The 55350-nt window shown below is 44.2% G+C and overlaps 1 protein-coding gene across 1 annotated transcript; it reads right to left on the reverse strand.

Annotated features, from left to right (window-relative positions):
• Window positions 1-33144: 33144 nt before the first annotated feature.
• Window positions 33145-36344, reverse strand: LOC124671743 (protein trichome birefringence-like 1). Its single transcript, XM_047208077.1, has 5 exons — window positions 34774-36344; window positions 34485-34677; window positions 34199-34392; window positions 33933-34091; window positions 33145-33765 (listed from the first exon to the last, which is right to left on the reverse strand). Exons 1-5 carry the CDS (start codon window positions 36342-36344, stop codon window positions 33423-33425), a joined length of 2460 nt encoding a protein of 819 aa, XP_047064033.1. The 3' UTR covers window positions 33145-33422.
• Between the last annotated feature and the right edge of the window lie 19006 nt (window positions 36345-55350).

Below are 55350 nucleotides of genomic sequence, written 5' to 3' on the forward strand. Positions count from 1 at the left end.
ACACTACTTAACGAAGTATGTATACAAGATACAACCAAGAGTTTTGCTGGTCCGTGGAATACTAGATAGGTATACAAGCTTCAATTGGATGAAGTAAGTATCACGGAGTTGGAATCTTCACCGGACGAAATAGTCAAAGAGTTTTTGATTTCATCGGAGACGATGAAGAGGCTTGCATTTGCAAGAAATTAAGTGGGAGCGCTAAGACACATTTATAATACTTTATGTAGGTGACATATAGTTGGTTATAAATGATGTAATTATATACTTGATTAAAAAGGTTTCATTGAGAATTAACTTCAATGAAAGGATATGTACTGAAACAAATTTAGTGTCAATATCTATGAAGATAGATTGAAACACATAAATAAGTTTAAGTCAAAGTACATATGATGGATATTGAAGTAGTTCAATATAGAAATATTAAGAAAATGTTCTTGTCATGTGAAGGTTTAACAAGACTTGAGTGTATCTAACACTCAATGAGTAAAAACACATGAGTGATTATAGATCACGAATAATATGTACACAATCAGATATCATGTGCTATAAAGTGTTATGAGCATATACCGAGAATGATTCATATGATGATCATTGGACGACGAGTAAGAATATCCTTGAGTACTTTAGAAGAACTAAGGATATATATATATATTTTTGTATGAAGAAATGACAAACAAATGGCTGTAAGGTGTTACACCGATATTGGTTTTGTCACATATAAAATATAATTTCAATCTCAAATTAGACTAAGTGTTGTTTAACAGGTAGCACAATGAGCTAGAAGTTGTCTATGCTAGATTTAGAAGAGTTCTAAATATTGTGACGGATTCTACAAAAGAAGGCAGAGTATGTCATTATTTTGACAATGACAAAGGATGTTAAGTTAAGAGGTTCTTTGAGAACTTGGTGTAGTTCCGACAGAGTCGAACTTTGAAGCTATATTGTGTGTGACAATATTAGTGACATATTTCGAGACAGCGGAATTAAGGTTCCACCGGAAGATCAAACATATTTAATGCCAACTCATTTGGAAATGAGTGATGCGTTGAGACGCAAATGAATTACAAAATACATACGTTTCGAGCGTGTCGGATCCGATGACTAAAAACCTCTCCCGTGAGCAATACATGATAAAGCACCGGAAGGCCAAGGTGTTATATCTTTACAAATGTAAACTAGATTATTGACTCTAGTGCAAGTGGGAGACTGAAGGAGATATGCCCTAGAGGCAATAATAAAGTGGTTATTATTTATATCTTTATGTTTATGATAAATGTTTATATATCATGCTATAATTGTATTAACCGAAACATTAGTACATGTGTGATATGTAGACAACAAGAAGTCCCTAGTATGCCTCTTAAACTAGCTTGTTGATTAATGGATGATTAGTTTCATAATCATGAACATTGGATGTTATTAATAACAAGGTTATATCATTATATGAATGATGTAATGGACACACCCAATTAAGCGTAGCATAAGATCTCGTCATTAAGTTATTTGCTATAAGCTTTCGATACATAGTTACCTAGTCCTTATGACCATGAGATCATGTAAATCACTTATACCGGAAAGGTACTTTGATTACATCAAACGCCACTGCGTAAATGGGTGGTTATAAAGGTGGGATTAAGTACCGGAAAGTATGAGTTGAGGCATATGGATCAATAGTGGGATTTGTCCATCCCGATGACGGATAGATATACTCTAGGCCCTCTCGGTGGAATGTCGTCTAATGTCTTGCAAGCATATGAATAAGTTCATAAGAGACCACATACCACGGTATGCAGTAAAGAGTACTTGTCGGGAGACGAGGTTGAACAAGGTATAGAGTGATACCGAAGATCAAACCTCGGACAAGTAAAATATCGCGTGACAAAGGGAATCGGTATCGTATGTGAATGGTTCATTCGATCACTAAAGTCATCGTTAAATATGTGGGAGCCATTATGGATCTCCAGATCCCGCTATTGGTTATTGGTCGGAGTGAGTACTCAACCATGTCCGCATAGTTCACGAACCGTAGGGTGACACACTTAAAGTTGGATGTTGAAATGGTAGAACTTGAATATGGAATGGAGTTCAAATATTTGTTCGGAGTCCCGGATGAGATCCCGGACATCACGAGGAGTTCCGGAATGGTCCGGAGAATAAGATTCATATATAGGAAGTCATATTCCAAGTTTGGAAATGATCCGGTGCATTTATGGCGAGGTTCTAGAAGATTCTAGATAAGTCCGGAAGAAATCACCATGGAAAGTAGAGTCCCGGAGGGACTCCACCTTGCATGACCAGCCAACCCTAAAGGGGAGGAGTCCAAGGTGGACTCCCCTAGGGTGGCCGGCCAACCCACCTCAAGGAAAGGTGGGAGTCCCACCTTGGGTAGGACTCCCTCCTTGAGTAGGTTTCCCACATATGGGAGGTTTTAGTGTTGGGGTCTTATTCGAAGACTTGGACTAGAACTCTTGGTGCTTCCACCTATATAATGAGGGGCATAGGAGAGGGGGCTGACCACTTCAAGCCTCAGCCTTGGCCGCACCCCTTAGAGGGCCGGCACCCAACCCCCCTCTCTCCCCAAACCCTAGCGGTCTCTCTCATCCACCACATCCCGCACGCTTAAGCGAAGCTCCGCCGGATTTCTCCACCACCACCGACACCACGCCGTCGTGCTGTCGAATTCAAGAGGAGCTACTACTTCCGCTGCCCGCTGGAACGGGGAGGTGGACGTCGTCTTCATCAACAACCGAACGTGTGACCGAGTACGGAGGTGCTGCTCGTTCGTGGCGCCGGAAGCGATCGTGATCAAGATCTTCTACGCGCTTTTGCAAGCGGCAAGTGAACGTCTACCGCAGCAACAAGAGCCTCATCTTGTAGGCTTTGGAATCTCTTCAAGGGTGAGACTCGATACCCCCTCGTTGCTACCATCTTCTAGATTGCATCTTGGCTTGGATTGCGCGTTCGCGGTAGGAAAATTTTTGTTTTCTATGCAACGTTATCCTACACACTTCTCCTCCTCCGCCGCCCGCCTCGCCTCGCCACGCCTCGTCACGACGCGTCGCGGGTTGCGGGAATCTCGCCGAGACGAGCTTATCTTTTTGCTGTTTGGGAAATTAATTGTGTAACCAATTTTGAGTCATTAGCGGACGCGTTACTCAGCCGTTTTGCCTTCCGGTTATTCTGGATCATGGCTGTGCCGACTCGGACGTGGGTTGTGCCCCACGACCTTCCCGAACCGCACTACATAAGACCCTGTGCAACCCTAGCCGCAAAATCTAGACGCATACGCGACTACCTGTTTCCAGTTAATTGCGCTGCCGCCTTCGTCTTCCTCATCCCGTCCGTCGGCGTACACCGACTGCCGGGACAGTAGGCCTCCGGAACCCTGCCTCTCGTGAACCTGTACGGGTGTGGGGCAATCAGGTTTTTGGGGAGCGCTCCAGCGCGACTACTGCCATCACGACATCGTCATCGGATGACGAGTTCCTCCACACCGACAACTTCTTCCCGGACCTCAGCGACTTCTTTGGCAACCTTAACATGGGCGACAACGATGCTGTTGCGAAGTATGTGATCTTGTCGTTTCTCTTTCAGTTTCTGTTAGAGTTTATTCTTCTAGTTTCTGTGGTAGATGCAATCGATTTGTCTTGTTTAGATGTGATCTGTTCATCTACCTTACTAGTCTGCACGATTAGTTTATTTGTTATTTTCGTAATCATGATTTATCAATTACTTGTACGAATTATTTCATATGGATATTTGTTTATATTTCTAACAAAACATATACATTACAAGCTGGGTAACCAAGGTTTGATCTCTAGGTTGCTAAAAGGTTTGATGATATAACAAAAAAGTGATAAGGGTCATCGACCAACAATACATATGATACAATTTCTCATGGATGTCATACATTTTCCTCAATTTTCTTTTATTTTAGTAACAAGCATAGGCGGCATTGTAGATTTTTTGCTGAAAATGTGCATGTTTAGTTACTCCCAGCTTTCCAAACATACACCAACGACACCTTGGCGGAAAACCCTCAATATCACAAAGGTTGATCTAGGAAATCGACCACCAAAGCTGGGGAGGTGGTGGGTAAGTTGTGATCATTTAGTTGTGGAAACATACACGAGTTGCCCACTCCATTCACCACCTATTTGGGCGATAGCTCCCGTGCATGCTATATATCCCCCCTCCCCTTGGATAAACCTTGGTCAAACAAGTGAAGAATGTTAGTACGTTATGTGGTGCACACTCTAACCGCAATCATATGCTAATAAAATCAATATTAGCCCAAGATGATACAAATTCAATTGTAAAGAGTTACTCAATGAAATACTTGAGTTGTACTCATATCATGATGAAACAATTTGAGTACTTGTATGAAACAAAATAATCATAGTTGGAAATTTGCAATGATGTAGAAAGGTGGGAATATGTGGGGGCAATAGAGATGACGAATAGACTGGGCTAGGGAGGAAGTAGTCGTCCAATAGGGTCGAGGCACGACTACATGGAAGCTTTTTATGTTGAAATAAGCGATGCATACTTGGAAGGAACTAGCAAAAACTTACTACACAATTTTGGTGCATTATACATGTGGAGTATGAGAAGAAGCTTTGTAAGGGAAGTTGGGTATAATCCAAAGAGACGATATTCATACTTCTTATAAAACAAAACTTCACTAAGTGCAATTAATATTTGTCTATCTCAACATGCAAGCTATCCACATCACCTATTTTCTTAGCCAATCATTTGTCCACCTCATCCCACTAATAATTCTTATTTATTATCTATCTCTACATGCAAGATATTTATATTATCTATTTTTAACCATTAAACTAGCAATGTCATCGTTTGTTTTCCGCTCGATTGATAATATCGCACCCTCCTATTATATCATTACATGGTTAAGTCATGTGCAACTTGAACACCAAAATAGTTTGACATCAAAAAGAACTCTTTGCGAATTAAACTCAATGTTAATTATGTGATCTTATATGTAATCACATATGATGTTTTTAAGAATATGTGGCAATGTGCCTGCATTTTTCATGCAAGTCCGCAATATCATTTGGTTCTTTACCTTATCTAAATCAATCACTTACACCTATGGAATATAACGATCTTTAAATTTTCAAATACCTATCCATTTCATGGCTATTAAATTTAGTGTCTCAACTCCTACGACCAATTAAATATTGCATATTGTATAAACTAAGTTTTATGTGTTTTATTAGATTTTCTTAAAGAGATATCCGCTGCGGGGTATTGTTCTAGTTTAGAGAAAGCTCTAGAATTAAGAAAGAATCTAGGACAAGAAATTAGATAGGAGTCATGAAATATGTAGCTATTAATGAGATAATGCCTTAGAAAACCATATGCCTATCAACATGGTGACAGGGATAAGCTACCAAATACGATAGGAGAGTTTAGAAATGACCATTAGAAAGCCATGTTAGAGTAGGTAGCCACCAAGTGCGAGTCTCTACCTAGTTCATAAGGGCGTGACGTTTGATTTTTTCTTAGGTTACAGGAGATGTATTGAAGGAAGAGAAGATTTTCTTCTCTTAGCTAAGATCTTAGCTAAGATGATCTCTTATAAAATAAGAGAATGCTATTTTCTTTATTGTACCATTTGTCTTCTCTCGGCAACATTATTTTCTTCTAAAATTTAATTGATTCTCATCTATTGTGAAAAATAATAATAATAGATAATGCACTGTACCACTTATATTTATGTCTTCTCTGAATGACATGGGTTGGTAAGAGAAGACACATCGTTTCTACCATTATACATGCCCTAACGAACGGGCCGGGCTTGTGGGACGTGCACACACAATGGGAGGGAAACCCTGGCGACGAATAACGACTTGACAACAAAACAAGCAAGTAGAATGTAGGTAGTACGAGTACATTGATACCGGCTAAGAGTAAGTACAAGAAGGTACAGTCAGCAGGCTATAAGACATAAAATAATATAGTTTTGCTAAGTTGGATGAGAGAGAAGATGAAAGAGAAGAGAAGCAGCTACAGGATAATAACCAGCTCAACGGCTGCTCACTTTATGAGATTGCAAGGTGAGTCATATGCATATAAGGTAATTCATACTTGTATCTAACTATTGTATGGACTAACTACATATATAGATGACATGGAAGGAAAAAAAAAGCTAACTGCTTCTATTGTTTTTGCTCTAATGGCCACGCCGACGATCAGCTGCGGCTAGTTGTGCGCGCGTCAGTTTGTCGCACGCCCGCACCTCGTGGCCGGCCTGCCGCTGGTTAATTTGCTGCCAGATCCGGAACACCGTAACGAACAGGTTTGTTTTAGATCCAATTATTTTTTCCAATCAAAAAAGGAAAGTGAATACATCTTACCTAGCAAATTTGCAGTTATTTCCATCGTTGTTTCAGTCGATCTTGATAATTTCTCTTGGCCGTGAAGGACAAAAAATAAAAATGCATGTGCTTTTTTACACCGAAAGTTGCACCAACCACACGAGATGTACATGATGGGATACTGTTGTTACAGGCGCGATCACACAGTCGCAATGTTGCATGGCTCGGCTGATGATTGCAGGTGCCAACGATCTACTCGGAAATCCCGGTCAAATTTGGGCGCAGATGCACGAGATTAATCACAAGCCCCAAATCGCCTCCCATCCCATGTGCCGTCACCTGCATGCCACCGCCGACATTGATGCCCACAAAAGAAATGCAGCAGCTAGAATTCACGTCGCCCACCGCCGTCCTAATAGCTTCCCAGGCCCGGCTCGTCGGACTTGGCCGCCGCCGTGGTCACCGCGCCGATGGAGACTGGTATCCTAGCCCTGTGCTCGGTACGGCCGAGCTGGCCCGGGCCGCCCCGTCCGCCACCAGCGGCGGCAGCAGCTGTTGCGGCGCGCATTCGGCCCTTGCCGAGGTGGTGCTCGCAGAGCGAGTAGCCGACGAGCGTCGGCTGGCTGCAGCGCCACCCTCGGCCGTTCACGCGGCTGCACCGTGAACCCTCCAGCAGCACCGCCGGGCCGCGCCGTTTCTTGGCGCCGCCGCTCCCGTCGCTGCCATTGATCTTCTGATCCTTCACAGCCACCGTGGGCGCCGCCACGCCGTTTGCCACAGGTCCGTCGACGGTTGCCGCCTGCTCGCCGAGCCGGCCGGTGCATGCCATGTCCAACTTCCAGTCCGTGCCGCCATGCCCATTCACCAGACCCCTGGAAGTGCAATTAAGAAGTACATCATCTCACATTCTTGTTGGACAAAATAAATCTGGAATTAGCAGCACCGATCAAAATAAACAGGTAGGTGGCACTGCATGATGGCAATGTGCACTAGAGGCCAAGGCTATATGGATCGCACAAGAAAACAAGAACCAGGCTGTGATCGATCGCTACCTCGATCATCAAAAGAGACCAAGTAAATCCACGACCAACATGGCAACAAGATCGCGCCTACGTATGTGCAAATGGAATCATGGGCGGATGTATGGGAGAACATGCCTACAGGGCCATTTTGTCTGACAGGCAAGTGTTTGTGTGTGTGCACTAAAATAATAAATTGGATCCGGCCATGTCTTTGCTAGAGTCCTGGGTCAAGCTGGCACTATGAAACAGTAGGATACAGGAGGCAGATACTAACAGAAAAAAACAATCCATTTCATTGCAGAGAAGGTGTTCACTTCTCCATCTGCACTTGTTTAATCAGTCCATACCTCCTGTGAAGATCATCGGCTCCCTGGTCTGCACCCGGACTGTCGACGCATCCCTCTGCATTGTCCTGGAGAATCGAGCCCAACAAAAAGAACAACTTGGTGTTAACAAGATGTTAGATCTAGAGGCATCTGCACCATGGGTGCAAGAACGAAGGTGCAAGAAACGAATTAACTCGAGGAACACGCGCACCTGCGGCAATGCCAGGCGCCTGGCCACGGCGGATTTGTGGGCGAGATCCGCATTGGCACGCCTCCTTTCTTCCTCCTCGGAACCTCCTCCGTCGACCTCGATGCCACGACGTTCCTGGCTCCTCTCCGCATTCCTTGGGGTTTGTTGGGGCGCGGCGGATGTGGACGGATCTGAGTGCAGCAGCAGGAAGGAGGAGGAGGGTGAGGGGGAGGGAGAGGGCTGCGGCCTCCTCCTGATCCTCATGGAGGAGGAGATGGGAGAGGGGAGCAATGGAGGATGAGGAGGAGGAGATTTGGGGAGGGTGCAAATTAAAGATGGGGGGCTTTTGGTGTTGTTTGGCTTGCTTTTTATGCCTCATCATGCCTGCATTTATTTATCAGCAACGGTGAGGGCGAGGGCGAGGAGTAAATAGAATAGTAGTAGATGGTGCAGTTTTCAGCACTGCCTGCTGTCTGGCTTTGGCTCGGCATGCAGCACGTGCCTCCTATGCCTCTCCGGCGCAGGAGCACCATCCACGGCCGTCGGATCTGGAAATGGACGGGCTGGATCAGTTGTTGGGCGGCTTGTCCGAGCATGGACCGATCTGATTCGGTCGATCTGTATGTAGTGGATCCATGCCATGGGATTTTGGGATGGTTGGTGCAACTGGTTTGCAAATTGCACGCATAGGCTCATGTGAGGGGTTTTGGAGCTGGTTTACATGTGCGGATGGGAGTAATTAAGGTGCCCAAATACATGTCGGCACAATTTTGTTTGTTGGAAAAAGAAAAAGGCTGCAGATGAAGCATCAAATTTGTTGAAAAGGCTCGTCGATGATGCGTAAAAATCGGAAATTTCATATAGTATCTCCTTTCTAGATCAACCCTTACAAGGGAAGTAACCGAGATGAGGAGGAGAAGAAAAACCATGCAACCAAACATTATCAAGACAACAAAGAGCCTTATCGATGTGATTACCCTTGTAATAAAACATTATCAAGATACCATGCACGGTTCTTGCTATTCCACCAAAAATGTCAATAATGAAAGATGGGCTAACAAGCCAACCGATTCCCACGGTTTGTATATAGCATGTACTCGGGGAAGATGAGGCATACGAGTGAGTTTAGTTCCTGGATAATGTAGGATGAGTGTTGTAACTCCCTTTTCATTACCATCGTGTGCAAACAAATGTTGATTATTCTCTTTGACCCTACGACAAATTGTGCTTTTGTCCTCGACGAGGCTTTGTAGATCCACAAGGGATTGATTCGAAATAGACATCACCCATTTTCGGTCAACTATGCATATTTATTTTTAGACTATAGAAGAGAGACAAAGCAATTGTTTAGTAGAAGCCACTTTGCGCACAATGGCTAGAGCAGTCCGGAGCTAGACTAGAGTGTCCGGCAAAGTGGGTTGTTGCTTGTGTGTGGCGTGTGTGAAATTGGGCAAACTCGAGGGGCCAAGTACCATACTTTTCGTAACCCAAACCCTAATCATACATGATATAAGAAAAAAAATGGGAAGGTGGGGCAGGGTGAATTGTCCGTCCATATCATAATTTTTTTATTAGATTCACTAAGAATCAAGCTAATTAACACTAGAACATATATGGTGGAGCAAGAAGAAGAACACACTCATATTGTTCACACCCTTTTACACCTTCGGTGACAAATTAATCTTGATGCATTCATGGCTCTATTTCTATTGAACTCATATAATTGTTGAACTCATATAAATGTTGAACTTGCTTTGACACAACTCTGCGACATATCAGAATCGCAATGCACTCATTTAAGGAACCAAGTTGTTCGTATGGTTGTGAAGTGAGGCATTCCATAGGTCGAAGGGATGGAGGCCGGCAGTTCAAAGACTGACTAGATAGGATCCAAGAAAGTGGCTTCAAATGAAGAAGGAAAACATATGTTTCGTTGGTTGCACGAGTGGTCTTGCTTTAGTCTTTAGTCTTCTGTAGGTTTTACCCATGTTCATGTTAAAAATGGCAAATCTGTTCAGATGTTTTGCTTATCCGTTATGCCTAAGTCGGTGTGGCTGAGCTAATGGATCTTTTCTTTTGGCCTTGTGGAAGCTTTCCTCTTTTTCTTTATTTCCCTTTTGTAGTGAACATCTGGTTTTTATTAGAAATAGGGGGAAACCCCTTATGTAAAAAAAATCCAACAAAAGTGGAAACATATTAAAGAACTATGTTGTATGTATAGTTGACATAATCGTTATTCGACCATGTGATTCTATGGCTTTAATATCCATATTCATTCATTGTCTACTCGCCGGTTCAAGTTTGAACTTAGCTAGTTTTAGCGGGAGGGCTTTCAGGATATGGTCAAGAAAGTTTGGGAAAGACCTGTTGCTGATGAGTCTCCAATAGTGAGGTGGAATAAGAAGATGCGTTCAGTACACAAACACCTTTCTGGTTGGACTCGCATACAACAGGTTTACTTAGAAAAGAAAAGCAATGACTTTCATTTATCGATGACCTCGAAGCTTGCGCATAAGTCCGCCCGCTGACCGCACATGATATTCTGCTTAAAATCCAATCAAATGTGGATATAGCAAAACTTCCGCATGAGGAAGAGCTTAAATGGTACCAACGATCTAAAGCTCAATTTATTCTTAAAGGGGATTCAAATACAAGATACTTCCATAGTATTGCCAATGGCATACATGGGAGGAAACATATTCGTTCTCTTATACAAGAAGAGGGTACGATCAAAGGCCACCAACAGTAAAAGTTGTATATTATTAATTATTATAAATCCTTGTTTGGCGCACTTGGCGAAAGCAACTTCTCCATAGATGAGTATAGAACATAGGATATCCCTCAGGTTTCTGATGAGGGGGCATCCTATACCAAGGACGAAGTAAAAAAAGCAGTTTTCTAAATGGAACACAATAAATAAAGCACATGTTCTCGATGGCTTCCCGACAGAGTTTTATGAGACTTTCTGAGATACTAACAAGGTGGATCTTCTAGCTCTGTTCGGTTCTCTTCATACTGTACAACTAGAGTTGTTCTGCCTGAATTTTGGTGAGGTAGTTTTATTGCCTACGGTTAATGATGATAAAAGATACAATAATATCGACCTAGCTGCCTTCTTAATGTTGCTACCATCAGGCTGAACTCGGTGGTTGATCATGTGGTCTGTCCTTCAAAGTCTGCTTTTATGAAAGGGCGTAACATCCTGGATGGGGTGGTTATCTTGCATGAAACGGTTAATGAATTACATCGGAAAATTTTGAATGGGTTAATTCTTAAGATTGACTTTGAAAAAATCTATGATAAGGTTAATTGGTCTTTCCTCCAACAAACTCTCAGAATGAAAGATTTCTCTGATGAGTGGTGTGCTTTAATCTATAGTTTCATATCCGGAGGAAGTGTTGTTATTAAAGTAAATGATACGTGGGAAACTCCTTCCAAACCAAGAAGGGTCTTAGACAGAGTGATCCATTACCGACAATATTATTTAACATAGTGGTTGATATGCTAGTTGTCATGATTGAACGCGCAGAATTCTATGGCAAAATGAAATGTGTGTTTGCTCATCTGGTTGATGATGGGCTATCTATTCTTCAGTATGCTGATGATACAATTCTTTTTATAGAACATGACAATGAAAAACCAAGAAACCTGAAGCTAATTATTTCAGCGTTTGAGAATTGTCGGGTCTAACGATAAATTTCCATAAGAGTGAGCTATTTTGTTTCGGCAAGGCTAGGGATCAGGTTGGCATGTATGTTGAATTATTTGCCTGTGGGAAAGGCCAGTTTCCTATTAGATATTTGGGTTTTCCGATTCATTATCGGAGACTTACCGTAGCCGAATGGAAGATGGTCGAGGAACGACTACAAATTAGATTAGATAGATGGAAAGGGAAATTACTATCCCTGGGAGGAAGATTAGTTCTCATAAATTCAATACTGAGTAACATGGTGTTGTACATGATTTGTTTCTTCCAATTGCCGAGAGGAGTCTTAAAATGATTGGATTATTTCCGGTCAAGAATCTTCTAGCAAGGGGATAGCGAGAAGCGGAAATATCGACTTGTGAAATGGAGTGTGATTTGTCGACCCAAAGATCAAGGTGTTCTTGGTATTCAAGACCTCGAGATCAAAAACAGGGCCCTACTTAGTAAGTGGTTGTTCAAGCTACTTATTGAGGAAGGAATTTGGCAAACCCTCCATATGAGAAAGTACATCGGCTCAAATGTGTTGTCTCGGGTTTCTTGGAAACCCGAAAACTCCCATTTGTGGGCAGGACTTACTGACAAGGGGTAACCTCGGCAATGCCCATAAGTATGGACTTAGGTTTTAGGGAAAAGAGAGCGTTGGTGGTTTCGTGGACTTGTGAGACAAACGAGGTATCCGACGTAAATCGATTGGGGCCTAAAGTCGCCGAGATTGTATTGAAACTAGGGTTTGCAATGATGCGTGGTATTACAAATATTATGGACCCCCTCCCGGTGGCTCCTCCTAGCCCTTATATAGTGGTCTAGGTCTTAGAGCCCAATCCTGGGTCGGTTACATAATATATGTCGGTTTACCCGATATGGCTAACACTTGCCAATTTTTATCTAGTTTCTAGGCTTCGACTCTTCTTGGGCTTCATGGGACTTATGGACTCCATCCTGGATCTGTACCAGGGATTGCAATATTGAGTACTCAATATAGTGTAGGGATTTCTATTTTCGTGCCCTCGGGTCCTTAGTTGTGCTCAGTTTTCCCCAGCTCCTTAGTTTTTCCTCAGTTTTACCCAAGCCTTTGTCTGAAACCATCACACGTGATGTAACGGCCGGTTGCCCGACGGTTGACCGTTATCTTCGACTAGTGGGGCCACGTAGAGCCCGCAAAGACACGTCGGACCATCCATCTTTGTTTGACCGTAAGCATCGGTGTATCCCCGACCAAAACGCGCACGAGTGGGGCTTCGGTATATCGAATGACAAGTGGGCCATTGCGCCGATACAATGGGCAATACACGGGTAGGAATAGATTTTTAAACGGAGCTCTACGGCGATGGCACGGAGGAGGTGGCCTGCGGGGTGCCGAGATGAGATCGACGTCCACAAAGAACCGCATGAGGTGAGACCGGACGCATTAGATAGATATGAACTAGACGCGTTTAACCATGCAAAGAAGAGAAGAAATGGTCGACGACATCGACGACTACCTCAAAACTTTGACTGATCGTGTCCGACACGAACGCGAGCAATGTAGAGAAAACTAGTGTCTCTCCTTTCTGGCGTGTATAGATGGGTGCTAGAAGAGTGTGGTGGCGAAGGGAAAGACCTCGCGGTGGTCTGTGGCGTCCAGCATAGCAGGGCGGCGTGGCATAGTCGTTCTGACCATGCCGATATCGGCATCGGCATCGTTTGGAGGCTGTGGTGCTCGAATCAAGGTGGGATTTGTTTCTTGTACGCCAAAAGTGATTTGAAACAAGTTTCGTGTTGAAGGTTAGGTAACGAAAGTTTGTAACTAGGGACCCTTGTAACTAAGCCCAAAATTATACTAGCGCCATGGTGAGGTTCTTTTTGATAGAGCTATACGGTTGAGCAAACTTTTTTGACACTTTTTAGATAGGGTTCCTTGTTGTTACACGTATGGCATCATGTATGGCAAATTTGGGGTCATTTGGAGATGTTCGAAAAAATCACTTTGCTTAAACGCATGTCGTTTCGTCTCACTGAAACCAGCTTTTCTAACAAGGTGATTTTTTCTACATTCTCTAAATAACCTCAAATTTCATACAGCTGATCTTCTATACATAGATAGATAGATTGTTTCGTTTTTTACATTTTTCGAACTTTTTATTTGCCTTTATAATCCCCAATTGACTTTCAGATTTGGTAACAAGTTATGGCATAATGTATGGCATCATTTTCGCCCTAAATTTGAAATTTTGTGAAACTTTCCCTTTTAGATATTCCTTGTTGTTATAGATATGGCATCATGTATGCCAAATTTGGTTAGGTCTCACTGAAACCAGCTTTTGTAACAAGTTAGGTTTTTTCGACCTTCTGAAAAGGGATTTTTTTGCGTGAAAAGTAATGGATACAACAAATCGGTGATGGTTTATCATTTTTTTTGTGAAAATTAATGGCTACAACAAATCGGTGATGGTTTATCATTTTTTGCGTGAAAATTAATGGCTACAACAAATCGGTGATGGTTTATCATTTTTTGCGTGAAAATTAATGGCTACAACAAATCGGTGATGGTTTATCATTTTTTGTGTGAAAATTAATGGCTACAACAAATCGGTGATGGTTTATCATTTTTGCGTGAAAATTAATGGCTACAACAAATCGGTGATGATTTATCATTTTTTGCGTGAAAATTAATGGCTACAACAAATCGGTGATGGTTTATTATTTTTTTCGTGAAAATTAATGGCTACAACAAATCGGTGATGGTTTATCATTTTTTGCGTGAAAAGTAATGCCTAAAAGAGTTTATAATTTTTATCGCGTGAAAATGAATACAGAAAACCGCCCTTTAGCATACTTAGAGAGTGGAAGGTAACCGCCGACGGAGAGAGAGAGGGGTTATCCTGCCCGTTAGATCATATGATCAACGGTCGGCCGGCACGATCCGCGTGACATGGGCTAGACCAATCGAGCAATGTTGCACGTCTGCGAGAATTTGTGGAGGGAGAGGGCAAAGCCGAGTAGTATCAAGAAACCAAGGGCACTGTATAATAAACGGACTAAGGGATTCAAATATGAGATTTAAAAAATGGAAAATGCGTGTTTTGTACAATGAAACCCATCTTGGCCTACCTCAAACTATTTGCAATACAAATATACATGAGTGTGAGAATTGTGGCCTCATTTAGACAAAGTATGTTTTGGGGAAAGTCTGTTTTGGGAAGGGCTTATTGTGGAAAACCATGCACCTTCATAGCTACTAGGTGATTTGAGAAGGCCTTTGAGAAGTGACAATTTGTGGTAAAACTTGATTTATCTATGACTTATCTATGTTTTGAGAACTGGCAATTTGTGGTAAAGACTCCATGAGTATGTGCCACTATTTTTCGGAATTTTTTGCACATTAAATGACTCATTTAACTAGTTAATCTCATTTGTTGATCGTACTGGTGACCAGCCACTTGAGGGTAAAATTGAGCATATTGCACTAGCCAGTATTAGCACTCAAGGGGAAAACTGAGCACACAAAAAATGCTAGTATATGACTCGAGGTTATATCTAAGTATATCTAAATTTCCAGGGTTAGACTCGAGGACGCGTGTTGCGGTGCAGAAATGGAAAACGTGCAATTATTGACGCGTAGACGCGGGTCGCGGTGCAGAAGTCGAAGACGTGCAATCGTGGACGCGTGTCGCATTGCAGAAGTCCAAGACGTGCAGACGTGCAGCGGTGGACGCGTAGGACGCGGGTCGCATTAACCACCCCTCGCCTTTATAGACGCCTCCTCCCACTATCTCTGTCACTCTCACTCGCCCACGCAACGACGCCTCTCTCACGTCCCATCATCTTCTCCAAAGCTCCCAAGCAAAAAACCCTCTCCCTCTCCCTCTCCTCTGCCGGCGAGATGGACAAGGAGAATGCCAATCCCATCGTCGATGGCGCCGTCGGCTCCAAGCGCGACGCCTCCCTCTTCGACGCCGTCCCCTCAACGGACGTCGCCGCCGCCGCCGGTGCATCGGAGGCTGCTGCCGCCGGTGGCGGTCAGATCCCGCCGGGATTTGACCCCTATGAGCCGGTGTCGTACGTCCCGCCCCCGAACCCCTACGACACCTTCCTGGAGGACCCATGGAACGAGGTAACTACGATTTGCTTCCTTTTTTGTTTCCCATTCCTTTTTGAACCCTATTTTTGCTGGTGTAGATGGATCTGTAGATGGATGAGTATTGGGCTAATATTTGCGCCGATTTTATTCCATTTTGTTTTGATCACTTCTTGATTTCCTTTAAGATTTGGGGTTCGGTCGTTCGGTTAATTTATGCAAGTAATAATTGGATCTCAGTCAGTTAATTTATGCAAGTAATCATGGGATCTCAATCAGTTATTTTATGCACTAATCAAAAGATATCAACCGTTTAATTTTGCAAATAATCTGGAATGTGTTCAAGTTCGGATCCGGAATCTGTTTCTTTGCCTATGATGAATCGTTGGGCACAAATTTTTACGGGGAGGGTTCAGCGAACCATTGCTATGTACAAATCTGTTGTGCATGAGCTTTGGTTCGCTTACACCGTCCCCTGTAGATATATAATCATGCCCACTCTAAGCGAGGCTGACTCTGTTTTTCCTAACTTTTTATCATGCACGTTCGTCATCGTTGCAACTCATTCACTCATAGTTTCTGTTTGATATGGATCGGATGTACGGCGGCGACGTCGGCAGCGACGACGAGGAGGAGGACGTCAAGACTCGCCGAGTGCTTTGCGGAGGCTGCAGGGTCGGCCGAGTACATCTCATACTTCGCCAAGGGTGTCTACGAGTGCCCCTTCCGCACCGGGAGACTCGGCGCCACGGACTTCAACTGCCTCGTCACGCATGCCGAGAACATCAGCAACACCTTCCCCAAGGTCGGCACGACGGTGAACGTCTACTCCTTCCGCGCCAAGCACATGGCTCTCGGCATGCACCTCCGCAGCATGCAGCGGGTGGAGATCTCCGCCGGGTGCATGCCTCCGCTCAAGCCCAAGGCTCCCAAGGGGAGCAGCAGCAACAAGTGGAGGGAGAGCCAGATGGGGTAGGTGGAGTCCTGGACGTGTCTTCTTGCTGCCTCCCATTTTGTTGTTGGGATCCCTTTGTTGTTAGCTAGAGATCCCTTGTTGTTATGTTGTTAATATGATGGTGCTGTGAAGAACCTCGAACCTGTTACTATGTTGGCTGCTGTGTATGCAGATTATTATCTAGGGAGGGATCCATATTATCTATCCCTATTCTACTATATTTTGTTGGTCTTTGTTTTCTCGATTTACTATGACTGTGAATTTATCGTACATTACCCTGAAGATTTGCTTCTAGATTTAACTACATACATATGGACCAGAGGGAGTACTAGATTTACTGCCATATTGGGCAAACAACGAGGGCCAAAAGGCACAAATAATTGAAGAAATACAGAAATGCAAGCTTCTCTAGATTTGATACTATTTTGGTGAAAAGGACAGAGAGAAAGAGGGGAAAAAGGTGCTCCTAATAATGCCAATTTGGGGCCGAGAGAGACAGAACCCAGCTCCTGCTCACGTGCAACCAAACGCGGTCTCGTCATGTCCCACACGGTCCCTTTCTACCAGCCCCACGCGACGCGGACCCACACGACGCGGCCCCACACGTGACAGAACGGTCAACTAAACGGGAATCCTGCCGTCTGAGCTGCTTCTGCGGGTTTCAAACAAGGGCTTGGGGAAAACTGAGGAAAAACTAAGGAGCTGGGGAAAACTGAGTACAACTAAGGAGCCAGGGGCAGGAAAATAGAAATCCCTATAGTATACCCATGTCACTTATGGCAACGAAGAAATTCTTCTTCCCATATGGTTCTTTCTCCATTAAGGATGGATCGGAGATTAGGTTCTGGGAGGACAAATGGCTAGGTAATGCCACGCTCCGGGAACAATATCCGGCTTTTTACAATATAGTGCAGCACAAGAGCGATACTCTCGCTAAGGTTTTGGAAACTTCCCCACCGAATATGTCGTTCCGACGAAGTCTATTTGGGCCTAGGCAAGCATCATGGAATGACTTGTCACGATATATGGATTCTGTCCGGTTGACGCAAGGGTCAATAGCCTTACTAGGACCAATGTTTTCTCAGTGGCCTATATGTACAATGCTTTAGTACAACCTGATATCCTTGTCGATAATAATTTAAATTTTTCGAAGATGAAGATCCCGCTGAAAACTAATGTATTTGTGTGTTATCTTCGTGGGGGGGGGGGGGTGATTCTTACCAAAGATAACCTTGCAAGATGAAACTGACAGCAAAGCAAAAAAGTGTGGCTTATGTTGATGGCCTGCAAGAACAACAGGGTCATTCGTGCATATTTTTGTGGAAGTATTATTTCCGGTTTTTATATCGTATCGCAACAAGGAGCGTAGGAGGATATTTATCAACGGCGTTTCTGTCTCACCCAAGGTGTCACAAGTCTTAGGTGAATTGACTACAAGAATTAAAATGGAAAGTCCTTGGATCCTCCAGATATGATGGTTTCCTGGAATACATATTTGAAAACAAGGTTTCGCTTGGATCACAATATTAGCGTTAGTTGAAACACAAAATCCAATGAAAAACCAATGAAACCAATAGATATGTGGTGTAAAATGCATCGAAATTTGGAGCTATCAACATCCCCAAGCTTAGCTGTTACTCGCCCTCGAGTGACAAAGTGATAAAAAAATAATAGCGAGAAATAAACCTTGGGTACAAGAACTCACAAGTTCGAAGCAATATTAAATCCATCTTCAAAAACCTTGCAACTTCAAACATGATCATTATATATTCAAATGGTCGCACCTAATATCGCATCCTAGCCACGTGTAGTTCATCAATCAAAATAAATGTTAAGCTCATAGAAAGTGTCAAGAGCTTGACTAGGATCTCCAATGCATTGTTTCGGTGCCTCTCTTCTTATTGGAAGTAAAATTTGGTTTTTAAGCAACAAATGCTTTGATCAAGTTAAGGGTGCACATGTATAAGTCGAAAGAGAATTAATCTTAGAGCAAATCATTGACCTCCACATCAGGAATCATGACTATGCAACACCCAATCCCGTCATTGCCTTTCAAGAAAATCAACTTAATCGTAGCGAACTCATAATAAGATCTTGAAGTGATAAATTGGATTCCTTTGAAACCTTCCAAGCAAGGCTTATGAGTGACCCTTTGGTAAAGTTTTGACAACCATGGGGTTAGAGGAGGTGCTAGTGTCCCATGGGTGTGCACAACAGCATGATTACACACATAAAGCTATATCAAGCAGTGATTAAAGTGGTGACACGCGTAAAACAATATCTCACATTGATTCACAACATCAAAGTTTGTTATGTAGCTCAGCCACTATTAAGTTTCAATTCAGTCGAACAATTCATATCATGAGTGATATCTAATCATTTCATCGAGACATGTGGTTGAGCACTACCAAGACTAAAACCTTAAGACAAACACATCGCACCAAAGTAATCAAGAGATGCTTGATCTTGTTATAAAAAGATTGGAGTTTAATCCAATTGCAGCTGTTTTTCATACCTCGTTCAGTGATTGTGAAGCAAAACAAAAACAGTGACACTAGCATGAGAATGAATTTTATATGACGAAGAGCTAAGTGGGCAGCGAGACTAGAGTTCAACCAAGCAAAGAATCATATGATCACGAGTGGAAATTACAACAAGAATGAAGATAAGAAATAATACCTCACATCGCTTGTTTGTCTTATCCCCAAGTCTTCCTATCACAAAGTCACTGAAAGTGAATAACTCAAATAGATTTCACAGAAAATATGAAGAGAGCTTCACACAAATAAGAACGAGAAAAGTTAAATATTTTTTTGGGTGTTTTCAAATAAGGAACGGAAAGTAAACACACGAATAACAAGAAATATTAACTATTTTTGTGTTTTTGGTTATAGATGCAAAACAAGGATTAAACATGAAAATAACTAAAGAAGAAAACAAATGAAAATAACAAACTAAAATATGAATGCAAAGGTGGAGGACTTAACCTCCTCAAGCTTAGGTGTTTAACCTAACTTGGATCATTGCCTGCCACCACTACCGTGTGGCGGCGGGTAGTAGGTATGCAAGTGAGTGGAGAACTCACTGAAGCTCTGGGTGAGAGACAACACATTGGAGTTCACGTCTTGCAACATGCTCTCCACGTCGCCAACGCGACCCACTAAGGTGTCATACTCCTCCCGCGGGACGTAGTCGTATCCCGGCTGTTGCTGCATGTAGGACTGCTGCGGCGGCGGCTGCTCGTACTGCTGGTACTGATGGTCTTGACCGAAGTCATCACATCCCTGTCCTCCCCACAGTTGGTCATCGTCTCCAGCTTGATCATTATGCTGTTCCTAAGGAGCGTCTCCTCCTGGGGCAGACGCTCGTCCAGCCGGTACCCTCAAAGCATGGAACTCCTCCGGTGAAAGCACCCAAGTGTTCTTCCCTGGAAAACCAAAAGCACCAAAGAAAGGAAACAACTCCCGGACTATTTCACCGCCATCTCAAAATAAAACTGATAAACATGAAGACGGGGGTTCTCCCTGTAAACTCTAAGAAACTTGGTGCTAACCATATGGTTAGCATCCAAATAATTACTGCCCATGACCTGGTTGCCCCCAGGCATCCGGAAACAGCGAACGTAAGAAATTTGGGTGACTAACCCACCACAACGGATATCACCCTGAGCTTGCCGGCCTCTGGCGGTGGAAGTGCTGGATGAGGAGGGCACCGAGGTTCATCTTGTGCACCATATCTGAGTAGAGCGCGCTGCAGATGACGCTCATCTCGGGGCAAGCCATGGCCCGAGTATCTCCCTTGGCGAAGAGAGAGTTTGCGAAGAAGGTGGCGAAGTAGCAAATGGTCGGGTTCTGGATGGTGGCGGACTTCTTCCACAGATAGTCTTGGTTATTGTACATAGAAATATGTTGCCATGCTTCCCCTGCCTCCTGGACAACTTCATCAGTAATATCGAGGTCCCCAGTGGTGGAGAACCCGAAGCAACAGCAAAATTCCTCAAAATTAAGACAGTGCAGTGTATTGTTCAACGAAAAACTCACAGTGGTACATCGCCCCAGGGTGGCGAGGTCATCATGGAAGGTCGCGAGGAACTCGAGTGTGGAACGCTTGTACGTGTCGCAGTTGAGTGCCGAGAAGACCTCCCTACCGGTGTTCCTCACCATCATGGTGAAGTCACTATCGATGCCGTTGGTGGTGAGGAAACCCTTGTCGACCCACTTTGTCGGGAGTACCTTACGGCCAGATAGCTAGTTGTACTACTTGTCGAGGTCGGTCTCGAGCACTTCCTTGCCCTTCCGCACCTTTGATACGTCGCAAACGTATCTTCATGCTCCATTCTTGTTTTACACCAATTGCTATATGTTTTGTTTACACTTCGTGACACTTTTATGCATTTTTCGGAACTAACCTATTGACAAGATGCCACAGTGTCAGTTCCCTGTTTTCTGCTGTTTTGTATTTTAGAAAAGTTATACAGGAAATATTCTCGAAATTGGACGAAACAAAAGCAAAAGTTCCTATTTTTCCCGTAGCGAAGACGTGGTCCAAAGCAGAGACGGAGGGGGCGCCGAGGTGGCCAAACCACCCCTAGGCGCGGGCCCACCTCTGGCCGCGCCTAGGTTTGGTCTGGGGCCACCAGGCCTCCACCGACCTCGCTCTTCCGCCTATATAAAGCTCCCGACGCAAAAACCCTAAATATACTAGCCTCCGCCCACGAAAAGTTCCGTAGCTCCGCCGCCGTCGCGGACAAGATTCGGGGGACAGAAGTCTCTGTCCCGGCACCCTGCTGGGACGGGGAATTTCCCCCCGAGCCATCTCCCTCGACTCCACCGCCATCTCCATCGCCGTTGCTGACTCCCATGATGAGGAGGGAGTAGTTCTCCCCCGGGGCTGAGGGCTCTACCGGTAGCTATGTGGTTTATCTCTCTCTCAAGGTGTGATCTTTATGTGACCATGAGCTTTGTAATCTAGATGTCATTGTGCTATTTAAGTGAATTTTACTTATGTGATCTCTCGAGACTCCTTGTCCCACGTGTGTAAAGGTGACGGTGTGTGCATCGTGTGGGTCTCTTAGGCTATATTTCACAGAATACTTGTTCACTGAATTATGATTTGAGTTGGATGTCTCTATGAAATTGTGGTGTGTTAGTACCTCCTATGAATGCTCAAAGTGACGGAGTGGGTGTTCATTAGTATTTGGGAATACATCTTTAAGGTTTGCTTTTGCAGCCCTACGCGGTGAATTAGTGTTCGTGATCCAACCAGAGAGTAGTTCAGAGTAGTATAGTGAAGTGGTTATATTTATCTTCCTTTATGATATCATATTTGAGAGTGACCACTAGTGAAAGTATGATCCCTAGGCATTGTTTCCAAACATCGAAACACCGTTTACAACTAGTTCTGCTACATGTTTACTTGCTGCCATATTTATTTCAGATTGTTATTACCACTCATATTCATCCATATCATTTGGATTTTACTATCTCTTCGCCGAACTAGTGCACCTATACACATGAAAAGTATATTGGGTGTGTTGGGGACACAAGAGACTTCTTATATCGTAATTGCAGGGTTGCTTGAGAGGGATATCTTTGACCCTACCTCCCTGAGTTCGATAAACCTTGGGTGATTCACTTAACGGAAACTTGCTGCTGTTCTACAAACCTCTGCACTTGGAGGCCCAACACTGTCTACAAAAATAGAAGCGTGCGTAGACATCAACCTTCTTCCGCGGGTCGTGTTGGCTGCTCGAGCCATCCGCTTCACCACTCGAGCCCTTCCGGAAAAAGCTCATTGTGCTGCAAAAAAATTTCATAGCAAAAGTATAGGCATTAGGTTTATATGGTATCGTACAACGATTACAGACACTAGCTTTGAATTCGAACGTGTAGAATCAACAAAAATTTCAAAAACTATGAACTCATCTAGGTACCCAATATGAGAGATTCAACCGTTCATTGCTGCAAATAACACATGGATCGGGTGAGAAACATACCGATGTGAAGAATCCCCAACTCAGCGAACGAAATTGGCGAAGAATCAATGATTCTAGGGGATTAGGGTTTGATTTTTTGAGAGAAAGGGAGAGAAAGGAGAGAAAGAATGGCTGGTCTGGGGTTTCCCCCAGCCAGTCCGACGTTTTGAGTCGCCACCGAGGCGGTACGGGCGAACGGTACGGGGCAAACCCGCCCGTGCCGGTGGTCGCCACTGTTGGATGCGTCGGTTCGCGTACGATCAGAAATCTAGATCTGGTACGGGCGGACGATACAGGCAGATGCCCCCGTACCAATGCCCGTTAAAATTACAGTAAGTTGTCGATGAAGTTTATCTTCCGAACTAGTACGGGCAGATGCCCCGTACCAATGCCCGTTAAACTTACGGAAAATTTGATAGAAGTCGTCGATTATGTTGCTTGTGCGGTATGGGCAGGTGGTGTGTTCGTACCCCGCCGTACCGTCGTCCAAAAAAGCTACAGTTTTCAGCAATTCTGTTCTCTTTTCTTCCTGGTCTTTCGTTTGGGTCTTTTTCATCAAGAGTTTCTACAAATCATCAAAACTAAGTAGAATTTATTAGCAAAATCCTAATTCCTATAAGAAATAATAAAAATACTATAAGAAAAACTAAATTGCGAATAAAGAAAAAGATGTGTTGACTCCCATTGAGCATTTTATTAAAAGCTCATTCGTGTTTAAGTATATTTTCAATAAGTGGAACCTACCGCAAGTTGTCCACTATCAAAAACATTTACCTCTTGAGTGCACTTACCGGGTGGCACATATTTTCCCTCTTCTAGTTTCTTAGGGAAGTACCGATTACTCTGATCATCATAAATATTGAAGACGATCTTTCCCACATGGCAATCGACATTAGTTCCTGCAGTACTCAAAAATGGTCTCCCCAATATAATAGATAATTTATCATCATGAGGCATATCTACGATTATGAAGTTAGTGGGTATAACATGTTTATCTATCCTAAGTAAAACATCTTCTATCATCCCCACAGGCTTCTTAGTTGTTTTGTCAGCCACTTGCAAAGTAATAGATGTTGAAGAATAATCCCCTAGGCCTAGCTTCTTATAAAGGTCATATGGCATAACACTGACACATGCACCTAGGTCGCAAAGAGCATTATGAATTCTAGTCTTTCCTATTGCGCAAGTAATGGTAGGTACGCCAGGATCACCTAGTTTAGCTGAGAGTTTATCTCCATAGCTAGTCCTCACATCCACAGTTATAGTTACTTTATTTTTTATGTTGAGAATATCTCGAAGAAATTTAGTATATGTAGGAACTAATATAGCATCTGCTAACGGAAGTTCTAAACGAAGTTTACCAAGAGCATCAGCAAAGGCATCATAAAGGTGTTGACTATGATCAACCTTCATTCTGTCAGGATAAGGAAGATCTTTAGTTGGTACCTTTGATTTTACCTTTGTCGTTGGCTCCGGTTCCTGAGCCTTCTGCTTTTCTAGTTTCTTCTCCTTCGATATTATTCCTTCTTCTTCTTTTTCTCGGCTTACCACCTCTTCTTCTCTGGGGTCTACTGTCTCTGCGTCAGAATCATATAACTCATCTTAATTTTCAGTACCTTCTCCTCTCGAGGCTTCTTTCTTTTTTCCTTTGTTCTTCATAAGCAACATAATCTTGTGGATCAACCAAGTCGTTCTCTTCTGGGATCATTCTTTCTAGTTCTTTAGCCTTGCGAGCCTACAATTTTTGATACCAAGCTGTAGCTGCATGTTCCTACGTTTCTGTATCTCGTCTTGTGATAACATTAGTAGAAATAACTTTACTGAAATCTTTTTGACTTAAAATCAAAGCTTGAGCTTTAGCTATTCGGTCACATTGTACTTGAACCATGTCAAGATGTTTACTTAAGTTCTTAGTTGCGTGACTCAAATCATCTAGTGTTACTTCTAAAGCATTCATATAGCTCTTGTGGAGCGTTAATTGTCTAAACATGAACTTTTTAAACTCAGTTTGTTGATACCAAAAAGTTTTCATTTCTAATTCAATATCATTCTCCACTACCATAACATGCAGCTCATTAGTCTCACTTTAAATAGCTAACTCAGTTGGCATACCTTTCTCGTCCATAGACTTTTTAACTGCAGGTATAAGTTCAGGGGTTATAATGAGCATACCTTTCTTTGACTCAATCTCACCTAAAGGATTATATTGCTCATCATTATAGGCTCTATCGGCGAAAATTTTCATCGTCTCCTTATAGGTTAATAAATTTAGAGTTCCTCATGCACATGCATCAACCATCTGTTTAGATTCGTCATTCAGACCACTATAAAAATATTGTATACTAACATTGTCCATGAAACCGTGGTTGGGAACCCTCATAAGTAATCCAGAGAATTTTCCCCAAGCTTGAGCAAAGCTTTCTCCAATATGCTGGAAGAAATTAGTAATCTCCCTTTTAACCTGCATAGTCTTATAGATAGAATTAAATCTATTCATGAATTCTTTTATGCAATGTTTTCAGCTAGCAATAGTATTTCTTGGTAAGGCTTGTAACCATTGGAATGCCTTGTCCTTTAGGGACCAACGAAATAACTTAAGAAGTAAGAAATCTTTTGGCAAATTCTTAGGTCCAACTACCTCACATATATAATTCACTCTAGTTAAGTGAATACCCGGATCTTCATGCTCTTCTTCTGAAAAAGCATTTTCTTGCATCATAATTAGTAACTCATGATCTATTTCATATTCAATGCCCTTAACATCAGGATAAACAATAGGATTTTTTGCAACTAAAGTTGAAGGAGTCCCATATTCCCCTAAAGCTTCGCTAGGCTCAGCTGCCTTAGCTGTGATGAATAAGTTTTCCATCATGGTACTTAAATTGTTTACGTCTACAGCACGCGAATTGGCTAGATTTTGAATAACTTCCAGACGTCTAGAGTCTGGTACTCGATCAATGAAGTTTGGTAGATAAACTCTACCTAAGCGTGTGGAACCTCTGTCCTCAACAGAGATCATCAAAACTTACAAGTGCCAAGAAAAAAACACCCTACGCTTAGCTCCCCGGAAATAGCGCCAAAAAATAGCTTGATGGCCCGCAACAACAACAGGGTCATTCATGCATATTTTCATGGAAGTATTATTTCTGGCTTTTATATCGTATCCCAATAAGGAGCGTAGGAGGATGTTTATCAGTGGTGTTTCTGTCGCACCAAGGTGTCACAAGTCTCAGGTGAATTGACTGCAAGAATTGAAATGGAAAGCGGTGAGTGTGAATAATAAGAGTTTAGAGTATTGATAGTGCAGTAAAGTAAAGTGCATAAAAAGTATAAAGCTAATAGGAAATAAACGAGTTTCTGCAGATGGAAAAGTAGGCGCGGGGTAACTCAGTTCAAGGTGATAGTGAATGTGCCAGGTAGAATAAATGTGGTATGTGAATATGATTATTCATATTTATATCTGAGAAGGCAACTAACCCGTAAGGGAGAAATACTCCTCTTGGTAGATTTCATCTTCCTCCAATAATCCTTCTTCCTGTTACCAAAGCCATGGTCAGCGTATCTATTAAGGTGGTTTAACCAGAGTAAAGATTTAAACTCGGTGGTTCCTTGTGATTGTTCGAGTATTGCGCGCTAGATCCTCTTTGATATCGGCCGTGTCACTCGGGGGTCGCCGATTCACTAGCACACAAGTTCCTGTTTATGAATTTTTGAGATCATGCTATCTGAGCCCTTAAATTAGATAACTGCATTAGGTGGAAATAAACATTCATACTCATATATGAAATAATCTCAAACATAAGTTCACAAATGGATGGAATAAAATTGGCACATCACTTCTCACCAATCCCCTACATCCCCCACGCCAATGGGATCTACTCACACATGAGAGGAGAATAACATATCAATATCATAGCAAAGTAAATGAAGTTCATCTTTATATTACCGTAGCAAGCAACAATAGTTGAAGATCAAATCAAATACAAACCAGGATCAAATAGAGGTTTCAATCCCTAATCTTACAAGTATGAATCTCTCTCTTTCAGTACAAGTGGGATGTAATGGATGGGGAATGATCTTGATGAGATTGATCGTCGATGGAGTCGAGGTTGGTCTTCTCCTTCTTCAGATCTGATATCCTCTGTTCTGGTGCAAATGTTGGCTGTTGTGTTCTGTTTCCCGTCCTCTCGCCTTCACAGAAAAGGTTCGGTTTGATAAGGCGAAGGCGGTGCCGGTCCGTATGGGCGGACGGTACGGACGAGCCCCGCCCGTACCGATGCCCGTTAAAGCCCCTGCGTCGTCAGGATCGATTTGGCCTCAAAAGAAAATATCTTTATTTCGTTGCAATTAGCCCATAAATATCCTTGTATCCTCCAGATATGATGGTTTCCTTGAATACATAGTTGAAAACAAGGTTTCGCTTGGATCGCGATATTAGCGTTAGTTGAAACACAAAATCCAATGAAAAACTAATAAAACCAATAGATAGGTGGTGGAAAATCCATAGTAAAATGCAACGAATTTGGAGCTATCATCTATCATCATGACAAGACTATTAAACATGTTACTTTTGTTGTTCATTTGCTCGTCCGATATGGTCAGCCATCCAAATAGGTTCTACCTTATACCTGCCACGTAGTGTGCTATAAATATTTTCGGCAACTAGCTTAATGGTGTGGATCCTAGTTTTAAATTACTTATTAGGGTGGGAGTGATTGTCGTTATTTGGTTGCTATGGTTATGTAAAAATGACAAGGTTATTAATAAATGGTCTTCTCTGTTGCAGGTTTAGGTAGGCTTTTCTCGGACCGGGCCAACAAAAGCCCGACGTAGCAAATCTAGACCTAGGCCCGGCCCGGCCTAACCGTCGGGCCAAAAATTCAAGTCCAGGCCCGGCCCATCAGAGGGAAAACCTGTCGGGCCTCGTGCCGGGCTTCTTCACTAAATTGCTAAAAATCAAGGCCCAGGCCCGCCCAACCATTGGGCCAAAAAATAGGCCTAGACCGAGCCCGTAGGCATGGTTGGGTTGCGCTTGGCACGGTATTTTCAGGCCGGCCGGGTCGGGCCAGGCTTTCCATGCCTAGGTATATTTGCAGGTAATTATCGTTGCACTGCTATACTCCATTTGTGGTCGCATGTACAACGTGTGGTTCATCGAAACACCTTTACGGAGATGTCTACACGGATACGGTGAGGGATATTTTTTCCCTAACATGGGTGAGAGCGTGATCTGCGGGTTGGCCCGACTACCACATAGTTGTGCTTTTAGTTATTTGCTTCACTGCTGTCTAGACTTTTTAATTTCGGTCGGTGTGTAATAACTGGATCTTTTCGGCTGTGTGCATCCTAGTTATGTAGAGGCCGGATGTAATATTATTTAAGTAATAAAGCACCCATTATTGAAAAAAACTATCCAAAAGCACCCATCACATGAGGAGTTGCATTTCTCCATGCGAGGCCTCTCCTGTGTTCAACTGGTACCAACGCCGACGCCGGCGAGATGAGAAAGGGAGGGCCGGACTGCAGAATGGACGCGCGAGAGGGACGCTGGACGAGAGGAAAACTCCAAAGCAAGGGTGCTCCTGATTGTTGTGGATATGGATCGTGCATGGAAACGAAGAGTCAGATCAAGTGGGGGCAGTGTGGGGCGGTGATTACTGATTAGTCAGATTTAGCAGTGGGAACTGCGAAGCCAACAGGGGGTAGTGAGGGACGTAAAGCGAGATTGGGGTTTTCGTCGTGGAGACATGTGTGGTCTATGCGTCCAGCTTTTCGCCAGCACGGGGAGCTCAATCTCTTTCACCGCTGCAGAGGACGTTGGGACAGTTTGCAGCCCCAAATTAAGCTTGGTACAGGGAGGCGTCTCCATGAATGAGATGCCATGGCCCTAAATGTGCTTAATGAGGTGGATTTTCAGTTAAGGAAATGTGTGCTGGAGGGAGTACCAAATCAGGACCAGCAATGGGATCACACTCACGACAGGATTAACTAGAGTTGCTCTGGAAATAGATCAAGTGAAAGAGGAACCACGGACCAACTGACGGGAAAACACATATAGGGGTCATAAGCTGAAGAATACAGTTGTGCTCTAATTAACTAATTAAAGTAAGATATAGGGTTTATCCAGTGGCGAAGGATGAAAATAATTTTAGGTAGGACGAATTCAAAAGGATGACGCAAAGACCAATATATTCTTCCAAATATCAAGGAAATCTCTAATCTTCGATTCTTTGGTATATCCTCATGATCATAACGAGATCCATGGTAAATCTCCGCAAGACGAGCAATCTTATTTTCATCTTCGCAAGGTGTATCTAATCCATACTTTGGATTGTGATGTCATTTTCTATGCAAATTGACACCTGTCAACATGGGCTCTCAACCATCATTTCTCTAGTTAAGCAGTACTCACATTCTTAACCAAAGACATGGACTGATTTTAGATCAGTAACTGTACAATGCCAAAGTAGACCTATAAACAATAATCTATCACATATTCGCATATCTAGAGTGGGTATCAGCCACACCCACTAAGCTGGCAAAAAAACCTCAAGTCCTCCTTAAATAACCCATTTAGGATATCGTTTTGAGTCGGGTTTTATGAGATTAAGAATAAGATATTGCAAAGAAAAAGTGTTGGTTTCCGACCAAACTAGACCTAGTTCCTATTTTCCAGTTTGAAATCAGTTTTGTGCAGTGTTCACTAAATTAAGCATAATTTTCTCATACTGAGCCCATTTTTGTCGTCTGGACACGCAAATTATTTTTAAAAAACACGTCCATATAAAATATTTTGCCAAAATTCAAAGTAGGGCGGCTTCCCTACCTTGCTTACTCCACTCCTAGGTTTTTCTCTCAATCAAACGTACCTGTAGGCACGCGTGACATCGACTTTGCTCTGCAACTTAGGAAAACTTCTTATCAATAAGGAAGATTAGGAAAGAGAATAAAACGATCATTCTTGAATATTTAAGAACTCAAGACTAGTCGTGAGTCCACATTAGCTTTGACCTTCGATGTATTTAACGTGGGCACTCATGTACAATAAATTTAACCGAGAAATCATTGTAGAGTTTTTTATTCTGAAAACAGAGACAACTTTTTGTAATACTTCATTAGTTAAGAATATGAGAGTTGTCTGATTAGTTAGCTAAAGTCGGGTTATAGACGTCACAAAAGCCAATATGCATGGTCCACTTGGCGATCTACAAAAACTGCACAAATCACTGAAACAAGGACCATCATCGAGTCTGTCCTCCGATATCATCGTCATCATTTCACCAGGAGTCAAAACTCCGACTGGCCGATTTCAACGATCACGCAGGAAGTCTTCGCTGCAACGACCTCATGGAGGCCACACACCTATGTCAAACTTGCGCATCGAAAAAAACCAACCAGACCGCAAGGCATCGTCACCCTTAGTGTACAGTATGCTTAGAGCATCTCCAGCCGCGTCCCCCAAAGCGTCCCCTAAAGTGATTTGGGGCGCGCCGGACAAAAAAACCGTTCCAGCCGCGTCCCCCAAAACCCATTTTTGTCCGGCGCGCCCCTATACGGTGTCCGGCGCCCCGAGCCCGTCCCCGTCCCACAGGGGACGCACCGGGCACGCCGGACACAACGAAAAGCGAGCCGGGGAGTGGCGGGGCCGACCCGTCAGCGGCACAGTTAATTTTAACCTAACCGTCGCCTACCTCGCGACGGAAGTTATTCGCGCGCAGTGACACACGGCGGCATCTTTGCCTTAATGGCGACAGAGGGGCAGGAGAGACGTCTCGTCGGTGCTGCGCAGCCTCCACGCGTCGCCGGCGTTCGCACGCCACCGCCCGTTCCCGCGCGATCTTCCCGCCTCTTCTCGCCTCGTTCCCGCGCTTTCTTCCCGACGCCGGCGTCTATAAAAGGTCTCCCGGCTCAACGGTAGCCACCACACCCCGCCGGCAACAAACACAGCCCTCGTCGCTCCACCGCCGTATCCTCCACCACCGTAGCAATGGCGAACCGCCCGGCGCTGGCCACTTCCCTCCACCGCCGTCCCCTCCACTTGCATTCCCGAAACGCAGGTCGACACCGACCCCTCGGCAGCGGCCCGGAAGAGCGATGGCGTGCAAACCGTCGGCCAGCGGTGGGAGGCAATGCGAGCAGTAGGCCCGCCGACTGCGGGAGGCGGCGCAGGCGGCGGATCCGGCGGCGTTCGCGCCCATGGCCCCGCCGCCGGCGAGGCCGCGGCGGCGGCAGCGTGACGAGAGCGCGCAGGACGCCACCGCTGCGGCGTCCGACGCCTCGACGAGACGGAGGCGCGACGGTGCCGGCACGGGCGGAGATGGAGCAGCGGTGGGCTGACGAGCGCCAGCGCCAGCGCGGTGAGCGGGAGGCGCTGTACCGTGAACGGCGGGAGTCGATAGAGCGCCGGCGGCGGGAGTCGATCGAGCGCCAGCAGCAGCTGGCGGCGGAGGAGCGTCATCAGCGGGAGGCGGCGCTGAGGGCGTTATGGGGGAGGCGGGCGGACCAGTTGGCGGCGGAGGACGCCGTGTTGGCGGCGGCGATGATGGAGGCGCCAACAGATGTGGAGGAGGAGGCGCCAATGGAGGAGGAGGAGGCCGAGGCGGAGGAGACCGCGGTGGAGGACGACGATGACGACGAGTTCGAGTGGTCCGACGACGACGGGCCGCACCCGGACGAGACGGCCGATCAGCAACGCGCGCTCGTCGAGTCCTTCGAGTCGGAGAAGAAGCTCTAGGACGACGCCCGTGCCCGCGAAGAGGCGCAGATTCGTCGCGCTGTCGAGCACTCCCTCCAGGCGGCCCAGCAGGGAAGGGCGGAGGAGGACGCGCGGCGGGAGCGGCACCGTCTGGCCACAGCCGAACGCAAGGAGAGGAGGCGCGCGCAGGAGGAGCTGCGGCGTAGGGGAGGCGACGACGGGGCGGGGCCGTCGAACGCACCGCCGGACGGTCAGTAGTCTAGGTTTAGATGAAATCTAGCCGTTTTCATTCAAACTTTGTAATATATAATCAAAATTGAATGAAAACCTTTATTTTTGTGCACCAATATTCATTTGGGGGCGGAGTTTGGGGGGCGCGGCTGGGGAGCGACGTCCCCAAAGGCGGCACGAACAAAACACGTCCCCCAAACGCTCAATCCGGCGCGGTTTGGGGGACGGTTTTGGGGACGCGACTGGAGATGCTCTTAGCGGACAAAGTACTTTATGAGATATTTTATCATTTACTCTCAACGATTGACTTACCTTTGCATAGATATCCTAAACCTTAAGTGGATGATTATGTATTGCGGTGGATTAGAATAATGCAGATCACTCTACCCAAGTTTGCATAATTTAGTACACTATTTGTTTGACTCCATTTCGCCTAATTTTTGTCTAAATTCTAGCAGATCGCAGAACAACCATAGCGCAGCCCAGTTCGGCAACAGCAAACTGGGCCTGATACAGTTGTATCGTTAGAAACTGTGGGATCGGAAGAAATGGAAATGAGACACTTTTTTTTTGAGGGGATGGATATGAGACACATAAGTAGTAGTGTAGACACATGGTTCTTCATGGGCTTTGGTAGTCCTAACTAGAGGCTGCCTTGTGGACTCCGGTTTTCTGGTTCAATAGTTTGCACTCCTAGACAGATTCATCTGGATTTGTCTGATGCTCAAGAAGACCTCTTCAGGTTGTGCTGGTCGTGTTCAAAAAAAAAAAAAGGTTGTGCTGGTCATTTTGATGAAGACCATGTGCGTGTTTGAACGAGACTTACTTATATCATGTTTATTTCAAATTTGAAATAAATACCGAAGCTTACCCTAAATCAAACAGGTGTGAGACGCAAGTGTGGGATGTTATAACCAAAACCGACAACATTATCATCTGAAAGTTTTGAGAACGGAAATCACATTCAGGTCTGGGTCACTGGAATATAGAAGTGTCTACAGTCTACAGCCCGCCGCAAGCAAACAGGCCACGACCGCTGCCGGTAAGAGCTCGTTTCAGGCCACGCAACCTGGAAGCAGGTCCATTTTTGCCTTTCCTGATCTGCACATGGATTGTCCCGCATCGGAAATAATGTCGGCAAGCTCACTCACCAGCAACAACAAGTGCAGGACCGTCAAACGAACTTCATGAGGTCACACGATCAAACGGTCAGGCCCATTAACAGCACTGGGTAACTGTCTCCAGCTGATGGTTCTCACCTTTTAAAAAAAAGTTGACCAACGGGAGAATGATCACTCCCTTGGCTATACATTGTTAGGTGGGATGAGACTCTTCCAGCGAATAGCCGCTAGGATGATAACCCGGTTTAAAGTTCGCCCCCTCCCTACAAAATTACCGCGAGATGAGGACTCGAACCCGGGTAGTCTGGCTGCGCACGGGCTTGCCTTGCCACTGATGGTTCTCACCTTTCAACACAAATCATGAATTTCACGCAGGAGAGCAGGCCGTATATCTGATCAAGCAGGTACCACTCCTTAAGCACATTGGTTTTCCTTTCTACAAAAACCAATATTATTATGTTGTTTACTGCTTCCTAGGACACCAAACCAACAGAGTGGCACCTCGCCAGCTGACACGCATATATATCATATGGCATCCTCAGAAAAAGGAACAGCCAAAAACACAGAAGCATCTCTATAACATGTCATCTATACTACAGTTTTATTCTGATTACCATTAGGCATGAACTTTACAATACCAAGTCCTATAAGCCTCTAATCGAAGGTCGTGTGTGTGGGTATTGGGACATTTCACCAGCTGGCATCTTTACTATCTATGTTGGTTTTGAACAAACCCTAGGTCTCGGGACGACACTCAGCAACATGTCATATACAAGCATCCAGAACACCTCATACTTGCCTTTATTGTTGGAGCATCTGATGCTGACTGATCAAAAGTTGGGCGTAAACCAGCTCGTTCCAGGAATCCGGTACTCCGGGTAGACACCAGTGGCTGCAATCCTGGTATATCTCAGGCGATCTCCTCTCCTCCTCGGTCAGGTGTTGCTTGCGGTAGATTGAAGGGTGTGCATCCTTTCTGTAGTCAGTCAATCTTGTTATGTTCAAGTAAACAACCGGAGTCCTCATCTTGTGGATCACATCCTCCAAGATGCTCATTTTTGGTGGGTAGGTTGAAAGGTAATGCTCATTTTTAATTGGCTCGGTCTCCTTGTCACAGCTGCCACCTGAATTCCATTGCCCTCCACTGTGAGATGCACAACAGGGTATTAGTTCAGTCAAGGGCATGTCAACTAAAACATCACATATAGTTCACAGAAAAGGCTACACACTTTCTGCTATTGTTCCGTTATCTGATGGTAATGGAATTCGACCCTGTTATTGGGAGTTGTATGAAAAAAAAAGGCTACACACCTGAAATGAGATGCTGAGTAGCCTCTGAACATCACGGTCGTTTTCTTGGGATTTACATTTGCATCTATCCACTTGGACCAGGTTACAAGAGCTTTATGAAAGGCATCCACAACATTTAACTCACTATATATGTGACTACCTTCCTGGTAATAGTCCTTCCTGTGGCACATTAAGCATATCTTCAGTGTTCAGTCATTCGAATGCCGCAAGTAATAAGAATGAAATGAAGATGCTTGTCCAACAAGAGAGCAGTAGAAATTAGTTACCCTAGGGAAGTTTTTTCATGTGTCCACCAATGTCCGGTGTTGAAAATGATAAAGTCTGCATCCTTGTACTTTGGTGCTGATTGCTCGACAATGTCAAGTCTAAGAGTTTCTTTTTTATTTCCATTGCTGACTCGTGTCTCCCATTCTTGGACTAAGAAAGGGGAGCGGAAGAACTCCACACTGCAGTTATAGTCCTAAACAACAACAAAGAATACGTTCTAATTACTTAAATGAATGCAGAGTATAGAGTAATATATAACAAATAGAAACTGTAGAACATATATACCGTGAACAAGAAAGAGTACGATCCCTCGGTCTTAAACTCTCGCCTACCAGATGCCTCAAAAACCTTTTTCTTGTCCTTGACAGAGTGCCTCAAGATGCAAACCAGGGATTCCCACATGTTCCTATTGAGTGAATCACCAACAAAGACCAGCCGTTTTCCCCTCAGCCTCTCCAACATATCAGTTGGATTTAATCTAACAAATCAAATAACAGAATCGGGCATGTTACACACGAATTATGAAATGAATTAACCGACATTTCATTGAACTATTCTACTAATGTTTCCTCACCTTGGGATGCTGCATTCGCTGGGTTGCCATCGGAGCTTTTCGTACGCTTGATCTGGACGGCCATTGAGATGGCAGTCAAAGGGTTCATCGATATGCGGACATGATCCCCCAGGATAAAGAGGGTACGATTCATCCCGAACCCAATTCCCATGGAACATATCACAGCCGGCCATCTCCTTTATCCAGTCAACCTTCTTATTTCCACTGGAGCCACCTGCTTGTTTAGTTGATGACACATTCCCCTTCAATGAGGCGATCGTTTGGGATGAATGATCTTTCAATGAACCTGCACTACTCTGAGGAGTTGTTTCCTTATTATTCACAGTTGTTTCCTTCTTATTCTGGTCCTGTTTCTTCACAACTGGTGATGCTACGAGGGTTTGGTTCTTGCTTGAAGAACCAACATCTTTCTCACCTGCAATTGCTGGACTTCCAGTCTGATTATTACTAGTTGAAGCCACATCTGCACTCGCTTTATCGCGCTGAACTCCGCCATTGCTCTTCACTGGACTAGCATTTGGTGCTGATTTATGGGTTGCATTGCCGTTTCCACTCCCTGACTGAGCATCAGATTCATTGTTAAGATCAGCCTTTGCAACCGTGTCACTTCCGGCAGAACCATGGCTCGCGGCACCAGAACCGCTGCTTCTGCTGTTTGTAGCAGCAGAACCGCTGCTCGGAGCAGCACTTGCACTCACTGTATGGTTATCAGACCCAATTTTAGAGTCGGCTTTCGCCGTAGTGCCATCTCCAGCAGCACTACTGCCGGAGATTCCAACTGAACCCTTGATGTCTGCTTTCACCAGGCTGCCATTTCCGGCGGCAGTATTACCAGTCGGAGCTTCAACTCCCGACTGCTTACTGGATCCACCGCTCTCCTCCTCGGCCTTCGCCGCGGTTCTGTCTCCGGCAGAACTACTAGTTGGGGATCCACCTCCATCACCTGCCTGACTGCTAGCACTAACTGTTGTGTTTTCTTTATTCCGATCTGCCGCACTAATCGGCGCGCCGCCACTTGAAGGGGCAGAATTATCCGTCGGAGCCTCTACTCCGTCTTTGGTGCCGCTCTTCTCGGCGGCGGTGTCAGTTCCGGTCGGCGGTGCACCCACACGGTGGTCGGCATTGCTGCTGGGGGCACCACCTCCACTTCCCAACTGCTTATCGGACCCAACCGTAGCATAATTACTGCTCCCTGCTCCTGTTTCCGCGTGCGTACTATCCCCATCACGACTCACCTCGCTCGATCCGCTGCCCGCGCCACCAAGGAACGGCTCCGTCGAGGGGGTGGAGGAGTTGGTGGGGAAGATGGAAGAGAAGAAGGTCGAAACCTGGGAGCGGTACGGCGCCGTGGAGGCGTACACGCCGTCGAACCACGAGGCGCTTCCCTCGCCGACGCCAGAGGCAGCGGGGGCCGCGGGCGAGGACAGTGCGATGTACGCCGTCAATGCGGCGAAGGCCACCGCGAAGGCGTACACCACGAGCCTCGCGCTGCGGCGGGAGCGCCCCGCTCCGGTGCCGACGTCGGCGCACGCCATGGCCGCCAGGCCGCTCTGCTTCCACACGCCCTTCATCCCGCCCGCCCGCGCGGCGTCGGCGGCGGCACTCGCGGCTGCGGCCGCGGCGCCGGGACAGAGCTCGGGAGCTGTCGACTTGGGGAAGTGGTGCAGGTGGAGGCAGTGAAGAAGCGAAAGTGACAGAGGAGATGGCGAGTGATTTGAGGAAGCTTTCGGGAGGTGGAAGAAGGGGCGTCTGCGTGTACGCGGCTGGGTGGCTTTAGAAAATTTGGGAAGGTGATGATACTAACGGGTAACTGAATCGCTGACCTATTTTAGGTTTGTTTTGCTTTTCCGTTTATCGAGTTGCTTTTTCTTCCGAGGGTCAAAGGAAGGTCAAAAGGAGTAGTAACAGAAAATGTGAATGAATGGCAGTCACAGAATACATCGCCGTCCTTTTCATCTACTCCCTCCGTTTCTGAAATAATCTACTACCTTCATCCCAAATGGCCAAATCTTAAGGTTTATTTTAAAAAAAAAAGTCAAATCAAGTAAAGTTTAACCAAAATTTTAGAACAATCTATTAAAAAGTATTATATTTTGTAGATATCATACAACAATATATTTTATTGTCTATTTAATGATATTAATTTTGTATTTTACATGTTGATGATTTTTGGTAAAAGCTAGTCAAACCTAACATAGTTTAACTTACTAAAACTAATATAAGCCTTAACTTTGGGATGGAGGTAGTAGTTAACAACAACATTGAAATTAAGTGATTAGCTCTCTTTATTGGACATTGTTATTTCAATGTAGTTTGGATTGGTTATTCACATATCTAAGTAGTACTAATAAATGCAATACAATTTTATCTTATTTTTCTAGAATGTACAATAAATCAGAGAGGATGGAGTACTCTCCAAAAAAGAAAGATCTTTATTTTACACAGATTTATATTTAGACACGTTTTAGTGTATGAAATGCGGGTAAGGGCATACGTTTCTAGATATCTTTTTTAGTATATTATTACCTCAAGGGCAAACTAATTATGACAAACGGAGGTAAAGGCCTACTCCTCCGTCCGTGAATAAGTGTAAGTGAATTGCCAGATAAGTGTAACTGAACTAAGTTACTCCCTCCGATTCATATTAATTGACTTCAATATGGATGTATCTAGACATATTTTAGTTCTAGATACATCCATATTAAAGTCAATTAATATGAACCGGAGAGAGTACATTTTTCTTTGAACTAAATTTGCAGCTGAGACTTAAAAATATCAGTGACATAGGCAAACACATTACTATATTGTTAAATTATACTATATCAATATGAATTACGCAATATTTTAACTTAGTGTTATAAATGCTGCTACGTTTTCTAGAGAGTTGATCAAATTTAGTGCCATAATTGTAGTTCCAAAATACAACATACATTCCCAAACAACACAACATGTACATTATTTCGTCCCTTCCATCGGAATCTTCTAGGTTATAGAAGTACATAAATTTCAAATGTCTTGTACTTTTAAGTGGGTACATAGATATTCAAGATTTTTCATACATAAGTTCCAAAGAATTATACTCAAACTATTGTAATCTTAACTAAAACTGTTGTTTTCAATGTTTAGGTTGAGAACTTGCAAATCATATGGTTAATTTCTTAAAATAAAAATATTTTGTTTTTCATGAATATTATGGCAAAGAAATAGTGTCAACATACAAAATATTATTTTTTATGGTATAGAGAGAGTAATATAATTACGTACAACTAATAACCATGAAACTGCTCATAGTGGAGGTAACATAGATGGTAACATCACACATCTCAAAGCATTTTGGTGACATAGCATGGTAATAAAAGAAGAAATAGAGTGAGGGTGGTAGCTATATTACCATAACATCACGCATCCCAAAGCAATATGAGTCTACAACATAATTAATAATATATTGCATGAAACCACATCTAAATTACTACCCACTATGGAGTAGACTACTAACATGACATATGTTACTCGTCTAATTTACTCTCCACTATGAGCAGCCTGAGCGAAAGACTTGAAAACTCTCTGACTCCTAATTTCCACCGCCCCCTTTATTTTAACATAAAAAAATCATATGTACAAATTTGTAAAATCAAAGAAAACACTAGATGTCGTAAATAATATATCCGGCTGTCACGAGATGCCCTCTTTTGCTACCAGTCATGGGCTACCGGCCGTGCGCCGCACCAAAAAAAAAAGTGTCCGTGAAGCGCTGCTGGCACGCGGGACTCGGAACCGGACCACGGAACGCACCACACAAACTGCCTCCACGTTGCAGTGCACGCGGCCATGCGCATCATGTCCCCGGCCTAATCATCTTCTCAAGACGACGATCCCAGCGGGCTGTTCCAAGGAACATCATAAGTATGTCTTGCAGCCTTTGTTTGTTTGTTAAGCTTGCATCATTTGTTGAACTCTCGGTCGGGTATGCTTTAGTCCAGTGTCAAACTGTGCCGTCTGATCGGTCTGCTTAGGTACGTACGTACGTATAGCAGGTGAAAACATTTCCAGTTCCAAAATGTTCGTGTACAATCGTACGGGACCTCTTAATATTCAAAATTAAAGTGACAAAGTGGAAAGTTGTTTTATTCCACCCCAAAAAAATAGGAGTATTACTGCGCTGCAGCTCTTTTCCTCTTACATGTCTTGGACTCTTGGTTGCTTTTCATTTTCCTTGCGGACGGCAATGTTAGATCATCGTAGCCGTGTTTTTCAGATGTTTGGGCCTTTGCTCAACGACATCTTCTAAATTAGCCGTTCGGCTAGAGTTTATTTTTTAAAAGAAAATCATGATTGTAAATAAATAGTGTACCCCACAGATAGGCAGTCTACCATACAAATAAAAAGTTTAGCACATAAATAAATAGTTTACAATAAGAAATAATAGAAATAAAATAAGTAAAATCGTCTAGTTGTCTCCTTGAGCCTCCATCATTGTGAAGTTGGGCATGAGCACCTGCGTAGCGGATTTCTGCATGTATCACTTCTCAGGGGCGGAGCCAGGATTTGACTATAGGGGGGGGCGAGAAAGAAATGACCACTTAATGTCAATATGTCATAGAAGATTTGTTTTTATAGGGACGGCGTACAAGATATTATCTCAAATATTGCATCATTAATACTATGAACTTTGGCAAACCGTTCCCGTCATTTTCATCATTTTAAAGACTATTTAAAAGAAACAAATTTTACCTTCAGTCTTTCTCACTCCACATTCCTACGAAGTACACAAACTGATAAAAAAATCTCTATCTGATTTTATAAAGAACTAACCAGTGATATGCATGGATAGAATTGCAATACAAATATACTTAGGCATAGATATCAGGTATGAGTGTCGAGGGAGTATCACCACAGAGATAGGTTCGTCAACATGTGCATGAGGCGCCGGAGTATAGGCCAGGCCGCATGCCGTATCTTGCTTTGCTCTCCTGTTGCGCTGGCGCCGCTGGCGTATCTAGGCGGCGAGCGGCGAGTGGCCGGCGGAGGCAGGCAGCGCCCTAGTATGTATCACCGAGCCGCAGGAAAAGGGGACATTTGGTTGGAGATCAATCCACGATCGATCAATCTATTCTGCCTAGTAATTCCAATCAACTGGATCGATCTGGCGAGCACGAAGGGACTTTTGATCCAGGGAAACAAGGCCACACGGGAGATAGGCTATTGGGCCTTGGTTCGTTGGAGAAGATCAGAATCAATTACTAATGGGCTAATTCTCCGGCAATTAGGACGTACATACCAGCACAATAGTACTAGAACCTACCGCGAAACGTTGAGGGGGGCGACGCATTGGGGGGGGGGGGGGGTCTAGCCGCTGCTCGCCCCCCTGTTTCCGCCCCTGTGACTTCTACTAGGTTGGTTGATTGTTTTCACAAATATCATCCGTTTTGAATAGATGTCGTCGGCTAGATGGTATCATTTGTTGGATTGGTGGCCATTGATCTCATAATTGCAGGGTGAAGCATGTCATTTAACAAGTTTTGCAAACACTTGGAGCAGTGAAGCACTTTGATGTCATTCTGAGAACCTGCCATGCCAGAAAAGACATGCCAAATCTAGAGGTCATGGTCTACCACATCTTCAAGTATCACACTGCAATATCTATGATGCCCTTTGTACAAACCTTGCTAGGTAAATGGACAATTATCCATGACCAAGTCATGCAATCGATACTTCCAAGCGATCCCAGGAAACCATTTTGTTTCATTCCGTGCCATGATACGAGTCGTCTGCTCATCGGTTGTCCCTCTCAAATAATGTGGCACAAACTTCCCGACCACTGCCCTGTAGAATTTGTACGTGGTTTCCTAAGATGTGGATTCAAACATCCATAGGTACTCGATTTTGACATCTCTAGCAATGTAACATCCCAAATTTTCAAACAAAGAAGAAATTAAATTTCCATTTTTCCAAAAATGAGAACCAACAAAAAAAATTATTACCTAGGGTGCTATGCATAGTGCTCATACCCAATACTTGTGTTATTGCCATGATTGTTTGTTTATTGCATTGAGCATATTTCCAAAACCCTAAACCCTAACCTTCTCAAAACCAAATAGGATCAAATAAGAAGGAACTAAAATAAAATAAAAAGACATATGTGGGCATATAGCCCTAGTATGCAAATCTTGACTAATACCCTTCTTACTTTTCTAAATAGTGGTGAACCATTGTTAGACCCCACTAAACCCTAAACCTCACTCCTCTTCTCACCATCCTTTATAAACAAAATAAAAGAAATTAAATTAAATAAAAAAGGGCCTATGTGCCTATGGCTATTTTTGGTAAAACTTTTACCTAGGCTTTTCTACCTTGTTTAGATGTTTTGGAAAACATCAACAAACCTAACCTAGTACTTACCAACCAAATCAAGTGAGAAACAAAAATAAATAAAAAGAAAATAAAACTATACATAGAGGCATATGTGGGCATATAGCCAAAAATGTAATTCTTGTCTTATGCCACCCTTACCTTACCAAAATGGTTGGAAACCCTTAATAAACTTAAACTAACACTCAAGGAATCCAAAACCATGCCCTTTGATCATATAAAAAGAAAAGGAAATAAAAATAGGAAATACACATATGTGGCTATGGCCAATTTTGCAAATCTTTAACCTAGACCCTTTTGGGTTGCACCATTGGTTGGAGATGGTTACTAAACACTTATAAACCCTTTTGGAATCAAAGAAACTCAAATCAAATCAAATTTGAATTCAAAATGAGCTCACTTGCACTAATGGTCAAAATTGACAATCTTAGCCTGATGCCCTCTTTGAGCCTCTGGTTTGGAAGATTTTCAAACTAAACTTTGCCAACTCTTTGCACCTCATCCAAGACCTCATCAATAAGAACAACTTTGCTCAAGAACACCCCCCCTGCAAACTCTTTATGGATTCAAAGATATGATCAAACAAAGTGGAGACTTTGAGGCAGATTTAAGATCATATGCAATTTGGCATTTTGCAAATCAACTCAATTTTGAGCACCACCACCACAACTATACTTCAAATATTATATGATAACACTCCACCAAAATTCTTTGAAAATTTTGAAAGTTGATCTCTTGCGGCCATTTGACAGAGCACCTTATGTGCACCATTTCACCAACTCCCTACATACTAAAATCCAGCAGATTCTTGCCTCAACCCTTCACCATATGTCATCATCAGATCCTCCTAACACCCAGTAGGCATTGACATGCGTTGGTGACACCAGTTGCTAACGTTTTTGGCCAGGACAAGGCCATGCCGAGGCCACCATGCCACCTCATGCTCATTTCTTCTCCTCTCCAATCCAGGCCAAGCCACCATGTCCTGGACGTTCCCCTTTCTCTACTGATCTTGATAGACCTAGCCCTGAGCCAAGGAGACAACGACAGAAGCAAGAACTAGACGTGCTCTGACGTGTCCAGACAAGCCATGCCTGGCCAGCGCGCGCACCAGGACGCCCTGGATGCGCCAGGACAACCCCTCGCCCCGTCGACTGATACGTCCAAAACGTATCTACTTTCCCGAACACTTTTGCTATTGTTTTGCCTCTAATTTGTGTATTTTGGATACAACTAACACGGACTAACGCTGTTTTCAGCAGAATTGCCACGGTGTCTCGTTTTTGTGCAGAAACTCAATTTTCAGGAAAATCCCCGGAATTTATATCAAAGGGCTTATTTTTCCAGAAGATTCACGGAGCCAGAAGGGCAGGCCAGGGGGGCCCACGGCCCCCACACCATGGGCCGGCGCGGCCTAGGAGGGGGGCGCGCCGCCCTATGGTGAGGCCGCCTCGGCTAGCCTCTGACGCCCCCCTCTGGACTATTTAAGGGTTTCGATCTAAAAACGCGAGACGAGAAGTCGAAGTCGCCAGAAACCATCCAGAACACCGCCGCCATCGCGAAACTCCGTCTCGGGACCAGAAACTCCGTTCTGGCACCTCGCCGGGACGGGGAATTGGAGGAGATCATCGCCATCATCACCACCGACGCCTCTCCATCGACCGAGCCATGTTTCCCCATCCATGTGTGAGTAATTCCCCTGTTGTAGGCTGAAGGGGATGGTAGGGATTGGATGAGATTGGTCATGTAATAGCATAAGATTGTTAGGGCATAGTGCCTAGTATTCGTAATTGGTACTTTTATGATATTGTTGCAACTTGTTATGCTTAATGCTTGTCACTAGGGCCCGAGTGCCATGATCTCAGATCTGAACATGTTATCAATTCATGATGATATTCATTGCTTTATGATCTTACCCGCAAGTTGTATACACATGTCGTTGTCCGGAACCCGAGGCCCCAAAGTGACGAAATTGGGACAACCGGAGGGGAAGGCGGTGATATGAGGATCACATGTGTTCACGGAGTGTTAATGCTTTGCTCCGGTACTCTATTAAAAGGAGTACCTTAATTTCCGAGTAGATTCCCTAGAGACCCGGCGCCACCGAGTCTGGTAGGACAAAAGATGTTGTGCAAGTTTCTCATTGCGAGCACGTACGACTAAATATGGAACACATGCCTATTGATTGATTAGTACTTGGATACCGTTTTATTATTATCTGCAATGCTCTATCTTGATTGTTACATGAGTTTCTCTCGTCCATGCAACGCCCGTTCATCCATCCCTGTGCCTACAATATTTTAATCCTACTGTTTACTATAATCACTACTGCTGTCTTTGTTACACTGTTGTTGTTATTTCACTACTGCTACTGCTATAAAGCGCTATTATCTGATAAACTCTTGCGAGCAAGTCTCGTTTCCAGTGCGAGCTGAATTGACAACTCCGTTGTTAAGGCTTTCAAGTATTCTTTGTCTCCCCTTGTGTCGAATCAATAAATTGGGTTTTACTTTCCGCGAAGACTGTTGCGATTCCCTATACTTGTGGGTCATCAAGACTATTTTCTGGCGCCGTTGCCGGGGAGCATAGCTTTATTTGCAAGTTCACTTGGATTGATATTGTTCGCTGCGAATTCTCCATCATGGGTAAATCTCGCGATACTAAAGTCGCCATATTACCATCCACTACAAGAAAAGGTACAACTCTGAGTACCTCTGCTGCTCTTGATTCACCATCTGTGATAAGTCAACTTGTTTCACCACCACAAGATTCACATGCTGGTACTTCTGCTGAATCTGAGAACTCTTATAATTTTGATGATGCTTCTGCTGTGCTTGATAATGTTGGTTGATACGTCCCAAACGTATCTATAATTTCTTATGTTCCATGCTACTTTTATGATGATACTCACATGTTTTATACACATTATATGTCATTATTATGCATTTTCCGGCACTAACCTATTGACAAGATGCCGAAGAGCCAGTTGTTGTTTTCTGCTGTTTTTGGTTTTAGAAATCCTAGTAAGGAAATATTCTCGGAATTGGACGAAATCAACGCCCAGGGGCTTATTTTTCCACGAAGCTTCCAGAAGACCGAAAGGGAAACGAAGTGGGGCGACGAGGCGGCCACACAATAGGGCGGCGCGGCCAGGGCTTGGGCCGCGCGGCCCTAGCATGTGGGCCCCTCGTGGCGCCCCCTGACCTACCTCTTCGCCTACTTAAAGTCTTCGTCGCGAAACCCCCAGTACCGAGAGCCACGATACGGAAAACCTTCCAGAGACGCCGCCGCCGCCAATCCCATCTCGGGGGATTCGGGAGATCGCCTCCGGCACCCTGCCGGAGAGGGGAATCATCTCCCGGAGGGCTCTTCATCGCCATGATCGCCTCCGGATCGATGTGTGAGTAGTTCACCCCTGGACTATGGGTCCATAGCAGTAGCTAGATGGTCATCTTCTCCTCATTGTGCTATCATGTTAGATCTTGTGAGCTTCCTATCATGATCAAGATCATCTATTTGTAATGCTACATGTTGTGTTTGTTGGGATCCGATGAATATTGAATACTATGTCAAGTTGATTATCAATCTATCATATATGTTATTTATGTTCTTGCATGCTCTCCGTTGCTAGTAGAGGCTCCGGCCAAGTTGATACTTGTAACTCCAAGAGGAGTATTTATGCTCGATAGTGGGTTCATGCCTCCATTGAATGCGGGACAATGACGAGAAAGTTCTAAGGTTGTGGATGTCTTGTTGCCACTAGGGATAAAACATCGATGCTTTGTCTAAGGATATTTGTGTTGATTACATTACGCACCATACTTAATGCAATTGTCCGTTGTTTGCAACTTAATACTGGAAGGGGTTCGGATGATAACTCTGAAAGTGGACTTTTTAGGCATAGATGCATGCTGGATAGCGGTCTATGTACTTTGTCGTAATGCCCTGATTAAATCTCATAGTACTCATCATGATATATGTATGTGCATTGTTATGCCTTCTTTATTTGTCAATTGCCCAACTGTAATTTGTTCACCCAATATGCTATTTATCTTATGGGAGAGACACCACTAGTGAACTGTGGACCCCGCTCCATTCTTTACATCTGAAATACAATATACTGCAATTGTTCTTTACTGTTCTTCGCAAACATCATCTTCCACACAATACGTTTAATCCTTTGTTACAGCAAGCCGGTGAGATTGACAACCTCACTGTTACGTTGGGGCAAAGTACTTTGATTGTGTTGTGCGAGGTTCCACATTGGCGCCGGAATCCCTGGTGTTGCGCCGTACTACATTTCGCCGCCATCAACCTTCAACGTGCTTCTTGGCTCCTACTGGTTCGATAAACCTTGGTTTCTTTCTGAGGGAAAACTTGCTACTGTATGCATCACACCTTCCTCTTGGGGTTCCCAATGGACATGTGTTAACTGCACGCATCAATGGTTCATTAGGATTTTTTCTAGATGCTACAATTGCTAGGTCTAGACAAATTGAAAATGCTGAAACTCCTAATGAAAATGCTGCTACACCTGTTAATTCACACGAGTCCGTTGAATACTCTAGTGATGATCTCGATGAGGATTATGTGGAACTTGATGATGATTTTATTGTTAAATGCAATGCTACTACGGATGCAAGTAAAATTAAAAAGTTTCTTGCACAACATACTGTTAGATATAAACTGTCTCCTGATCCTAAATTTGCCACATCTCCTATAAATATTAAGGATATGGATTATGATTTTTCTCTTGATCTATCTCATATAGCTATTGTTGAGAAAACACCCTTTTGTGGTACTGAAAAAGAAAGTGTTGTAGAACACATGAATGAGCTTTCTACTTTGAGTAGCTTGTTTTCTGATGATGTCAAGTTGCGTACTTATTTTGTTGCTAAAATTTTCCTTTCTCATTAAAGGATGATGCTAAAACTTGGTATAATAGTTTGCCTCCTGGTTCTATTGATAGTCCAAGTGGTTTGCTTGATGTTTTCTTTCGGAAATACTTTCTTGCTAGTGCTCAACATATTGCTTTGCTGAAAATTTATATCTTTGACCAGGAAGGTGGAGAGAAATTGCCTGAGGCATGGGCAAGATTTTGTTCTCTTATCAGAGCTCGACCTGGACATGATTTGGAAAAGCATGATTTACTTGATATATTTTATAGTGGACTAACCATTGAGTCTAGAGAATATTTGGATAGTTGTCTTGGTTGTGTTTTCGGAAAAGAACTCCGAGACGAAGGTCTGAAGAATTATTGGCTAAAATAGGCCGGAATCATGATGATTGGACTACACACCGAACCAGATCCAGACACCGATATTGAAGAAGAGGGGTTTAATTAAATTAAATGATGAGGATATGCGGGAAGCCAAGAAGTCTCTTAAGGAGAAAGGTATTAAATCTGAAGATGTGAAGAATTTACCTCCCATAGAAGATTTATGTAAGATAACTCCCCCTTCCTCCATGATTGAGGTACACTCTCTTCAACGCTTTACTAAGGAAGATATTCCGTATTCGAAACCTCCTGCTCAATGCTTAGATGAGTTTGATAATTATATTGTTAAGCAAGAAAATTTTAATATGAGAGTAGAGAATTATTTAATGGAAAATTCTCGAGCTATTAGTTAATTGCATGGTATTGTGGAGAGAACCTCCAATGATGTTAAGATGCTTGTTAAACATTTTCATATGGTTCAAACTCAAATTGATCAACTCACTAAAGTGCAAAATGACTTGTTAAAAAATAGTTCTAAAGAAAAACATGCTTATGAAGTAACAACTAGAGGCGGTGTTTCTACTCAGGATCCCCTATATCCTGAGGGGCATCCCAAAAGAGTTGAACAAGATTCGCAACAAACTGAAACTAGTGCTCCTTCTAAGAAAAAGAAGAAGAAACATAAAACTGTTGTAGAATCCTCTGAACCTGTTAATGATCCTAATAGTATTTCTATTTCGATGTTGAAACTAAAAGTGGTAATGAACATGATAAAGATAATGATAAGAATGATGCTTCGATAAAGAAGAGGTTGAAGATGAACCCGAAAAGCATGCTAAAAATAAAAAGTATACTAAAGAAGATTTTATTGCTAAGAAACATGGTAATGAAAGAGAACCTTGGGTTCAAAAGCAAATGCCTTTTCCTGCTAAGAAACTAAAATCAAAGGAAGAAGAACATTATAATAAATTTTGTGATTGGATGAAACCTTTGTTTTTGCAAATCCCTTTGACTGATGCTATTAAATTGCCTCCTTATTCAAAGTATATGAAAGATATTGTCTCTAACAAAAGGAAAATTCCTAATGAGGAGATTTCCACTATGCTTGCTAATTACTCTTTCAATGGCAAGGTTCCAAAGAAGCTGGGCGACCCAGGTATATCGACTATTCCTTGTTCCATCAAGAATAATTATGTTAGAACTGCTCTATTTGATTTGGGAGCAGGTGTTAGTGTTATGCCTTTTTCTCTTTATAAGAGACTTTATTTAGATAAGTTGATACCAAGTGATATATCTTTGCAAATGGCTGACAAATCTACTGCTATTCCTGTTGGTATATGTGAGGATGTTCCTGTTCAAGTTACTCAGAACTGCTTAATATTAACTGATTTTGTTGTGTTGGAAATGCCTGAAGATGATAATATGTCTATTATTCTTGGGAGACCTTTTCTTAACACCGCAGGGCTGTTATTGATTGCAATAAAGGAAAAGTTACTTTCAATGTCGATGACAAGGAGCATACCGTTTATTTTCCCAAGAGGATTGATAAAGTATGTGGAGTTAATACAATTTCTAATTTGAGATCTATCAAAGTGGGAGATATTGATTGTCCAATATATGAGCCTAAAGAAGAATATCAAACTCTTGTGATTGGATCTATATCAATACAATATAAGGTAACATGATTGATTTGAGGTTTATTTCTTCTCATGACATGTAAAATTATTTGGTGGCAAGACTTGATCTACCTTGTTAACAAGTATATTTTATATGCATAGAAGAGCTAAACAACATTTCTTTCTTTCTCCACTTGTTTTACTTGCTGTAGCACTACTTGTTTTGCAAGATGCTTAGTTGCTTAGAGGGTTTGAAAATCTTTTTCTGCCCTGTAATAATAATTTTGACACCCAGAAATGTGCATTTTTCAAAGTTTTCAAAAATTTACAAAAATTATATTGTTGGTCTTATTTTTCGAAGAGCTACCTGGGAGCACCAGGGGCTGACCAGTGGGGCACCCTGGGGCTGCACCCCACCAGCCGGCGCGGCCAAGGAGGGGGCGCACCACCCTGTGGTGTGGGCCCCTCCTTGCCCCACTAACTCATCTCTTCCTCCCATTCTACTCTCTCTCCCGAAAAAACTCGTACTCACTTTCTCTCACTCGCGTTTCTGCTCAAGAGCTCAGGATTTCTCGATCTCTTTGCTCAGCCCAGATTTCGTCCGAAATTTGGCACATTTGCTCTCCGGTATGTGACTCCTCCGATTATCCAAGTAGAATTTTGTTTGGTTGAATATATCTTGAATATTTTGCTGCTGTAGGTAACATGTTAAGTGAGCTTGCATGCTTGTTCTAAGTTGTAAAAATTAGTTTTGATGCATGTTTAGTACTCTACCAAGTTCCTATAGTAGTTTCCCTCAATTATATGTCTCCAAATCAACTTTTATAATGTTTGTTGAAAAATTTCAGAAAAGGAAGATGGATAACTATAACTTTGGAGAAGTGTTTGAAAGAGAGACGACAAGCACGGGGAGGCCCTCAAGGTCATCCACTCGGATTAGACGATCCTATAATGAGGATGCCATCGCACCGAGCTTCGAAGCCGAAGAGGACAATGGAGTCCCTAACGCTTCATCTTTTCCATGTTATAACTTTTTGAGTAATGCAGGGTTGCTAGATGATTTCTTGGTCCCCGTCGGTAATGTGGGCTTAACCACCTATATGGAAGATGAGAGGGATCAATACTACATGCTAACTAAAATCTTTGTTGAGAGCTTTCAGTTCAACAACAAACACTACCAACCATCGATTGCATTCGGGATTTATGGTAATCCTATTAATATGAAGTTGAAGGATTTTTGTACTCGCATTGGATATTGCCCTCAGTAGGTACAGCGAAGAAGATCGAGAACAATCCCAAGGCTTTGCTGGAGCTCTATCGAGGAGTTACCAATGATGATTGCCGCACCATTCAGCGCGGCAAGATAATAAACATTCAACTCCCTGCCATTAAATATTTCGCTTATTATCTTGCTACTAGCATTCTTGGTAGGGAGAACACTAGCAATATTTCTAGTTATCATCTTGCTTTCCTAGTTGCTGCACTCACTGGAGAGACACCTTATCATCTTGGTGCTCTTGTTGCTCGCCGTTTGTCTAACAAGGGGCCTATTTTTGGAGAAATTGTTGCATCACGCATTTTGGCATATTTAAATCTTCCTCTTGACCCTACTGATGTGAAATTAACTCCTATAAGGCTTGATATTGCTGCTATGAAGAGTCACCAATTTGTTACAACTGACTCTAGTTTAGATAATATTGTCTATAGAATGTTGTTTACTGACGGGGATGAGAGGGAAATCCCTTTGCCGCAGCCAGATTTGTTCAGTATTCACAGGAAACCGTGGTCGCGCTCTAAGGAGGAGGTGGATGAGCAGCTGAAAATACATGGCTTCCACCAGCAGCATGACTCCGAGGACGCTGAGCCCTCTCACGAGTACACCATCACGTATCCTGGTGCGTCTTCCAGCACATACCCGGAACAGGATCCATCTTCGTCGTACTACGGAGGTGCCACTTCATGGGCACCATGGGATTGATCTCTACTTAGGCCAAAAGCCTAAGCTTGGGGGGAGGTATACCGACATCACTCGTTCTTTGCATATTATAGTTGCTGGATACTTGTACATACTTGTTTAGTTTCTTTAAGTGGTTTTCTAATAAGAGGGAGATGATATTTGGGGAGATGCTGATTGAAAACAGATTCTGGACTGATACCAAGAAAATTCTCAAAAACAGCCAGAACGTTATTTTGTGAAGCCAATTTTTGTGAATATTCCCCAGGTTGTTATCTAACTTTCATTAGTTGAACACTTTTCGAGCTGAGCAGCGGAAGAATTTCTTAAAAATCGATTACTGTACTGTTGTCAAGTTTGACGAATTTCTGCTGCTTTGTGTTTATGTGACTCTTCTAGTTTTCATTTTCTCGTTTTTGATTTGTTTATTTCCTAAAACATAAAAAGACCAAAAATATTTTTGTTGTTTCTCTTCACCATTTTCTTATTTTAGTTTCTTGCTTTTATTTTGCTTTATTTGCTATCGTTGGTTTGCTATAAGAAAATCCAAAAAGATTTTGCTTTGTTTGCTTATTTCCTTTTGTTCTTGTTTCCAATTCGAAAACACCAAAAATATTTGCTGTTCTTCTTTGGTTTTGTAAAGTTCATTATGGAGTTCAGCGGTCTTCGGTGGTTGGAGCTTGGTTTTCATTCCATATTATTCAAGCTACACAAGTGAAAGGCAATAATGATGATCTACGACAATCCGACTGTGGTGAGAGGCTGGTATGAACTCTATTTGTTTTCATTTTTGTACATATACTCATCCATGTGAGCATGCTTAGTTGGTTCATGTGAGGTATATGTCATTTAAGAAAGTCTAGTAGTTCATGATCTCTCATGTTTAGCTCCAATTTATTATTATGAGTAGCATGTCATAAATATTTGCTTGCATTGCTTTATTCATAGATAGATATGTGTTATCACCAGAATTTGACCGAGTCAGAGGTGGGCCGCGATCAAGATGGACGTGAAGAATCTATTTGGAAGAAATATGTGAATCGGCCTTTATACGCAGAGTTTGGGCTAGTTAGCCCGTGTATCTTAATATAGTAGGTTATGTATCGGTTTAGAAGTTAGAGTTTATCTCGTGCACGGTTTAGTGTACGCCCACATTAGAAAGTCCGCTGGACTATAAATATGTATCTAGGGTTTATGGAATAAACAACAACCAACGTTCAACCACAAACAAATCTCGGCGCATCGCCAACTCCTTCGTCTCGAGGGTTTCTACCGGTAAGCACCATGCTGCCTAGATCGCATCTTGCGATCTAGGCAGCACAAGCTCGCCCACGTTGTTCATGCGTTGCTCGTGCTTGAAGCCTTTTTGATGGCGAGCAACGTAGTTATCTTAGATGTGTTAGGGTTAGCATTGTTCTTCGAATTACATGCTTTCGTTATGCGACCCTTGCACATCTAGCCGCCCTTACACCTATCTTAGGTGTAGGGGCGGCACCCCGCTTGATCATAGTTTAGTAGATCTGATCCGTTACGGTTGCTCCTTGTTTCATCAAGGATTAGTTTAACATCCGCGATAGTTAGGCCTTACAAAGGGTTGGAGGATCCAGCGGCGTGTAGGGTGACGTTTGCTAGCCCTAGAAAGGATGTTCCGGGGATCAACCTCGTGTTGGTTTTTAGGCCCTGTCTAGGATCGGCTTACGGTCACCGTACGCGAGCGCGAGGCCCAATCGTGAGTAGGATGATCCGATTATGCGGTGAAAACCCTAAATCGTCGTATATCTAATCAGCTTTATCTTGATCAAGCAGGACCACCATATATTCGGACACCTCGTCCGAATCATGGGTGGATCGGTTCTTTGAGCCGATCCACAGGATAACCTGAGAGCCGATCGAGGCTCGTATTTAATGTTTACGTGTATGCCATGCAGGAAACTAAGCGAGGCATCATCCACACCTTCCTGACCAGGTATAGGTCAGGTGGCACGCCCTTGTGATAAGCATCGGACGTGCGACCGGGAGGCTTTGCGGGCCGTCGCTCCGAGGGACCGGGGCAGCCGCAGCCCTAGTTGTTCCCGGCTCTACTGTGTTGCCCGTCTCTGCCCGCCAGGGGGTTTCTGACGTCAACACATTCTGGCACGCCCGGTGGGACAACCTTCGACATCCACCACATCGCCGTCTGCATCCGAGATGGCGGAAAGCACTCCGGTCAAGTACGAGGATCTGCCCGATGAGCTCAAGAAGAAACATGACGAGATCAAGGCAACCCTCGAAGCCGAACTCATCGGCTCTTTTCACCGAACCCGCTCCCATGGCGTCGGGTGGAAGGGTTTCACACCCGAAGGCGCACTCGATGGAGTGGACCTGTCCGCCCCGTCGGAAGAACGCACCAGAGTCGCCGCGGCGAGAAATCAACTACATGGTGGCTCATTCGCTGCACCGCCACTGCGAGAGCCCGGTGAACACTTTGGAGCGTGTCGCCTGCGCGTGGTCCAGGAAATCATGAGCCACCGGTATTCTCCGTTGGGACCAGCTCTGGGGACTTTCAACGGAGAGATGCCGCTCCAGCCCCAGCCGTTCGCATGGGCAGCACCGGAACTGCCGAACTCATCGGCATACGTCGTCTACAAGATTGGTGGTGATCCTAGTGACTACCAATTCCTACCTGAGGCACCCAAGGAGATCCCGCACGGATACGCGTGCGCATACGTACCGGATTGCAACGCCTGGGCACTCTCGAACCGAGGCTGCAATATCGGGGGCCTCCGGAACGGCAGGAGGAACGTCGGGAGCCGATCTCGAGAAGCAATCGTGGCTAGCTAAGTACGCCACTCCGACAAACCTCCGAGCCCAGCTCCTGCGGCTTGGCTTAGAACCGGAAAAGCAAGCATGGCTGGTTAAGTATGCCACCCCGGCGAATCTTCGGGGTTCGACACCTTCAGCCATCACGACGGATCAGATTTGTGCAATCCTGAAAGATCGGTTCGGCATGATGCCGAAAAGGAAGACGTTCGGCTACACCAAGCCGTACCCCAACGACTACGAACTGATCCCGCTACCACCCAAATATCGGCTCCCGGACTTCACAAAGTTTAGTGGATCAGATGGTTCCAGCTCTATCGAGCATGTGAGCCGATATTTGGCACAGCTGGGCACGATCTCAGCATCAGACGAGTTGCGTGTGAGGTTCTTTGCACAGTCCCTCACAGGATCGGCTTTCGGGTGGTACACATCGCTGCCACCGAACTCCATTCGAACTTGGAAGCGGTTGGAAGAACAGTTCCATGAGCGAGTATCACTCGAAGCTTCCGATGTTGGTAGTGCCGATCTAGCGCAAGTACGACGAAGCGCGGGGAGACAAGTGTCGGAATACGTCCGAGCGCTTCGAGACCATTAGGAACCGATGCTTTTCGGCTCATATAAGTGAAAAAGAAGCGATCGAGTTGGCGGTGGTGGGTCTCTCATCATCGATTAAGGACGTGGCCTCCCAAGCGGACTACCCTTCATTGGCGCACATGGTGCGAAGGTCGTCGACATATGAGCAGGCGCCACCCGGATGTTTACCAGGACAAATTCAAGCGTGCGGTGACCCTGGTTGAGGCAGACGAGGATGAAGGTGCTGCGGGAGATCGGGAGATAGCGGTGGCTGAATGGACTCGAGCGACAGGCCCCGTGACCTGCAAATGGGTGAAGCCACAAGGCCCTCCAAAAGGGTTCGACTTCGATGTGACCAAGACGGAGCAGATTTTTGATCTCTTACTCACGGAGAAGCATATAAAGGTACCCGAAGGCCACAAGATCCCCACGGTGCAAGAGCTGAACGGAAAGCCATACTGCAAGTGGCATAACACGTTCACCCACACCACCAACGACTGCAGGGTGTGGCGGCAGCAGATCCAAATGGCGATAGAAAATGGACGGTTGATTTTCAACCAATACGCCATGAAGGTCGACACCCACCCCTTCCCCGCCGTTAACATGGTGGAGTATTCTTACCATGAAGGTTGCCAGCCAGGGTCTTCGTTCGACGATCAACATGGTAGGATCTGGAGACCACGCTGGCAAGGATGGAGATGAGGGCAGCTGCTCTCATAGCAAAGATACAGAGGAAGCCGCTCCACGCGATCGGCTCCGCCAAGAACAGAGGGAGAAGTGAAGAACATAAGATATCAGCGACCTCTCTCTGATCACCTCCTCAACAAGTATGTGAGTCAGTATGACCAACGCCGACGGTCCAGCGATGATGATGAAAGAGATCGTCTGGCTAGAGAAGCCAGAAGACATCGTCGGCATAATCGCGATGAGGAGGAGCACGAGCGTTGTGCCAAGGAAAAGGCAAGGAAGCGAGACGACGAGGACATGCACTGGGATTGTCCCTTCTTCACGCACTGCTGGGATTCAGGAATGAGCCGATTGCCAACAATCGGCAATTGCCCAGAATGCAACCGGAAGAAGAAGGAGGCAGCCAACGTGTCCGTGTTCGAGCGCTTAGGGCCTCTCCCGCCACAAAGCAAACGCGCTGAGCCCCTCGATGGGAAGATCTCGAGGATTCAGAAAACGAGGGACAAGAAGAAGAAGACAGGTACCACCGGCCAAGGTGGTGCCCTGATGGACTCAGCCGTTCCCAGAAACGCAGGGTTCAGCGATTGCGCGGCCTGGAGGAAGCCGAGAGGTTATACTTGCATACATTGAGGAAGGCAAGGCCTGATCTGGCTGCGAAGGTTCAGCGAACCCTGGATGAAGAGGGTCGTCCACGGAAAATGGAGTGGCGCCCCAAGCAAAGGAAAGCCGATGATGAAACATCGGCTGGCACCAACATGGTGCTCGTTCTTCCGACGAAGCTTAGTGCTCCACGATTACACGATGCACTCAAGATGGACGACAGCAAGCGCGCCAACAGGATAAAGTCGAGAGATTGGGCTGGTTTTATCTACCGGCCTGAACGAGTAGCAAGAGCACGTCAATGAGCAAACGCGGCGAGGTCGATCCTTGTGATCGGCCCCAAAAAAAATTTATGAAGGGACATCACAAAACCTTCACCGAGCAAGCAACGTGGAGGCCGATTCCGGCAATCGGCCAAAATTATCCTCATCATCCATTCTCGCTCGGGTTCAACATGTTATCCAACTGAGCCGATACCATCAATTCTCTTGACGAGAATCGGCTCCGGGGCACCCGGTGGATAAAACACGAGGATATGCAGTGAAGGGTCTCATTCTTTGGTGATGAGTATTAAAGTATGGGGGCCGATGCATAAATCGGCCGTAAAAAATTCAAAAAATTCAAAAAAATTTGAGCACAGCCGATGCAGCAGACATCGACTTAAGGATATGAAAGCCGATGTATGGCCATCGACTCAAGAGGAATAACTGTCAGGGGATCAATGGAGCAGTAAGTGGACCATGAAGGGAGATTTTAATGGA

Source organism: Lolium rigidum, chromosome 1, assembly GCF_022539505.1.
Source record: "Lolium rigidum isolate FL_2022 chromosome 1, APGP_CSIRO_Lrig_0.1, whole genome shotgun sequence".
NCBI classification, from domain to species: Eukaryota; Viridiplantae; Streptophyta; class Magnoliopsida; order Poales; family Poaceae; genus Lolium; species Lolium rigidum.

Excerpts from the sequence above, each read along its gene's own strand:
- LOC124671743 (XM_047208077.1), bottom strand. The coding sequence starts at position 36,344 with ATGAAGGGCGTGTGGAAGCAGAGCGGCCTGGCGGCCATGGCGTGCGCC. Across the intron at positions 34,678-34,773 it reads AGCGAATGCAGCATCCCAAG|ATTAAATCCAACTGATATGT; the intron begins GTGAGGAAACAT and ends TTGATTTGTTAG. Across the intron at positions 34,393-34,484 it reads CGTACTCTTTCTTGTTCACG|GACTATAACTGCAGTGTGGA; the intron begins GTATATATGTTC and ends GTTGTTGTTTAG.